The sequence below is a fragment of the Arvicanthis niloticus genome, chromosome 3 (assembly GCF_011762505.2).
Source record: "Arvicanthis niloticus isolate mArvNil1 chromosome 3, mArvNil1.pat.X, whole genome shotgun sequence".
NCBI classification, from domain to species: domain Eukaryota; kingdom Metazoa; phylum Chordata; class Mammalia; order Rodentia; family Muridae; genus Arvicanthis; species Arvicanthis niloticus.
The window spans coordinates 108,975,756-109,040,096 of record NC_047660.1 but is presented as its reverse complement, the minus strand read 5'-3'; the positions used below and the strand labels follow the sequence as shown (position 1 = coordinate 109,040,096).

Genomic DNA, 64,341 nt, shown 5'->3' with positions numbered 1-64,341 from the left:
CCTTGCATTCTAGCCAGAAGAAAGGAAAGGGAAAAAGGAAAGAATTCATGCATCTCCTAAGACCTGAAGTGGAAGCTGCTGCCTCACTTCCACTCATGTTGAATTGGTCAACTTTAGCTAGGAGGCTTCAAGGGGCAGGGAGTTGGGGATCTCAGTCGTTAACATGGAGGAACATGGAGGACGGAGCATTGAAGAGAAGTCAGAGGTGTGATTCGAGTTAAAAGTCACTTAATTCTACCACTAAAAGAAAAGAAAACTAGACAGTGGTCCCATTTGGCAGTCTCTATTACATAATGTTTTCATTCCATCACGCAGGCATGGAAACAAACTCAGAGAAAACGGGCAATGCTTTCCAAGGTCATTTGGCAAGCAAACAACCAGCATAGACTTTAATTGGATCTGGCTGGTCCCCAAAGAAACTTTTCGTCACATCCAGCCAACATAGTTTGGCCACCCAGGGGCCAGCAATCAAATGAGCTGAAAGATGCGTGCACAGGGAAGGGTAGCTCTGTACTGAGGTGAGTACAAAGGTCACACACTACAGTGCACGGTGCTCCAGTTCTGTGTGTTTGATGCAGTCAGGGAGGACTTTCCAGAGGAGGTGGAACATGGAGAATGGAGCATTGAAGGGAAGGCAGAGGTGTGAGATTCCAGCCTGCGCTGAATCTGTGCAGGGGACCAGAGGCATACTGGGCTGTGTGGCTTTTCCAGGTCTACTGTGTTATGTGCCTTTGGGAGTGGGCCACAGAGCTGGTAACTCATTTCAACCAGGGTAAACATTCAAGCTGTTGCTGTTATTATCAAAGTCCTACAAGAGAGATGCACTCGGCTAGCAGTGGGAGGAGGCTAGAAGTGGCAAGGGCGGTGCCTGGACTTTAGTCTTTGTCCAAATGTTTCCAAAAACAGTGGGGCTGTTCAGACGGCAGACATGAGATAAGGGTCTTCTGGGCTGGCAATGGAGATCAGTGATGGCATTTACCTTAAATGTATGGGACCCTGAATTCCACATCTCACAGCAGGAAAAGAAAGGGAAGGGAAAGGATATGGGAATGAAAAGATGACTGGGCTGAGGATGTACCTCATTGGAAGAGTGCCTGCCCAGCTTGCGTGAAGCCATGGCTTCATCCCCAGCCCCTCATACAATCAGCATGGTGTATATAGTAATCTCAGCACTCAGGAGTGGAGGCAGGCAGATCATAAGTTCAAGGTCATCCTCAGCTACTCAGGGAGTTCAAGAGAGTCTGGAATACATAAAACCCTGTCACACACACACACACACACACACACACACACACACACACACACACACACGACAAACAAGCCCCAAACCACAAACAAATGTGCAAAGGAAAAGAGAGTGGTTCTCAACTCTCCTAATGCTGTGACCCTTTAATACAATTCCTCACGCTGTGGTGACCCCAGTCACAAAATTATTTTCTATTTATTTATTTATTTGTAGCCCTGGCTGTCCTGGAACTCACTCTGTAGACCAGGCTGGCCTCAAACTCAGAAATGCAGCTGCCTCTGCCTCCCAAGTACTGGGATTAAAGGTGTGGGCCAGAGTCACACGGGGGACACGGGATTCAAACCGGGAGAGCAAGGGCACGGGTCGCCCTCTGGAGGCCGGCGCCAAAGCCGTGCGCCACCGCTCATTCGCTGCAAAATTATTTTCATTGATACTTCATAACTGTAATTTTGCTACTGTCATAAGTTGTAATGTAAATATGTGTTTTCTGATGGTTTTAGATGACCCCTGTGAAAAGGTTGTTGGAAACCCCTGGGGTCGGGACCCACAGGTTGAGAACAACTGCTTTAGAGCCAAGCACGGTTTCACATTGGTTTGAGAGAGAACAGGCAAGGACTCCAAGTGTAGAGAACTTTGGACATGTGAGTGATGCTTACGCAGTACCGCTGGCTGTGGTGGCTCAGATTTGGAGCCCATCAGCCTTCTAAGTTTTGAGGGTACTAGATTAACAAAGAATACATAAGCCTGACCAGGAAGGCCTCACTCCACCCTCCTCTCTGTATTTCATCCACCCTGCATGTCTCCAGCAGCTGGGAAAGCCATCTGGGAACCCTGGAATGTCTGTGAGAAAGGTGTACCACTCCCACACAGCTCAAGTCCCAGAGAACAGACCCAGCACTAGTCAGCTGTGCTGCCTGCACTTAGGGATTGTTAACACCCAGCGGCTTCTGCGTGTTGGTCATTGTTACCTATTTCAGGATTTAAAAAAAAGATTTATTTTATTTTATTTATATGAGTACACTGTAGCTGTCTTCAGACTCACCCAAAGAAGGCATTGGATCCCATTACAGATGGTTGTGAGCCACCATGTGGTTGCTGGGAATTGAACTCAGGACCTCTGGAAGAGCAGCCAGTGATCTTAACCGATGAGCCATCTCTTTAGCCCCCTTGGGATGTTTTCATTGCATTTATCCTGCTTCTGTCCCACTATCATTAATGGTTAGTATGAAGGAGAGATTCTCTGCTTGTTAGGGCATCAGAACAGACCACCTGGTAATAGGATGTCCATGCTTCAGAGAGCTAGTGCCCAGCTAGAACTGGCTTGGTGATCTTCAGAAGATATGAATGTTTTCTTCCTCTTGGGGGTAGGTAGACCCATGATTCTGTTCTCTCTTTCTTCTTCTATCAGTAAAACTCAACAGTTATATTTCCCAGCTTCCTTTGCAGATAGTGTGATCATGTGACTAAATCTGGCCAATGAGATTTCAGCAGCAACATCATGAGGGTGCCCTTGAATGGGGGAAACATCCCCTAGGCTCTTAATGGAGATTATGGTATGATAGCACTGGAGCAACCATCAGGTCACCATGGTGGAAGACGTAGGATGAAATGGAAGAACCTCCCCCACCCTCATCTAGACCTACCTGTCTTTATCTATTTGTGTTGCCCTAACAGGATATCCCAGACTGGGTAATTTACAGTGAAATTTCTTTCTCATGGGTCTAAAGACTGAAGAAATCCAAGATACAGAGCCTTCAGCCACCAGGGACTTCATGGCAGAATGCAGAAAGCAGAAGGCATGCTTGAGTGCAGGAGGACTCAAATCACTCAAATAGAACAGCCACTCTCGAGATAAGGAGCCTCCTGCCATTCCCAAGGGAAGACTCTGACCCCATCACCTCCAAAATTCCCTATCTTGGCATTGTTATATAGGGGAGAACTTTCCAACATATGAACTTTGGGGAACACTGGGGGTGGGCTGGGCTTAGCGGGTGCCATGTGCTGATGTAATGCTTCCACAGTGTTCGGTGTCTCCCAGACACTGCAGAGTGCACCACAGGCAACGGAGCACATGGCCCCTCTCAGCCCCGTGAGATGAAGATTTTTATTACTTCTGTTTTGCAGAGGAGGAGGAAACAGAGGCAAAAATAGATTAAGTAACTTGATAAGAATATCAAGTGATGGAGACAAGACTAACATTTGCCGTTTCTGGATTCCGTCAGCCACAACTGATACGTGAGACGACTTGTGAGAAGCTCAGGTCTGGCAGGTACTGGAGGCTCAGTAAATCCTTCCTATTGTCATTCGCCACCCCACCTGCGCCCCATGTCCTCAGACGTCCAGTTCCAAGACTCTGAAAGCCGACCTTGTCGGATAGCCCTGATTCTCACCTCACACAGACATCAAAATGGCTCCAGCAGGGGCAGAGCTAAGCAACACACAAACCATTGTGGCTTTCCGTTCAAAAGAGTGTGCTACTCTACCCTGCCCTGCCCTGCCCTGCCCTGGCCTGGCCTGCCCTATCCTGGCCCTGTCTCCACCCTGCTCTGTCCTGTGTTAGCCCTGGCCCCGTCCCTGCACCTGCTTCTGGACCACTGTTCCCACACCTGCCCACTCTTGCTGCCAGCCGCACCCCCACCCATCCCCCTGGGCAAAGCGAATCAGCAGAAGGCACTGGCCTCATCTGGGTAACGTAAACCTCTTTGGTGCTTGTTTTCATCTCTGGTCATGGAGTTATGTTTCTTGTAACCCTACTTCTTGGCTCTCTTGCACACTAGATTTATAATAAGGGCTGTGAACTTTGACCCTAGGGTGGATTTGGCCGCCATCCCTGCAGAGCAGATTTGTCTGGTTATGAAGCTGGAGATCCTGTTTAAGTGTTATATTTTTAAAATCAAAAGGATATAAACACATGGAAGAGGTTGAGGGGAGTGACCTGGTTGAAACCTACCTCTGATAAGTTGCACATGGGGCACCCTAGGTCCGAGTGGATCAGACACTGAAGAAGTTGCCTCTGTTGTTTCATCAGACACAGAGTTTGAAAGCTCTGTCTACTCTGTCTATGGCTGGACAACATCTGAGTGTTAGAGTCCCAAGGTCCTGGACAGAACCAGCACCGACCATGCTGATACAATCCAGGTGGCCTCACAGTCACCATCTGAACCATTTTCTGGAGGGATACTGGGAATGGTGCTGGGTAGGTGCTGTTGGTATCCAGAATCTCTGCATCTCTTTGGGAACTTCCGTGTCTGGGGATCTAGGAGGTTGCCCTGTAGAACTAAGCCAAATCAGCATCAAAGAGCCCTTCTGTCAGTCATTACACCCAGACCAAACCACCTGAGCTTGCTGCTCTCAATGAAGACCTGCGTTTGGTTTGCAGCATCACACAGAAGAAGAGAACAGCTGCTCTTAAATTGTTCTCTAATGTCAGCCTCTCTTTCTTCTGCCTCTCTCTCTCTCTCTCTCTCTCTCTCTCTCTCTCTCTCTCTCTCTCTCTCTGTGTGTGTGTGTGTTTCTTAAATAATGTAAAAAATAATTTAAAAAACAGAAAGCAGAAGAATATCTTCAATATTTAAAGTGCCAACTTGTAAATTTTTTTTGTGGGGGAGGGTGGTTCAAGACAGGGTTTCTCTGTGTATCCCTGGTTGTCCTGGAATTCACTCTGTAGACCAGGCTGGCCTCAAACTTACAGATCTGCCTGCCTCTGCCTCTGCCTCCCAAGGACTGGAATTAAAGGTGTGTGCCACCACACCCTGCTGCCAACTTGTAATTTTAGACAAAAAGAAAATTCATGAAACAGATAGAAGGAGGGCTGGGGAGATGGCTCAGCAGTTCAGAGCACTGATTGCTCTTCCAAGGAACCTGGGACCAATTCCCAACACCCACATGGCATCTCACAACTGCCTGTAACTCCAGTTCCGGGGAATCTAACACCCTCACAAACAGCACAGACTGACACGCAGGCAAAACATCAATGCACACAAAATAAAAGTAAACAAATTATTTTTTCAAAAGAAGGATGTATCTTAATACTGCGTTCTCCCACAGGCTCTTGTGTGGAATGCTTGGTTTCTTGCTGGTGAGTAGATTTTGGAAAGTTCTAGCAACTTTAAGAGAAGAGGCCTAGATGGAACAAACAGAACCCTTAAGAGTGTGGCTTTGAAAGGGTGTACATGGTCTCTAGTCTTTTCTTCACTCTCTGCTTCCTGTCTGTCATGAAGTGAACAGCCTCCTTCACCCTCTTGCTGCTGCTCTTCCTAGCAAGCATATGAAGCCACACAGCCATGGACAGATCCCACTGAGGCCACGAGCCAAGATACATCTTTACTAAGTTGTCCCTTCAGGTACTCTGGTTATAGCTCCTCAAGAGCAACTACCATAATACTTCTTACTAGGGGTAAGAGCAGGCAGTTCATCACTCTAGTCCAGGAAACTCTGGAGTATATGCCCCAGGAAGCAGTATCTTACATAGTAGATCATAACCCTACAAATTGTAAAACCGAGGATAATCAAAACGAGTAGATTAAAATGTTTACAAATAGAGGACCTAGGCCCAGTGACACAGACCTGTAATCCTTGGGAGGCTGAAGCAGGAGGATCATAAGTTCAAGATAAATTTGGGCGACTAGTGAGATGCTGTTTCAGAATAGGAAGTAAAAAGTAGTCTGCAGACATAGCTCAAGGGTAGAGCAGTTTCCTAGCATATATGAAGACATAACTTCAATCCCTAGTACCACGGATGAATAAATAAATAATAAATGGCTAAGGATTCGTGTCATTAGTAGTGTGTTTATCAACAAGGCCCTGGGTTCAATCACTATAAATAATAATGATATTAAATAGCTAGACATAAATCATAAAATGATAATGTGCTGAGGTTAAAGATTTAAGTATTTCCAGTAGCAACCAACACACGACTTAGGAGCAGGGGCAATGGAGTTAAAGTTACTTTAAAAATCTTAATGTTATCTGGGAAAACAAAGAGTTTAGATTAACTGCATTTTGACACACAGCCATACTGCTGTAATACCAGGAAAATCATCAAAAGAATAGAAATTGAGTTAACAAGTTAAAGAAGGCAAGAGTGCTCCGGGCTGGACCAGTTGTTAAAGTGTTTTCCACCAAGCATGAGGACCCGGATGTGGTTAGTGCTCTCGAGTAGTGCCAGGGAAGTGTTAGTGATTCCCCAAAAAACAGACAGGAGTCAGTCTGATGCAACTCACAGCAGGGTTTTTATTTTATTCAAGCTAACTCGGGTCCCCTCCCCCAACACACCACCGTCATACAGGATGGTTTTGGTGGTGGTGGGGCCCCTAGTATCTATTGGGGCAAGGCTTTACAGTAAGCAGCAAGTAAGTATGTGTGCAAGCATCTAATTGGAACGTTACTATGGCCTTTTAACATAATTGGCTGGTGCTGGGAGTCATACCAAAAACTTAATTTCTGTTCCCCTCTGCATCGAGGTTTTTAGGCGGGGGTGGGCTTGTAACCTGGGGGTGCAGGTTTGTTGGAGGAACAACCTGGAGATGCTGGTATTGTTTAGGGATTAACCTAGAGACTGGAGCTAGTCTTGGGTTTTGTTGGGGAGTAACTTGGAAATTAATACTAGGTGCCAGACTGATAGTTTACCTGAATTCAAACTTAGGTAAAGTTCTCTAAAATGGAGACTGAACTTAAAAGTCTTGGCCTCTCAGAGGCAGGAGGATCCTCTGGCTAGCTGGTCAGCCAGGCTAGCTGAGTCAGTGAGCCTCCAGTCAATGAGAGACCCTGCCTCAAAAATCAAGATGGATGAGTCTTGAGATACAACATCCAAGGTTGTTCTCTGGCCTCCACATGCACATGTGTACACACACACACACACACACACACACACACACACACACAGAGAGAGAGAGAGAAAGAGAGAGAGAGAGAGAGAGAGAGAGAGAGAGAGAGAGAGAGAGACTCGGACAAAGAAGGAGTCCCTGAAAGGAGAGCTCTCCAATGCTCTTTGTGGGATTTGAGAGCAAGAGGTGGTCTGTGCCTCATTTCCACGAAGTAACTGAATAGAAGGGGCTACATGATGATCTGGGGACATAGATCTTCAGGAGCTACCCAGAATGCCCCAGGCTCAACATGCTAGAGAAACAGCACAATGAATCCAGTACCAGCCAACTGCAGTGCAGAAAAGACACCACATCTTTGAAAATCTCCCCAAATTTCTTGTGATTTAGTATAGCAAAGAGGCAACATGAATGTCTACTGTGCTTAGGAGGTGGGCAGATGTGGAGAGAGAAAAGGGCTGACAGAAATGAGCATCAATCCTTAGACACAGAAATACATGACCTCATGTAGCTTACTAACTGAGGACCTATGGGCAATCATGCAGCTGTAGATGCTGGCACACTCAGATGATGACTGAGGACCAAACACCCATCTTTATCTCAGATCTCAGCCTTATGTCAGTACTTGAGGACTTAGACACAGTCTCAGTGAAGACGAGGTGACCCTGACTTAATTCTCAGAAGACAGGTTGCATTAGAATCTTTTCAGTCACATGCCATGGATAACTTCATTTCACTTGTTTTAACTGATTTGAAAATTGATTGGCTGCCCGGGGCACTGGGAGGAAGGAAGGCTTATATTTGATTTAAACTGGGAACTCTGGTATGTTTTCCTTTGATCTTAACCCTCGTTTTCTCAAATACGGAGGTGGCAATATCAGTTCTGGGGTCCATGTCCTCCAGAGAGGAAGAGAGCATCTCTGCCTGTTCTTTATCCCCCAAGGAAACATCCCACAGCCTAGCTGCTGGTACCTAGAAATATCTTTCTACCACAGTCCAAAGTCTCAGGGTGTGTGTCGTGGGCCCAGGGAGTACCTAGTTACAATAATGATCAAGTTCAGGCTGGAGAGATGGCTCAGCAGTTAAGAGCACTGACTGCTCTTCCAGAGGTCCTGAGTTTAGTTCCCAGCAACCACAGGGTGGCTCACAACCATCTGTAATGGGATCTGATGCCTTCTTTGGGTGAATCTGAAGAAAGCTAATATATCTCCACACTGCCCAGCTTGGGGTCACTGTGTCCCACTGCTGCTGCTCCGGTCCTCGGGCCAGGTTCTAGAAAGAGAGAGAGTGGGGATGAAGGAGAAGAGACTCGAAGAATGAAGATAAAACAGAGGTTCTGATCAAGTCTCAAGTCTCCTTTATTGAAGGGAAGTCTGGGGTACTTATATGTTTTGTCACGTGCCTTGTAGGCGTGGATACCGTGTGTGCCTTACAGGCATGTATAGCGTAGATAGCACAGGTACTGTGTGTCTTGTAGGCATGGATATCATGTGCGCCTTGCAGCTGTGAGCACTAAACAGCAAAACAAGATATATGGGATAAACAAGATATTTATCAGAGTGTGCTCAGCTGTTGTAGGCTGTTGAAAAACAAGTCTCTTGTCAGGGTATATGGCTCGAGATGGCTATAAAGAGGATAGCCGCTTTTTGTTACGAGTCAGCTCCCAACACACACACACACACACACACACACACACACACACACACACACACACATATATATATATATATATATATATATATATATATATATGTCAAGTTTAGTCTCACTGTCTAACGTGGATTCACAGCATCCTCCAATATCGCAGCTCAGCTCCACCATTCAGAACAGCCTCTCCCCTGCCTACCATGTTGCGTTTATGTGCAGGGGCTTTGCCTAAGGGCTTATCATTCTGGCTATCATTTGTTCTCTGCCTTTCTCTTCTTTCTCTCTCCGACCTTCTTTAGGAATCCCCTACTAGCTACACAGTGTTAGGTGTCAACCTTAGGCTCAGGATGGAAACTTAGGGGGACAATGCTTACCTAACATGTGAGGCCTGAAGCTCAACCCTAGGTTCTACAAAAGAGAAATAAAATAAAGCTATAAAAATATCGCCTCTACGTCAGGTGCAGGTTCCCACTCACAGAGCTGCTGCTCGGCTGTCCTAAGCGGTTCTAGTTCACCTAGAACCAATAGCCAGCTCTAAGGTAAGGTTGGAGTTAGAGCCCGGTGGTTTGTCTATTGTGTACCAGGCTCTAGGTACCAAAAACAAAGGACAGCAACTTTGGTTAGAGCCCAGCCTCATTGTTTTAGGGTCTCAACAGAGTCCGTGCTCAGCCTGGCCTCAAACATGCCTACACTAGCCATGTGACGCTCAATAGATCACAGCAGACATTAACTGAGCCTTGATCCTCACATTCCTAAAATGGGAATTAGTAATATCTCTCTTGCAGAGTTGATGTTTCAAAAGTAACACATGTATATCACTAGAAAATTACAAAGAGTGTAGACAGGCATAAAATGGAAAAGCATCTGTGAACGTACAATGTTTACCTAACATGCAGAAAGGCCTGGATTTGATGTTCAGCACTGCATTAAACCATGCATGGTGGCAAAGGCCTGTTATGTCAGCCCTTGGAAGATGGAGGCAGGAGGATCAGAAGTTCAAAGTCATCCTTAGCTATGTAATGAGTAGGGGGTGGCCTTTCTTCAATCAATCAAGCAAACAAATGCTTTTCAAAAGAGAATTCAATCTGGGCATGGTGGCACACACCTTTAATCTCAACACTTGGGAGGCATAGGTGGATCTCTGAGTTTGAGGCCAGTCTGGTCTGAAGGGGAAAAAAGAAAAGAAAAGAAGAAGAGGAGGAGGAGGAAGAAGAAGAAGGGAGGAAGAGGAGGGGGAGGAAACTGGGAGGAAGAGGAGGGGGAGGAAAGTGGGAGGAAGAGGAGGGGAGGAGGAAGAGAAGGGGAGGAGGAAGGGGAGGAAGAGGAGGAGGAGGAGGGGAGGAGGGGGAAGAAGAGGAGGGAGGAGAAAGAGGAGGGGGAGGATTTTCTTGTTCTCAAGGCATTGCTTTCAGAAATGCATCAATTTTGAGGGCTGATTGTGGATGCGCTCCTGTTTATCTCACACAGACTGTTTCGGCTTTGTTCGTTCATGTAGTGCCCACGTTTCATAACTAATGCTGCAACAGGAGCAATAATCTTCCTACTTATAAGCACTTTGCATTTTTTCTTTAAAAAAATAACCATTAACTAATTTTGTTAGAACATCTTGAAATCACAAACTCACTTCATACTTGGAGGCAAAGGCGATGCCGTTGAGTCTTCAGTGGAACTCAGCAGGTTCTAATGATGCTCTGTGTCTTTTTCCTAAAGAACATTTTGAAAAATGCTATGTAAGAGAAAAAGAAGCGCAGTCTTATCTCCAGTGTGGCGTCCCCACGGAAAGGTGGCACTAGAACGGAATGCTACTCTTCACGGCTGAGGATAGACTTCAATTATTAATCTAGAGAGAGAAAAACAGCTTTTCCCGGAATAGCCCCGGACCGCACTGGTTGACGCTGTCCCTTCTCAGGACTTTGACCAGAGCAGCTGTGGTCTAGCCCCTCTGAGATCTCACTGAACCCAAGCAGCTTTCCCGACTCTGTGGCTCTGAAGGGATCTCCGGCGGGTGCAATCTGTTCTTTGGGATATGATGCCCTCTGCTGGCTTCTAGGATTCACCACACAAGGATTGTGGGATCTAGACCGAGTTAGGGCTCAGACACATTCATTGTCGTATGTGGAAAGGGTCAGATAAAAATAGCAATCGGCCTTCCTGGAGCACTCCATTGTTGGAAAAAATGACAAAGACCCACAAGTTGCCAAATGGGTCCTCCAGCCTCTCAGGAGCGCCAGTCACACAGGAGACTTGTCATACAGTGAGAGCCCAGACGTCCTTTGAGCTCAAGAACACTAGAGCCAGTTGATCTCCCTCAGTGTCTTCCTTTTTCATGCATGAGCTTAACATCTGGGCATAGGTCATGCTCCCCCAGATGCCAAACACGCTTGACTCGTCCTATATTTTGCTTTATCTGTGTTCTATGTAAACTACTATGACTTAGCATTTATTCCTTAAATTGTCTCATTTTAACTTAAAGTTCTAAGGTAATAGACACCTTTGGTTCTTTAGGAATTATCCTCATCTAGTGCAGAAATATTTGATTCTCATCCTAAATTCTTCACTTAAAAAAAATGGGTCTAGAGAGATGTCTCAGCAGTTAGGAGTGCTTGCTACTCTTCCAGGGGACCCAGGTTTGGTTCCTAGCAAACTGTAATTCTGGCACTTGGGAGACAGAAGAAGAAGGGTCGAAAGTTTAAGGCTAGCCTCAGCTACATGGCAACTTTGAGGCCAGCCTGGGTTATATGAGACCATGTTTGAAAAAATAAAATACAAATGATTTTGGGGAAGATACCTAGAATTTTGTTGTTGTTGTTGTTGTTGTTGTTGAGACAGGGTTTCTCTAGATAGCTCTAGCTGTCCTGGAACTCACTATGTAGACCAGGTTGGCCTCAAACACACAAAGACGATCTGTGTCTGGCTCCCAAATGCTGGGATTAAAGGCATGCGTCACCATAAGTGGCCCTGGTATCGTTTGATACTGGTTTTCTTCTGTGTATCCAGGATGCTATCGAACCCTTACATAGCTCTGGAGAGTTGGCCCTGAACATTAAAATCCTTACAGAAGGCACAGACTAGCTAGCTCTCTGCCTAAATTTTCATAGCTGATAAACCATTTTTCTGAATTTGATCATACCCTGGCTATCTGAAAATTCAACTAATAGGGTTTTGCTTGCCTTCTGAAATTTCAAGTAAAATGACCTAAAGAGGTAGGTGAGCTGTAATTGTGGGGGCAGGGTCTGAGCGATAGAGATATCTGATGTGCCAGGGAAGCAGGCAGTGGCCATGTGAGTGTAGCAACTAAGCCTTGTGACAAAAACAGGGTTGAATGTGGGATGTGGCATATAGGGAGCTCTGGGAGGGAGAACCAGAAATCCTAGAGATAAACAATCAAGAGGGGGCTGGAGAAATGGCTCAGAGGTTAAGAACATTGACTCGTCCTCCTGAGGTCCTGAGTTCAATTCCCAGCAACCACATGGTGGCTCACAACCATCTGTAATGGGATCCGATGCCCTCTTCTGGTGTGTCTGAAGACAGCTACAGTGTACTCAGATACATAAAATAAATAAAATCTTAAAAAAAAAAAAAAAAACCAATCAAGAGGAAGAACATTCTGCATCCTGTAGCCTGCTGAGTATCTTGTAGGTTTACTTTGGTCATGGGTAATAATGTCTCCATGGGACATCTCACTCCTGATGATGACTGTGGCTCTAATTTCCTCTTCTGCCAAACACATGATCCATGTAAACACAAAGCCAAGTAAAACCAGCCTCTTCTTCAAGGACTGGCTACCAGGACTGCAGTCAGCAGATACAGGTCTCCAGTCATCAGCTCTCCTGCAGGCAACACCTCAGTGGCAGAAAACATCTCTGGCTGGGGCCATTCATATAGCCAATGACAAAGACAGCAAAGGCATGACATGACCATTTCAACTTGGCAAGGGTCACCTTCAGTACAAGCTCCCTCAGGGCTCCTGGGTTGGGGACTGGCTGAAGCTTTGTGTGCCCAAACCCTATTTAACAGATGTTGCTTTAAGCAAACCTCTCATACCACAAAGTTACCTCAGCATTTATATCTAGAGAACCCATCCTGTTACTGCCTAAGACGCAAGAGCCATGGGATCATTTTCTGTCCACTCAGTGATTCTGATACACATCCGAAAGGTGAGCCTTACCTAGCTCAGTGGCAACCTCCCTCTGGCCATTTGAGGTTCATTTGAAATGGAGGCACTGAGAGAGGGAAGCAGAAGTTTGGTCCAGGGGGGTCAGTGACAACCTTCCCACAGGGCTAGGCCTTGTACAGTCAGAATGAATAACTGGAGGCCTCAGGCTGAAGGGCAGGGTAGCATGGCACGGAGGAAGGTGGCAGGTATGTCAGGCCCTATGTCACGTTCACCTTGAGGCTCTAGGCCAGGCCTGTGCTAAGGGAGAGAGACACTTGGAGAAACTCTGCAAGTCTCTGACCATAACTGTACCTGAAGGAAGCTTAGCCTTCTGAGCTTGCAATATGTTCCTAATCAACTCCCCGCTTATTTTTTTTTCATTAAGTAGCTGATGTCTTGATAACAAAAATGATCAAGGTTGGGGATATGGCTCGGTTGGTAGAGTCCTTGCCTAGCATGTAGAAGACCCTCAGTTCAATCCCAGCATTGCTTAAGCCCATAGTGTGATGCACAGCTATAATCCCAGCACTGGGGGTGGGGGGGTGGGGGTGGGGTAAAGGCCGGGTGACTAGAAGGCTCAAGACCATCCTTGGATACTTACTCAGGTTGAGATTCATGAGACGTTGAAAAAATTACATTTGGAGATCATTTTATCACTTGACATTTTATAGTGAATATTCCTGGTTCTGATACAACAAGTGTACTCCACATTAACACCTGTGTAATATTCTCCCTCCCTCCCTACACACACACACACACACACACACACACACAGAGAGAGAGAGAGAGAGAGAGAGAGAGAGAGAGAGACATACACACACACATACAAACACATACTGATTTTCTGATACAGAATTTTTCTGCAAAGCCCCCTGGAACTTGCTCTACAGACCTTACTGATGCCCGTGTAATATTCTACCAGGTGATCAAGCCATGATTGTGTATAAACATGGCTACTTCCAGCTCTTCAGACAGCCAAAATGTACTCATAGTTACAGTTTCACCTATATACAGTTTTCCCCCTTTGAATGACTTCTTTCTAGTCCTTTGAAAGTCCTTTGGAAGTCCTATGAGGTGTCTGGTTCCTGTCAGTGGCTCAATTTCCAGAAATCACAGATTTACAGCTTCACCCCCAATACACAAGGGGTGAAGCTCCAGCCCTTTCTCACATCTTTTCCAGGCTTTGTTTTGCAGTCCCTAAGCCGTATTGCTACTCTTACAAATTGGAGTTCATTCTAGGTTCACATTTTTTCGGTCCTGTAGACAAGCTTTCAGTCTTTAAGGAACAGTGTGCCACTTGCCAGGAGATGGCGCTGTGGCGCTGTTCTAGGACTTTGTGAGCAGACTTTTGACATTAACCGAGGTGTCTATGTGCCCAGAAAGGGTCCTGCTTAGAAATCTGTTGGGCTCTCCAGTTTCTTATCTAAGCTCAGAAGACCTGGTTGGGTGAGGATATACCACTCTCTACCTAATTGCCTTGGGTTACCTTTCCCTGAAGAGTAGTGTCCCCTCTCTGGCAATTCAACATCAGTCAAGTTATAAAGTGTCATCCTCAGGCTAGAGACTCAGCTCATATCTTTTAACACATTCAGGAGTGAGGGAGAAACATATAGAAAGAACCCAGTCTGAATACTGTATTTTCTACAAAGCAGAACTAAAGTCCTGTGAGTTCCTGGGGACTGAAGGAGTTGTTACAAGCATCTAAGATCTTGATGGAAGTTGGGGTTCAACAGGGCTGACTGAAAAGTGAGGTACAGAATATAAAAGGGGAGTGGGTAGGCCACGGCTTAAGATCTGACCAAGAGCTACTGCAGGCCAAGGACACAAAATGCAAGAGAACTCTGGAAGACAAGCCAGAGCAAACTGGAATGGGGTGAGGGGTGCCAAGTTAGATGGCAAGCCAACCAGTGCCAACGAATGTTTCATGGCAAGAAAATTGTAGGATGGTGTTTGGGCATCAGCACAGATGGCCTGGGGTTTAGCTCACTCGGTGTTTTCCTTCCTGCTTTCTAATGTAACACATTCCTCTTACTGACCCCTCCTCTTACTGACCCCTCGAGGTCTGTCTGTCTGTTTTCTACCTCCTGAGGCAGAACCTTATCTTGGCTTCTGTGAAACTGTCATCTCTTTGTCTCCTGTCTGCAGCTCCTCCTCTGTCTCCTCTGCATCCTGGTTCCTCATTCAGCCGTTACTGGATCGTCCTTCCTCAAGGCTACTCTCAGCTCTGTACTGTCCTCTGAGAAATCCAGGGTAATTGTACCCTACACCGGGATGACTCAGCCCATATATCTAACTAATTGTACCCTACACACCTGTGCTCCAGGCCTGCATCTCTAACTGCTTGCCTGACAAATTCTCATGAACGTTTTTCTGAAGCGTCTTGAATACACAGCCCAAACTCCCCCAAACAACCTTGCCCATCGTTGAGCACCCTTGAGTGTTCCTTTCAGGATGAATGACACCAATGCCATGCCATTCTGTTAGTCATTAAAACCCCGAGGCATCCTTGAGGCCCCCTCCTGCTCTCTCACTGGGTGTCCTGTCACTCCTAGTCACTCTAGGTCCTTGACACTGGTCACTGGTCCTTTTCTCCTTTCCCCTCTACCCCACACCTAGGTAAAAGCCACATTCTTCGGTCAGCCAGCTACAGAGCCTTGTAACCCACCTTCTTGATCCCCGCTTGGGCTCTTCTCTTATTCTGTCTCCACAGCAAGTGTCATAACACATCTTTTCAAAGCCTGGGGCTGACCGTGCCCTCTTGCCGGAGTGAAATCTCCATGGTGGTTTCCTATGTTGGTCCCCTTGTTTTACTACTGTCACATCTTGTCACCCCACCGCTGGGAACATTGTTTTGTGTGACCAACCAGTGCAGAATAGATGTTGGAAGAGAGGGAGGTCACCTCTGGGCTTCTGGGAAAATGAGAAGGCACATATGACCCTTAACCTTAACTTTATTAGCTGCTTCTCCATAGCAACCTCTGCCTGTGGGTTGAGACCCTTTGGGGAGTCGAATGGCCCTTTCACAGGGATTACCTAAGACCACCAGAAAATTCAGATATTTAGGTTCTAATTCATGACAGCAGCAAAGTTAGCTCTGAAGCAGCAACAAAGAAATAATTTTGTGGTTGGGGGTCACCATAACATGAAGAACTGGACTGTATTAAAGGGTCACAGCATTAGGGAAGTTGAGAACCACAGCTCTACAGGATATAGACAGATCTCCTTAAAGGAAAGTTCTGTTTCCTGCTGAGCCAGTCCCATGAGGCGTTTATGTACTTGGTCCAAGGACCTTATAGAACTTAAAAGACTGGACATACTGAGGACCGAGAGATATTTCTAAGCCAGGGATGTGGTGTAGCCCAAGGCCCTGAGTTCAAACCTCAGCACTGCAAGCAAAGTAAGAGAATGCATTTCTACCTTTGTGGCTTTCCTATCTTATAGAAACAAATCTGACTGTGTGTCTGTTAACACACACTCAAGTGTAGCCATGTGCTCACTCACGCGCATGTGCGTGCGCATACACACCTTTTTTCCCAGTGAAAATGATGAATACAGAGAAGAGGATGAAATAAATGTACCATTACTTGCACACCAATGAAATGAACTTCCATGAAAAGACAGTCTTTTGCTAGCCACAGGCTCCTAGAGACCCAACTGCCTCCTTCTCCCAACCCCAGAGCAACCACCCCATACTTTTATGGTGGCGAGTAGTTACTTACGAACTGCTCTTGGCTCTCCCAGCTTACAACATTTGTCTTCATGAAAGCATGAAAGTTCTCTGCATGCACTAAACTCTACCCTTTGGATCTCATATCGTGGGCTAGTCCTATGCAGTAGGATAGGATGCTCTCTTGAGCTCCTGGACAGCCCCACCAGGGGGTGACATGAGATGATCCCTCCTGCGCACTGTGATGCCTGTATGTTTTGCATGTTGTGTTTTGCAGGTGTTTGTTTAACTCTTCATGTCTATAAAATACCCACCTGTGTGTGCTGTGCCCACTCTTCATTTCAGTACAGTATATATAATGTCAAATAGTCAGTGATTTATTACAAAAATGTGGATAATATAAGGGTTGTGAGCATATTCATGGGGAGAGGGCAGGTAAAGCTACTGTTCCCAGTGGGTTAGATATATTGAATACATTTTCCAAGCAGAATATATTCAATAATATATATATGTATATGTATATGTTGATGGAGAGTTTATCTGTAGCTTATTTGTAATTTGCCTGTCATCTAAACACACTCCTAAACACTGTAGCACAACTTTGCATCTTGTGTTTTTTGGTGTTAGGTCCCTTGTACCATGGATCCTCCTCCATCTCCTTTTTTTTTCCTTTGGCAATAGATGTGACCTGTAGCACTTCGGTACTTTTTTTTTTTTTTTAATTATTTTTATTTCATGTGCATTGGTGTTTTGCCTGCATGTGTTTGTGTAAACGTGTCAGATCTTGGAGTTACAGACAGTTGCGAGCTGCCATGCGAGTGCTGGAGATTGAATCCATGTCCTCTGGAAGAGCAGTAAGTGCTCTTAACCTCCGAGTTACCTCTCCAGCTTCTACTTTGTTTGGTTGGTTGGCTTTGGGTTTTTCAAGACAATGTTTCTCTTTATAACCACCGCCCTGGCTGTGCTGGAACTCGATTTTTAGACCAGGCTGGCCTCAAACTCAGAGATCTGCCTGCCTCAGCCTCCTGAGTGCTGGGATTAAAGCCATGCACCACCATGCCCCAAGCCCTTCACTACTTTTAAAACAATAATTTAAAAAAAAAAAAATCACTTCCATAACTAGAAAGCTTTTCTTGATCTGATCACCCAATCCCTGAGCCTAACTGCCTCCCAACTTTGCTTTGCCACATGTTCAGTGACTCCTTCCGCCCATCCCTCCCCCTCCCCCTCCCCCTTCCCCTCCCCATTCCATGCTTCTAACAGTCTTTTTACAATGGCTGCTCTCTGCTTAAAATGCCCTTCCTGCCTTGTGCCTCCTGGTTACCCTCTTAGATGTCAGTTGGAGCATTCCTCTTTAGAGAGACTTCCCCATTCTCTGAGTCACTTACCTCTAGAACCTTCCTAGGTCCCCAGGTGCTGTCAAGGCTGTAATTCCTTTTAAAAGACGTTGTAATTAGCCAGATCCAAGAGAACAGGTGACACCTTTTTCTCCCCATTATCTATGTGTTGGATGCCCAGCACATAGCAGGTGCTGCCTGCTGCCAGGGTGAGAGAGCCAGCACAGCCCAGTCCCAGTGATACAGCCAGGACAGAGGCTGACAGATTCTGGACGCTGGAGCTCTGACTAGGCTGCCTCCCACCCACCCACGCCCAAGTCAAAAACCCAGGAGTTGGACTGTGGGAAGATGCTCAGAGATAGTGTTCTTTCCTGGAACAGTTGAGGCCCTCAGTTCAAGCATCAAATCTACTATCATAAAAACAAGGACAAAACAACAAGAAACAAAACAAAATAAAACAAAAGGACAAAACCATGCAGGAGACAGCCTGGATCAAGATAACTGCAGAGGTTCATGGGGCTAGCCCTCCCTGTTGGTCCATTGAAGTTGAACTAAGAGGAAGCCTATGTTCCCTGGCATCCTCCCAGTTCAGCCTTGGTGGGAAGCAGCCCCTGGGTCAGTCGTCAGCCTCAGCTCCTTATTTCAAAATTCTTCCAGGCAGGTTATTTCTCTCCTTGGTGCCATTCTCTCCTTGGAGGCTTGAGAGGACAGAGATGAGCAGAGATGAGGCCGGTGAGCTCTGAGGTGAGGTGGCTCAGAGGGAATCTCCATGGAGCTGGGACTATGAGGCAGGCGTGACAAGATGACAGGTGGGTACACTCTTGGGATATTAGGCAGGCTGTGGAAGCTGAATAAAGCTGTCTGGGACACCTAGAGGGAAAGGAAATGAGTGTTTCCCTTTTCTTTCTTTTTTCCTTCCCTCCATCTCTCTGGAGGGATGGGCTTTCCTCCCTCTGTTCTCCTAGGTCCCGGAGACCCAAGGCTTGTAGGAATTTTCAAGGTCTATCATCTTCCTGAAAAGGAGAGTTACCTCCCATTGCTAGAGATGCAGAGAAGGAGGGAGGGGAAGAGGAGAGGACGGAGGTTATTGGGAGGGGAAGGTTCACCGGCCTGAATTCCTGGGCTCCTGCAGCTTCAGTCATCCTGAGGAAAGAAGTGGGGGGGGGGGGGACACACACACACAACAGAATGATTTAGAGACCAAGCTCTGTACATGGGGGAGTGGGGGAGACATGAAGACACAAGAAGGCAGAGAGAGAGAGAGAGAGAGAGAGAGAGAGAGAGAGAGAGAGAGAGAGAGACCAGTGGAGACAGAGCACTCTGTTTTTGCCTGCAGCGGTTCTGATGTTATCTGTCTCCAGCTGCCTCTTCCCCCCACCCTCCACAGTCCCCACCTCTGCCCCTCCTTCCTCTTCAACCCCATAGCCAGACACCCAAGTCTCCCCTGCAGGGTCTTTGTACCAGAACCTAGCAGTGGAATTTACAGGTTCACAGGGGTGGGGTGATGGAGGAAGGGCTGGAGGCTTCCAGTGCCCATTGCTGTCTCAGCTCACACTGCTCATCTCTACAGCACTACCATTTCTGTTTCTCTATATGGACATATATGCAGAGGCCGTGTGTGTGTGTGTGTGTGTGTGTACATGGGTGTGGTCATCATGGTGGTTGGCAAGAATTTCCAGCAAGGCCACCATCTCTCCCTATCTGTACCTGCTCATGAAAATTAACTAGCATTGTGGGAGGTGGGGAGGAGGCAAGGGTGTGATTTCTGTGGGGTTGTCCATCTGTCCGTCTGATGGTATGTCTGAGTGTGCATGTGTGCATACGTATCTGTAGCTGTTTGTGTGGCTCAGTCCTTCAGCTCTGCTCTCTGGGGGGAAAAATCTACTAAGGTAACAGTAGTGACTTGAAACTTCCAAAACCTCCAAACTTGGGTCTCTGAAGGGTTGAGGGGGCAAAAAGACAAAAGTCTTCAATCTGTCTCTGTTCAGATAACAGCCAATGGGCAACGACAATGGGAAATGTCTTCAGGGAGCACCTATGGGGAGCATCTATAGGCAGAGACAAGGCAGGGTAATCCCAGAGCCCTGGTCCCATCCACCCCCCACCCCCCCATGACAAAGGCAAAAACCTTGGAACCAAAGGTTCTTGCTTAGGGGCTCCAGAAGTGCTGCCCTGGCCTTCTCTGCTCTGATGCTTCTGCAAGCGGTGTTTGTCAAGTGATTCTGGAGTGGGACTCCTTGGCAGAAGGATGGATGAAGGTTGGGAGAGTCCAGGGATGGCTAAAGATTCTGCAAGATCTGGCTGGAGCACATTGCAGGAGGGGTGGGATCAACTCTGTGTGTGTGTGTGTGTGTGTGTGTGTGTGTGTGTGTGTGTGTGTGTGTGTGTTTAGAGGAAAGGTGGGGGGTGGGGGCAGAAAGGCTGCCTGCGGGGGAGCAGGCTTCTTGGCAAACGCCCCAGTTTCCTGAGCTGATCCCTGCTCCCTGCCACTGCTCCCAATTCTGTTGTTTCAATAACATCATTTTTATCCACCCCACAGAGAGACAGTGTTTGGGGGGAGAGCGAGGGGCAGGGATAGGACACGGGGGGGGGGGGTTGTGCGCAAGGGGAAGGCGGGAGAACCAAGAAAGCCTGGGGTCTGGAATGAGCAAAGAGTAGATGTTTGGGGCGCTCCCTTCTCAGGGCTATCCTAGAGCTCAGGTCCCCTGATGACAAAGACAAATACATTAAAATTCTTGCCTCAGAGAAGAATGCAGGACAGAAGAACATTTCATAATCTGCAATAACAGTAGCAGGCTGGGTAAGGGGCTTGGAACGGGGCACTGGATCCCAGGGAGCTGGTCATCAGCCCACCTGCAGCCTCCGGGGATGCGAGGATGCCGAAAACCTTGTCGCTGCCAGGTTGGCACCAACCCTAGCCTCAGTATTCACTCGGCCTGGTATATCTTTGAATGAGCTATGTCCACGGGTGTGGTGGTGTCCACGGTGCTTGGCACTAATACAAACGGCTGTGTACAAACTTGCTATGTGCTGGAGCAGCACAGTGCACTCGAATGGGAGAACTAGGTTGGTCCAGCATCTGGCTGAACGTTGTCTCCTCTCTCTGCTCCTTTCCCTCCCCAGAGTGCCTCACACGCTGCAAATCTCCTTATCCAGGACAAGGACTACACTGGTACACCTTTGACACCCAGAACCCACGTTAGGACTCCTAGAAAATCCAAGGCCTTACTTTTTGTGTCTAGGCTACGGTGTCTCCATCTCTCCTCTCAGCCATTCATCTTCTTTCCCTAGACCTGCTCCCCTTCCTGATGTAGGCATCTGTGGTCTTCTCATGCTTTCTTTCTGGTCCCCAGTCTCATCTTTACCCATTTGCCCCACTCTCTGGACAACTCAGGACTGCTCCTCCTCTTTGCTCACCAGCGGTGTTTGTCTATCTTGGCAATGTTCTCCGTTTCCACTTCTAAATTCCTCCCCACCCCAAACGACAAGGAACTTTCCCCTCTGGTGTGAAATTTCTGCCACGTGGGCTTAAGGTCCCTGTTTAAGGTTGATGGGCCCTTTAGAAAGCGGTGGCGGGGAAATTGGCTCCTGCTTCGGAATGTCCGCACCACCTGTCCCTCTGCACTCCTGGGGCACGTCGGGGGGCCTCTGCCCCAGGCCAGAGCAGCAGAGGCTGCCGCCCGCTGCCAGCCGCTTGGCTTGATGAATGGAGCTGTCCCTCCTCCCCACGAGGCCTTTGATCTCCCCCCCGTGGGGAGGGGGTCAGGGGCATCAAAGACATTTTTGTGGCATTAGAGAATCAGATAAACGCCATCTCACCTGCAGCTGGCTCTCCCACCCTTTCTGCCCTGGCCAAGTTGGGGGAGGAACTTGAGGCTCCAGGGACCCGCGGACAAGTGAGACCTGGCCACAGCCAGCGCTGACCCCTCTTCTCTTGGAAATCAGCAACCTCGGCCCTCCGCCACGTTTATGAGTAGCGAATGATGGAGCGCAGGTCCTGGAGAGGTTCCACTTGCTGTCTTATCTCCCCCACACTGTCCGCCCCCAACACCGGCTGGCCGAGGCCGCAAGACTAGGGAGCGAGAACCCAGGCCTCGTGCTCACTCCCTTGCTGGGACAGAGGCTGAAGAAGGGGCAAAAGACGCGGGAGTTGGCTATCCGCAAGAAAGTAACGCCTCCAAAGTTCGTTGGGCCGGCGGTCGAGTGGGACAGCCTTCTGCCGAGCATCCAGCGCCCCCGACCGACTTCCTCCCTGGCCCCCATCTGTATATCCCTGCGTACTGTTCCCTCCCCCCAAACTCCCTCATTCCTGGGAAGTTTTCTCTCTTTACAGTCAACAAACCTGTCAAACGTCTCCCAGCTAGTAGTCCCCCTTCCCCAGTTCCTTTTCCTCCCCCCCCCCCCCCCCCCCCCCCCCCGCTTACCCTTCTCTTCTAGTCATCCCTCCTCTCCATGCCCCAGGTCCCGGGATGGCAAGGGACAACCCCGCAGAGGCTAGGAGAGGGGCAGGCGGGCGGGACCCGCACCCAGGAGAGCGCGCGGGCCCCGCCCCAGCACCCGGCTCCCGCCCTCCGCTGCGCTCTGCGCCCGCCGCCCCGGGGCGCACGGCTCCTTCCCAAGAGTCCCGCCGCCTGACTGTCGCAACTGCCACCCCCGTGGCCCCCCTGTCCCCCTCCCCCGCCCACGCTCCGGCCCCGCTCCCCTCCCACCCCCGCCCCCGGCTCTGATTTCTTCTCTCCAGCGAGCTCCGCAGGAGACACAGGCGCTGGCTGCTGGGTCCGCTCCCCGCCTCCGCCGCGCCCTCCTCGCCCGGGATGGGCCCCCCCGCCGCCACCGCCGCCGGAGCCCTAGTCTCCCGGCCGCCGCCTCGGTCGCCGCGTTTGCCCTGAAGCCCGGTGCCCGCGCGCCCCGGCTCACCCCGCAGCTTCACTCCCCACCCCACCCCGGCCCGCGACAGACTGCGGTAGAGCTCTCAGGATGCTGCCGCCGGTGCCCTCCCGCCTCGGACTGCTGCTGCTGCTGCTCTTGTGCCCCGCGCACGTCGGTGGACTGTGGTGGTGAGTGCTGAGTGGGACTGTCTCCCGCGCAGCTCCAAACACCAGAGGGTGGGGACCCAGAGCCAGTCTTAGGACACGGCACGGTGATCCCGATGCCTTCAGGCTCTACCCGCTCCAGGATCCCAGCCACCGGGCGGTTGCACCGGGACCCTCGCAGACAGTTTCTTTCGGGTCTCTGCTCGAGCACTTCCGAAGTGCCTCTCTGACATTCTGTACCCCTAGGTACTCTATTGTGTTTTCTTCCCGTGTAGTCTTCCTTCCCCCCAAAGAAAGGTGTCCAATTCGCATCACCAAGGAATTGGCAGATAGGCAGGGAAGAGCTGTTGGACACCATGAGATCCACAGTGAGAGATTGGGTGAGGACGGGAGAAAGAGCGAGAAGGGCCCTGAAGCTAGATTTGGGGAAGAGACAGGAACAAGGTGAAAAGCTGTAAGACGGAGAGTCAAACAGCTGCCTCCTGCCCTCCCCTCATTGCCTACCACCTCACCATCGCTGGCTCCTTCAGCATGGGCAGTAGTACAGGAAAGGGGATGTAAATGGGGAAACTGAGTCAGGACTCTGACTTCTTCACTGCTTTCCCCCCCTAGCGAGTAAGAAAGACAGGGAAGAGATCCCGGAGGCCCTCCCTTCCAGAAGTGGGAAGTAAGGATTTTTTAAAAAAATATGTAGTGGAGGAGGTGTAGGAATTGAGAGCGACCCGGTGAAGCCAGTAGGAGCCTGGCCAGCCGAGGGATGGGGTAAATTCTCAGATCCGAACTCTGGGATTGGATTCAGCCAGAGCTAGACTTCGAGGGTCTCCAAAGCTTTGAGCCTTGAGGGGTAACACAGGGGAGGGGAACGGTGGGGTGAGGGGACGCCGGGACAACTGAGATCCAAATCCTCAAGACTTTTTCCTCTTAGTTTTTAGAGCCACAAAAACACCCGCCCGGAATAGTTCAGTGTTCAGAGTGGAGGAGGGGTTTGGGCAAGAGTGCTGATAGATTAGCCAATCCTAAGAAAGCAAGGACGTTCACATTTGCATATCGCCCCGTCATTGGCTGGATTCCTACCGTCTCAGCCCTCTTACCCGCCTTCGCGGTTTTGGACTCAGGGGTGGGGCAGGCCCATCCCTCTCTTCAACAGAGATTGAGTAGTATGCCCACACAGGAAGCTGCTGGCCGCTATCCTCCCGCGACGCGGGAAAGACATCCTCGTGGGTGTCAGTGAGAGGGCTAATACAAGACGTAGGCTCGGGGTAGGAACCACGCGCCTTTAGTTCTTGGTTTAGTCGCAGCGCAGCACTTAGCAGTTTTGACAGAGAAATCTAATCCCAGCTTTAAATCTGTGGTCTTGGGTGAATCATTTTCCCACCTTGCCCTACAAACTCTCAGTTTTTAAAAAGCAATCTCCCTATCTGCCAGGCTTGCCGGGACGACTGTGTGGAGAGATCTAAAAAAATGACCTGACATTAGAAGCCTTCTTCCCAATCCAGCTTCTCATCCCCTAGGTCTCCTCGGGATGAAAAGTGGGGTTACTTTAAATTCAAAATAAAGAGTCAAAAAAAAAAAAAAAAAAAAAAAGAGTAATACTTGGCCAAGAGCGCTCGCTCTTCTGCCACTCACACACCTTTCCTAATTTTGCCCTTTTTTCAATATGTAGGACAATGCTGTCCTTTTCATCCCCTTCTTCCTTCCCCATTGGTCTAAATTGTTCTTTCTTACAATCAAAACACCACTTCCTCCACCACGCTGTCATTGTCACCTCCCATTCCTTGTGCTCCCATTCTGCTCTGAGCATTGGGCAACTATGCAGTTACTGCATTTTACTGACAGTTGTCTTCTCTGGAATGTTTTTGCCCTGTTCCTGGAAGGCAAAGCCTTTGTCTGGAGAGTTTTAGAAGCCCAAGATAGAATAGGTGCTGGACACAGGTTTATGGAGTGTTGCTTTCTGGGTTTGTATCTGTGAGGATCCCTTTGTTCAGGAAGGACTGCTGGGTGGGAGCCAAGCCAATGGGAGAGGGGCCTGGGCCCTCTGGAGACTGACCCTGAGGCTTCGAATCCAGGAGTGGGGGAGGAGGTGAGGAGGGCAGGTGTGGGAGAACACAGGGGCCTTCATGGCCACAGCTGCAGTGAAGAGTGAGAGGCCAGGGTGATAAGGTGGCCAGCGGATGCTTCTCTCAGATGTGTCTCGGAGAGAACCTGCTCCTCCCACCTGCCCCGGCCCCTCTCTTTCTATTTCTGACACTTAATTCCTTTGGTCTGAGCCCAGGCTGACTTTCACATGGTCTTTGCCCCTGCTTCTGCTTCTGCCCTAACACAACCCTCCCAGCCTGGGCTAGTGGGGAGATCTTGTTGGGTGGTTAGCTTGAGGGTCTTGACATTTTCTACCTGACCTCCCCATTAGAGCACGGTTCCCCAGGACTGGTGTCTAGGCCCTGCTTTGCCTTCCTTTCTCTTCCCCTTCCTTCTCAGAGGATGGTGGCCAGGCTAGAAACTCCATGGGTGGCCAGAAAAGCAGGGTGACCTACTGCAGCCATTTCTACAATCTAGTCATGCTCAGGTTAGGGGCTAAGAGGACTCCAGGGTCTCTGAGTGACTTGGGTGTCCAGGTCACTAAAAGAGGGTACTGGAGGAGAGTGACCCAGGCCTTGGATTCGCTCAGGGACCAGGTTGCTGGTTCCAAAGAAGTTTTTCTTTCACCTTTCTTTTCCGCTCCACCTCCTCCCAGTGCAATGCAAGGTTTCTATTTTTAATTTTTCTTGTTTAGTTTTGAGACAGGGTCTTGCTATGTAGCAAATGCATGCCTTCTAAACTCTGCCGCCAGCCTCTGTGTACTTCTCCAATGTAACCATATCTTTGTGAATCACAGAACCCCAGATTCCAGGACACTGGCCAGGCCCTCTTGAGGTCATCTTGTTCAGCCCCTGCCTCCAGGCTGTCCAACCTATGCAAGAACCCTGTCCAGAGAATGAAGGCAGGAGAGAGACTCTGGCTCCCAGGTCACCAGATTGCCCTCCTCCTCTGCTCCCCTCTCCACAACGTTTGATCTATCGTTATTTATACCTCCATCAGTGGATGTAGAAAATAGCACACTCTCCCAGAAAAGCCAAATGGATCATCTCCCTTCTTCTCTCTTCCTCTTTCCTCTCGATGTTTTATATTTTCTGTGAAAGAAGCTTATCTGCCCCTGCCCCTACCCCTTCCTCCGCCCCCCTTCCTGCATCCCTGTCCACTAGGAAGAAGCCGCCCAATCTGCCCCTAGCCATCCCACTTTGTTCCCTCCTTATGGAAAAAAAGCCAGGGCTAAAGGCTAAGGACAGACTCATTGCTGACCCCACAGGGAGACAGGGAAAGGACCAGCGGGTTCTCTAGTTACCCACTGCCATACCTTTGTGTGTCCATGCTGGTCCTGGTCATTAGGCCATCCTGTCTTGATCTGGAGCCACTGACCCTTCCTGGTCAATGCTGATGCTGGCTCTCATCAAGCTCCAGAGTAGGGATGGCTTGGGGGTGGGGTAGCTATCCAATCCCTTCCCAGGCCTCAGCCTTGGCAGCTTCCCCTTCAGAGACACAATGAGGCTGTGAGCAGAAAAGGGCAGGGGCAAAAGGAGGCCGGCTTGATCCCAGCCAGAGCATGCCCTGGGCCCACCAGAGTCCTGGCACTGTGACATTTCCTGGGGGGTGAGGCTCCCTCCTGCCCCATTCTCATCTGAAGCCAGGAGTTGGTGGCTGGAGGTCAGAGGGAGGCCCCATCACCAGGGCCCTGCAAGGGGGATTCCAGAATGTGTACTTTGATGGGGAAGTGCAGCTGAGGAGGGAATGGGGCAGGGCAGCAGCCAGCCCTGGCCAGCCAGCAGGAGACTGGGGGAACCAGATGCTCTCTGCAAACCAGTGAGAGCGCCCCCTAGCCCAGTATTTCTTTCCTGGTCAGCTGGGAGCTTGTGAAGAGAACTGTAGCCAGAGGGAGGCATCTTTGGCTGGTTCTACCAGCTCCAAGCCCTCTGTTTAATCTGGAATTTGATCTAGAAAGGACTGAGACATAACCTTGTCTGTTATGGTCACTGCTGAGTGTAGAAGGTCCAGGGACAGGAGGGGACTTGTCCAGTGCGAAGTCTGCATGTTGAGAGACAGTGGGGCTGTGAGTCCTGCTTCCTTCAGTGTGCAGTGAGGGTGGGAATCCAGATGAGGGCCAGGGCCTACACAGGTCCTATTGTTCTCCATCCACCCTCAGACAGGTGCTCTCCACTCTACATGCAAGAGCAGAAGGTACAATGACTGTCCACCAGGCGACCAGTGGACAGCATTGCCCCCAGAGCTTTGGCCAGTGGGAAGAAGCCCTTTTGCCTAGTGAAGTCTGGGAGGAGAAAGCCCTGCCTCTTGAAAAAAAAAAAGTGATGGAGACAGAAGTGAGAGAGAAGACATGGGGAACCAAATTTCTTCTGTGTGAGGAAGGGGAATGGGGGCCACAGGTGGGCAGTGGTGAGGCAGGGGTTAATGGAGCTGGGGCATCACTGGCTTTGATGTGGTGGTTTGGGATGGGGGTAGGGGCTGGGGGAGGGGAGCAGTAATTACCGAGTTAGGAGTTAGACAGAGCAGGACAGGACAGGCGGGCGGGCACAGGCCCGGCAGCCTCAGCAGCCGTCAGGCAACATTTTTCTGCCCCCTTTCCACCATCCACCTCCCCCACCCCCACACCCCCACCCACAGCCCCAGGGCTCAGAGCTCCCTCTGCTGGTTCCTAGGAGGTGGGGTCAATTGAAGTATCTTGGGGGTTAAGGAGTTGGGGCAGGGATAGAGGCAGGCACACTTGCTGTGAGACTTTCCAAGGAGGTGAAAAAGCACTCACTCACATGGTGTGTGATCCCTTTGGCCTCAGTGAGCCAGCTGGACAAGGTGAGGGTCCTAGAGGGTGCTCTGGTCCCTCGGTGGGCTGAATTGAGAAGGAGACCTAGATCCAGACTGGAGAGGAACAACAGTGTTGGAGAAAGGACATTCTTGGGGCTCCACACATACCACCTACACCCTTGCTATTTGCCCTGCATGAGCAGGCCTGAGAACACAAGCTCTTGCTAGAATCCAGTTTCTGCACAGGCCAGACAGAGGACACTACGATTTCCATCTTCCTGTTGAGAACACTGGAGTTTAATGTTTATCATCCGTCCAACAAATATTAAGTATGTTTCATGTGCCAGGGGCTCATTCCATATCACACAAGCAAATGACAGACCCCCAGATCCATCCCAAGCCTGTACCCCTAAAGCCCTGAGTATGCTCCACTTATGACCTAATGCGTATTTGTGAGATTCCTGTCTTTAATGAGACTTCTACTAAATTGAGGGGACAAGACAATCATGATGGCAGGACACACTCAAATGGGTGACAGCTAAACGATGCTGCTGGGGCCAGGGCTGGTGCTCCTGAGGACAAGTGAGGTCAAGTGGAGAGATGCTGGCTAAGAATGTCTTGATGGCTTACAGTTGCAGAGGACATGGCCTGGAGTCTAGAAATGTGCAGGTGTGGCCTGGGATGGAGTCAAAGTCCTGATAGCAGGGATGCACTGTGTGAAACACACTGTGAGAGGACACTTGGGGTCTTCTCGTGACTCAGGCAGCCATTTCCTTCCAGTCTTGTCTTGGGCATTATCATTTGACTTTAACAGTACTGGAGATTGAGCCCATAGCCTCAAACATGCCAGGCAAGGATTCTATGACTGAACTTTTTATTTTGAGATAGGTTCTTATTAAGTTTCCCAGACAGTCTTTGAGCTTACAATCTTCTACTTCAGCTTCTTGAGTAGCTGCAATTACAGATGTGTGGCACCAACCTCAGTTCCTGTTGGTGGATGTTTGTTGTTGAGACATAGTCTTATTTTATGGACCTGGTTGGCCTAAAACTTGCTATATAGACCCTGACCTGCTTCTGTCATCCAAGTGTTAGGATTAAAGGTGTGTGCAACTACACTCGGCTCTATTTAGATTTTTAACATTACCTAACTTGCTTTGCAATGGGGAATCTCTCCAGCAAGTGGCCGTCAGCTTCATGTGCGTTGCTCATCTGTGTGACCGTGAGGTAGCTCTGGTAAGTTAGCTAGTCTCTGACATTTTCTTCTACTCAAGAATCCAAAGGTAGAAGAATAACCTGAGCCAGAATCTTGGAGTCTCTGGAGCTCAGGTCTATACATATTGCCAGTAGAAACTATCTGGTCTCTGATGCCATCTTAATGGGCTATTGACCCATCAACCATGAGAGAAAATTCTCAGTGCAAGCCAGGACAGTTAGAATAGCCTGGTAGGCTTGTTCCTTCCTGTCTGTATATTGAGTTCTCTTGGGGGCTAGCCATGTTTCCTGTGCCCAGAAGTACAATATGATTATATCCCAGAGCCTACATAGTATATGTTCCCTACCACCATATATTCCAGGCTTTAACAAATACAAATTATACAAATTGCCTTAAAAGTGTACATCTTCTCTGGACTGACCCCAGGTCAATACTGATCTAGACTCCCCCGAAGCAGAGCTCATTATATACAGAAATTATATACAGAAAGGGCAGGAAGTAAAGTAAAAGAGAGGGCATGGGAGGAGGGGGAGTTGTTCTAGAAGTGAAGTCAGATCTTACCACTTGGAGGGAAGCACTTCTATCAACTCACCTCTTTTTTTCTGAAGCCCAGAGAGGAAACTGATGGCTTTGGAATGGCTCATCCTACCCAGAACTGACAAAAACCAGAGTCAGAGGTAGGGTTGGGTAGTCTGCTCAAAGCCTCTGTCCTGTCTTTTCTGGAGTTTTATTTTCTATGTATTTAGGATGAGAGTGAGGACAGGAGGGCAGGGAACAAGCTGGTCCCTTGGGATTCTAGTGTTATCACTGCCCATCCCTCCTCCTGACCAGCTGGTAAACAGGACTATTTCCCAGGAAGTCAGCCAGCCCCTTAACCCTGTGAAGGGCCAGCCCCACCTCCTGGGGGCCCTGCCCTGAATATCCCCATGATTCCTTTCCTATCTCTAACCCCTGGGAAGTAGACAAGGTCAAGAGGGTTTTGCAGTTCTCCCTTGCAAGCCCGAAACTCTTTCCTGCTTTGCTAGGGGAGGGGGTGGGGTGGGGCAGAGTGACCTTGGGAAGATAAGTCCAGTCAACCTTGGGAAAGTAGGGAATGTGCAGAGGGCAGGCATGGGACGGGGGTGGGGCTGAGGAATTTAGCAGTAGGAGATGGGGGAAGGCGGAATTTTCAGAACCCCTTACAATCAGGAGGAATTAAATCTTGTAGGTGGGAGAAGGGGAACTGAATGACTGTGGAGAGGCCTGCTTGGCCCCTCTCATCTCAGGGGGAGAAAAAAAGTTTGAGGAGTCAGGAAATGATACCAGGTCAATGAGACCTGGACTCAAGGGGAGGGCTTGTGACTCATTCATTCAGAGATGTATGTTAAATAATCATTGTTATTACATATCTGTATCTGTTCATCTATAATGTAGAATGCATGACATGCAAATTTTCAGAATAAAGATTGCATGGATATGAATTAGGTACCCAGAAAGTTTCCAGGGAAGATGAATAAGGAGGAGGAGGAGGAAGAGAATGATGATAAAGAGGAGGAAGAGGAGGAAGAAGAAGAGGAGGAGGAGGAAAGAAGAAGAGGAGGAGGAGGAGGAAGAAGAAGAGGAGGAGGTAGAGGAAGAAGAGCAGGAGGAAGAGGAGGAGGAGAAGGAGGAGGAAGAGACCTGCTCTCACAATGAGAGCTCCACACTATCTACCCACCTTGAACAACCATACTGGAAGCCACTCAAATCCAAGTCCTTTTTAAATGAGGTGGCTAAGTGGATTTATTAATTTATTAATTATTAATGAAGATGTGCATAGAAGAATAAGTCTAAATTCTTTCTGCAGTACAGTTTTCAGTCTAAGATCCTAGTAAAGTGGGGACACCATTTTCAGTCTAAGACCCTAGTAACGTGGGGACACCATGCAGCATGGAAAAGAACCAATGTCTCTCTTGGGAGTAGGATAGACAGGGAGGTGGAAGAACAGATAGAGACTGATCAGTTCCAAGGTCACTGGGCCATTGGAAGCCAGTTTGGGCTGTCTCAGCCTTGGGTCACTGCTTGTTACTCCATTGGTCCCTCCTCTGGGGCTGAGAGGGTTAGGGCTACTGTTGGGAGGGTCCCAAGCTCAATACAAGGAAACCTCTGCTGTACAGTTCTGCTGAGAAGGAATGCTTGAGCCCTGAACTATTTAAGTGGGGGTAACAGCAACTTAATCCCCCATCCCGTGTGTGTGTGTGTGTGTGTGTGTGTGTGTGTGTGTGTGTGTCTTCCATATCTTTCTGCAAACACCTTCCTGAACATGCCATCTTCAGTGTTGAGAGTTTTACCTTAAGACCTAAATTCCTCTCGCTGCTATTTAAGACCATTGCATCTCAGGACATGCCTGGGCAGCCTGTACTTGTAAATGGGGACAGTGGGGTGAATATGCGAGGAAGCATAACTGAAAAGTAGGCCACCCTGACCTTTCACACTCTTCTGCCAACATCTTCCTCTATGCCTTATACCCCACTGCCTCCCGGGTGCCTCCTGCCTCCCGGTGCCTCCCTGCGTCTGTCTGTCTGTCTCTGCTCTCTGCAGAAGGGGCTTGAATGATCTCAAATTAACCTCCCTACTCTGCCCACGTCTCTCTTCCAGCCTGAGCTCTCAGCAGCGTTCAGATAGAAGCCATCTGGTTCAGGTGCCTCCCCCAGGTGTGGATTCCTGGCTGACAACCTATGGAGACCAAGAGGCAGCTCTCTCCTCAGGTGGAATGAAAGTGGGCAGGGTAGAGAGGCCGCTGACAGTGTGCAGAACTTTCCCTCAGGTCTTCACTCACCAAACCAAACATCACCCCCCTTCCATCCCCAGCTGGTTATGTCACCCCAGCACACAGGGCTTGGCTTGGTGCCATCTCTCTCTGGGAAAGCCAGCTACTCTGGAGCAAGAGAAGGGTCAGCAACCACCTATTTGCCAACAAGGCTGAGGAGCAGAGTTCCCAGCTCCTTCTTCCAGCGGGGGGGTGGTGGGAGGTGGGGGGGGGGTGGGGGGTGGGGGGGTGGCAGGAGAGAAGAGCCCACCTGAGCCTTCTAAGCTAAATGTCCTCAGTTTACAGAAATGGCTGAACTAAGAGGGGGCGTGGCTTCTTTGAGGGGCGGTGTTCCATAGACATTCTAACACCTCATGGCTGTTTTGTCCCTCAAATGGCCACTGCTTTGTACTGTGGCTGTCCAGGTTGCAGCCCACCAAGGCCGAATACTTCCTCAATCCTGTCTACGTTTCCCTTACAATCTTTTCTTTATGAAATGTGCTTTATTTATTTATTTTTTGACAGCTTTCTTGATCGTTCTTCTGCTAACTTCTTCCTTGTCTCCCTTTCTGGCTAGGCTTGTTGAATTTTAACCTTGGCTTCTCTCATGCTAGCTGCCTTCACCTTGAGTGACGTTCCTATGAGGGTTTATTAAGATGTTCACAGAAGGATAAGACTGGATTCTTGCCGTAATGCAATTTTCAGTCTAGACCTTAGGAAAGAGGGGACACAGACATGGAATGGAAAGAGAACCAGAGGAACGCTCTCAGTCTCAGTTGGGAGTAGGGAAAGACTCCTGCAGCAACCGGCTATGGGCTGAGTGGGGCTGGGCTACCTCTTCTTCACCCTACCCCCACCCTACGTCTTTTGTGTTTTGGGAGGTACACTTCTGACCTGAAGTTCTGCTTCCCAGGGCCGTGGGCAGCCCCCTGGTCATGGATCCTACCAGCATCTGCAGGAAGGCCAGGCGGCTGGCAGGAAGGCAGGCTGAGCTGTGCCAGGCGGAGCCGGAAGTAGTGGCAGAGCTTGCCCGGGGCGCAAGACTGGGGGTTCGAGAATGTCAGTTCCAGTTCCGTTTCCGACGCTGGAACTGCTCCAGTCACAGCAAGGCCTTTGGGCGAGTCCTGCAGCAGGGTTAGTGTGGGAGAGGCCCCAGAGGGAGGTGCTTTCTTCTTGCTAGGGGAGCAGTTTTGGGGAGGCTGTTTGAATTCCATCTCCTGATTTGCTCCTAGGCACCCTACCCACCTTGCTTCTCCACACCTGCCTGGAGTCTGACTCCCAGGTGGTCCAGGACAGGCCTGGGGAGGGAACGGGGGAGAGGGGAATGTGTCCCAGTTCCCACCTATGGTACTGGGCACTCACTGGCTTTTGCTCCTTCCTCCCTCCTCAGACATTCGAGAGACAGCTTTCGTGTTTGCAATTACCGCAGCCGGTGCCAGCCACGCGGTCACTCAGGCCTGTTCCATGGGAGAGCTCCTACAGTGCGGTTGTCAGGCACCCCGCGGGCGGGCACCGCCTAGGCCCTCCGGCCTTCTGGGCACTCCTGGACCTCCAGGGCCAACAGGCTCTCCAGATGCCAGCGCAGCCTGGGAGTGGGGAGGCTGCGGAGACGATGTGGACTTCGGGGATGAGAAGTCAAGACTCTTTATGGATGCGCAGCACAAGCGGGGACGTGGAGATATCCGTGCACTGGTGCAACTGCACAACAACGAGGCGGGCAGGCTGGTGCGTATGGGCAGAAGAAGTGGATGTCATGTACGCGTGTGGAAGTGTGGATGTGCAAGAGAGTGTGAGTGTGGGTGGCAGGGGCACAAGTAAAGGTGTGAATGTAGGAGTGAGCGGATGTGTGTGGGAGTGAGCAAGACAGGGGTAACTTGGGAAGATTGGGACGGGCACATGGGAAGATGCATGTGGCGTGTGAGCTGTCCAGTGGGGAGCTGGGGACTTGACCTGGAGCTGAGAGGAACAGAGAGCAGAGTGAATGGTACCCAGCGAGTGCCAATAGAGACCCAAGGTGGGGCGAGCATCCCTTTGATACACGACAAGTGAGGTAACCCTTGGGGCTGACAGAGAGGTGAATGTCAGGGTAGGGAGACAGGGGCTAGGGATAAAATTAACAATGGATGCTATGGAAAGCTCTGGTTAGAGCAGGCCGTAGGGGAACTGGCTTGGAAAGGACTAAAGGACCATGAGTCCAGTGGGAAGTCAGTAGTAGGGAGGACAGTCCAGAGCCAGCCTCAGTCCAGCAAGAAGACTATGAGATTCTGTTCTCCGTGGTGCAGTCAGGTGGACCCTGCTACATCCTATGCCTCAGTTCTAGAGTAGTTAAGGAACAACCCTCCACACATTCTGTGTCCTTTAGGGTTCAGCCTGAGGCATCAGGCAGACGGGGAGGAAGGGGCCCGGGAGAGGAATGTCCGGACAGGCCCACATACCTGTAGAGAGGTTTGGGGAGGGTTGACAGAGACAGACGCCCGAGCGGCTGGCTCTGTCTGCTCAGCTCTGCCTGGGGCCGCCAGGGGCAGGAATGAGGACGCCGGGTTGGCAGGAGGGTTAGGCCGCGACAGCTGCCACTTCACCGCACTCCAGGGAGAATGAAAAATCTCACCACTGCGTCCGTTCTATTCCCTCCCACTCCCTGGCTTCGGACCCTGGAATCTCTGCTCTATCTGCTCCCACTTCTCACTCTCTTACTCCTCCATCCTTGTCATTCTTTCTCCTTTCTGAGAGCGGTTCTTTTCTTGATTTCCTCTTTCTAAAATTGTGCTTGCCTGTCCACTCTCCCTCCCTCCCTCCCTCCCTCCCTCCCTCCCTCCCTTCCTTCCTTCCTTCCTTCCTTCCTTCCTTCCTTCCTTCCTTCCTTCCTTCCTTCCTTCTTTGCTTGCTTGCTCGCCCCACCTCCTGCTTCCTTTGCTCTCTGTCCGGTCCCCACCGCTCTCCGCCCCGCCCATCGCCCCGCCCTTCTGCTCCCGCAGGCGGTGCGGAGCCACACGCGCACCGAGTGTAAGTGCCACGGGCTTTCGGGATCCTGCGCTCTGCGCACCTGCTGGCAGAAGCTGCCTCCGTTCCGCGAGGTGGGCGCACGGCTGCTGGAGCGCTTCCACGGCGCCTCGCGCGTCATGGGCACCAACGACGGCAAAGCTCTGTTGCCTGCGGTCCGCACGCTCAAGCCTCCCGGCCGAGCCGATCTCCTCTACGCTGCGGATTCACCCGACTTCTGCGCCCCCAACCGGCGCACCGGTTCGCCCGGCACGCGTGGCCGCGCCTGCAATAGCAGTGCCCCGGACCTCAGCGGCTGCGACCTGTTGTGCTGCGGTCGCGGACACCGCCAGGAGAGCGTACAGCTCGAGGAGAACTGCCTGTGCCGCTTTCACTGGTGCTGCGTGGTGCAGTGCCACCGCTGCCGCGTGCGCAAGGAGCTCAGCCTGTGCCTTTGACCCACCACCGCCTGCCTCGGAACGGCTTGCAGCCGCCTCTAGACAATCTGCAGGACTACTAGATTCCAGCAGGGGGCGCTGTCTGAGCCCAGCTGTTCCCTAGGAAAAGTACCTATCTAGGCCTTGGGAAATTACAGGGGCCATCCAGGAACTTGGGCTTTACACCTGCCCACCGGGGGACCATACCCCTACAGCATTCCCCAGAAAGGCTCTCTGCTAGTTTCTGCAGGAGACTAAGCAGGCTCTCCCTCCCCTTGGCCTCCCAGATGGAAATAAAAAAGCCAGGCTCTGGCTTCTGGACTCCTCAGAATTACTGGGGTGGATGGGTGAGTTTAGTATCAATAAAGACATTTAGACCCACAGTTTGAGAGGAGGTGGTCCTAGAGGACCAGGATATGGAAGAAAGGTGGTCCTGATAGTTAGCATTTCATCCTGAATCTATCATTCCACCCATTACCAAGGCAGGATGGAGTGAGGGAGGGCTTATGGGAAGGCAGAGAAGGGGATGAGGGAAGGCTCCTGGAAGCCTCACGTCTCTCCTTTAGCACACCTTTTGTTCTTTCTTATCTCTTGAGAACTTGTGGTTCCGTTTTAAAGGGACACAAAGAGCCCAGAAGTTTCTAGTAGTGTGCCTAGTCGTTGTCAGGCCTTTGTGTAATTTTGGGGCATTATGCCTGTTTCTGTGACACCTGAGGAAATTAAGGGTCATGAGATTAAAAGCTCATCATAAACTGCAAAATCAACGGAACTACTTGTGAGGAACACCTGCTTTTGTTACCATCAAAACTAACCACCCATCAGTTCTGTTTCTGAAAGGGAGACTGGAAGATCACTGGGGCTAGCCAATTTGGTGATTTCCCAGGAGTGAAAGAAAGACTATCTCAAAACGGAGAGGGGGCTTCCAGATGACTCAATAGATAAAGGTGCTTACTGTCCCTAAGTCCCATAGTCTAAATTTGATCCCCCAAACCCAACACAATAGAGGGAAAAATCAGACTGTTGATATATATCTATATATCTATATCTATATTATATATCACATATATATGATACATAAACATTTATATGAATAAATAAGTAAGTAAATGTAATGTATAATAACTTCAAAAGACAACATCTAAGTTTATTTTCTGGCCCCACATGCACACACACACACACACACACACACACACACACACACACACACACCAAGTAGACTGCCCGACATAGGGTTTTTAATCACACTCAGAGAAAACAAGTTTGTCCCAGGGTCTTGTTTTTTGTGTCCACTGCTTTTTTTTTTTTTTAACCTGGTTCCCCTCAGGAACATGATTGTGAGAAGCTGAAGAACACATGCATGGTTCTGGGTTCTCTAGAGCTGAGTTTATGCCCACATGTCCAAACCAAGAGAATAGGGTGCACAGCCCACCTGTGGAATATTCCCAGTGCAAATGTTGAATTTGGGAGATGACTCTTCCCCTCCAGCTACGCAGGAAAAGATAGGAGCATTTGGTTCAGATGATTGGGTTTGAAGCTGGTGTAGTAGAGGCCAGTGTGGCCTGTTTCTCTACCTGTGGGGTTTCAATCTACTTCGACTGGCCGTTGCTCTTGTAGCTATAGCAACAACCTCAAAGTAACAACTCAGTGCTATCTTTTGGACAGATGAGTTCTGCACCAGAACACATCTCAGTGGTTCTGTCCCTAGGGAATAGTATGTGCAGAGTGGCTAAGGTCATTCTGCTGGAAGATGGGCTGGCCTAGGGAACTCTTAAAGTTACTATGCCTAAGGACTCTGCACATCTCCAAGATCTCTTCTCCCTGGGGCTCTCTTGGGCTTTCTCCTAGCATGGTAGCTGGAAGGCAGAAAGACTTCAAGAGAAGAGAGCATGTCAAGCCTCCAGGCAGGTTTTTGCCTTCTGAGAGTCCATCCAGGCTACACAGTATCACTGTCACTCTCTCTTGGCTGAAACAGATACCAGAGTCAGCCGAAATTTACAGAGGGGAAACAGACTGCCTAGCAGTGGGAGGAACAGCAAAAAATTTGCAGCCATCTTGACCCACTCCACACTTTTGGAGAAATGTTTGGAGGATTTCTTTTTCTTGAGATATGAAAACCACTCAGCATGACATTTGACACATAAATTATGCCAGTTTTAAAAAAAAAATATGCCAGTTTTATGTTTCATGAAGGGCAGTCACTTTGAGAGGGGACAGGGAGTTTTGATGCTTTACGGGTATTGGGTAGCTCGGACTGCAAATGAAGATATTGAACTTTCAGACTAGGCTAAAGGGAAGTGCAGAATTTAGTCTGAATTCAGCCACAGCTGAGTTGAATACACAGACTTAAGTGATATCATTACAGGTCTCTCTGTCTCTCCTCCGCCCCCTCTGTCCCTCTCCTCATTCCTTAGTCCCTATCCCCTACCTCTGTGACCTACATTTCAGGTCACCTGTCTACCGCCCTCTTCTCTCCCCTCCTACATTTCTCTATATCAGAGAATGGGGATACAGAGGGCCTATATGCTTAGGACTGAGAAGGAGGGGTGTTATGGGGGTGGAGAAATTTCTCAATGGTTAAGGGCACTGTTGCTCTTCCAGGGGATGCAGGTTCGATTCCCAGTATCCATATGGTGGCTCACAACCATCCTTAACTCCAGCTCCAGAGAACCAGGTGCCATCTTTTGGCTCTGCAGGCACCAGACCTACACACCATGCTCAAACATACAGCAAAACAAACATGCACATAAAAAAATAAGTGTACTTTTTAAAGCCTCCTCGATTGTAGTCCCAAGAAACATATTGACAATTCAGCCTGGTCATTTGTTCATCCCTGAACCAGTAATCCCACCCAGGAAGACATACTACTAAGACAGATTGGCCTAAGACCACAGAGAACGGGGATTCAGAGTTCATCAAATAGAATCGAGGAAGGGAAACCTCAGAACAGACTAGTGGTGGCTTCTAGTGTATTCATCTACTCTGATGGTGCCCCTTTAACCACTGGATTATCTATTTGGGTTGGGCACCCAAGCATCATGGTAGGCATGGGGTGTCAGGCTGGGAAGAAGGAAGGGGCTTTTTGTAGTTTCCTTCCTGACTCTCTCCCATCAAATTCCTGAGCTTCAGGGCACCTTCATGAAGAATTTGAACTCAGAACCTCCTGACTGAAGCAGACATTTCAAGAGAGATTAGAAATGGCATTAAGGGGTGCACAGAGGAGAGGAAAGCTTGGGAGTGGAGTTTATAGTCACAAGTATGTCTTCCCCAGAGCTTGGGGGTGCTGCTCTGCCTCCCCTCTCCTCCTTTCCTTCTCCTCCCTTCCATGTCCCCAGTGCAGACCCTAAGCTAAACCTAGTGCAGGCTGTGCAAGTCACCCAGGAGCTAACAATGCCTGACCAGCCCGGCGCTTTTTCAATCTCTTGTGCTTCTCAAATAGACCACCAGAGGGCGTTCAGGGTCCAACTTCTCTATTGATAGAGAGCTGCAGGGGGAACAGAATGTCTGGCGAATTCAAGAGCAGGAAGCCCCAATGCCCAGTGACCCACCGATAGTTGGGGTCAAGCCGCTAGGGTTCCAGGCTGTCAGGGACCTCTAGGCTGACCAGACATAGGGCTGGGGACTCCAGTCTATGTATGCGTCTTTACGACTGCCTGATCCTGGAAGGGTGTTCTGAGATGAGATGATGTTGAATCCTCTACAAGCCAGAAAAGCAAAGACCAAGGCAAATAAGAACCGACATCATTCCAGGCAGTTCGAAAGGAAGATAAAATGTAGGGTTTTTTTTCCAGTCAGCAAACCCGTTTGCCTCATTCGGTGAGAGTACACTGCTGACTACAGTCTTGAGGAGAGGGGTATTAGAGACAGGGTTTCTCTGTGTAGCCCTGACTGTCCTGGAACTAGTTCTATAGTCCAGGCTGGCCTCGAACTCAGCGATCCGCCTGCCTCTGCTTCCCTGGTGCAGTGATTAAAGGTATGCGCCATCGTGCCCTGCTCTCCAGCGGTCTTTAAATTGCTAGTCATATAGTAGAGGTCCACCTTCTACCAAGTCTGGGAAATCCCTAATTTGAGGGGTGATGATCCTGAACAGAAGGCAAGGTTGGAGGTCATGAGCCTATTTCTCTTTAAGCACAGAGATGGCTTTGTGCTCTTGCACTGCTGTCTGAGGATGGGGTGAGAGATGGTGCTCACAAGGGCCCACTGGCTTCTCCTCCTCTGGCTTACCCAGCTGCTCAGCCCCAGGCACAGGCAAGGTCCCCTGCTGGCTGAGGAGTGGAGGACATGTGGAACTTGGGCAAGGGGGAAGAGCACAGAGGCACCGCAGATGCCGTATGCGTGTGTGTGTGTGTGTGTGTGTGTGTGTGTGTCCACATCAGGAAAAGGCAGCACACAGGCAGATGGGTTAGGAGGCTGAGTGGAGAACCTAGAATGAATCTGAGGCCAGGTGCTCCCAACTTATCTCTCTTTACCTTTGATAGCCACACATTAGGAATTGGGGGGGACATGGGAGCAGTGAGCCATTTCTCCTTACCTTGCTGAGGCAGGGAAACCAGAGAGGAGGGTCCCTTATCCATCTAGAGCATCTCCCCACTTTTCTTCACCAAGACCAACGTCTCCAGCTGAGCATCAAGACAGAGCAGGACTGGACTGGGCTAGGCTGGAGCTGTGAGGGTCCCACCTGTTCTCATCCTGTGCCTCCCCCCAGCCCTCCCTCCAGGAGACCTCCCCCAGAGCTGCCACAGCTGGAACCATTCTCCAGCTGCCTTTCATCCTCCTAGATTCCCACCCCCACCCCCAGTGGCCCCTGTAATTGTGGTCTCTGGCAGGCTGCTGCGGGGGCTGGGGCTGGGCTGAGGGCCAGGGCCCAGGGCAGGTCTGAGGTAGAGACTGCAGGCTGCTGGTGCTGGTAGAGGCTTGGCCATGGTATGGTTCGTTCAGGTTAGGGCTCCAGATACACATTTACCTTTAGGCTTCATCTACATATAGACCAAAATCTGCCACTTACACATTTGGGCATTGCTAGGCCTCATGATCTTAGGCCAGACCCAGGATGGGTGCATAGGCTATAGGCATCAATATTTGCCTTTTGGAGTTTCCAAAGTGTGTGTGTGTGTGTGGGGGGGGGATCTTTCGTTATCCCCTGCACTTGTGTGTTTCATGAATAGTGTGGGTCCTATAGGGTCCTATAGCAGAGACCCTTCCTCTTCTTCCCCAGAAGGAGGCCAAAAGGAGAAACAAACAGATGCTCTGTCAGGTCATCAGCAACGGTAGTGTCCCCTAAACATTTGGGAGATGGATGGGAAGGCAGACCCCTGGTCTTCAGTGCCTTGGGGCCTAGAGTCAGTATCCCCACAAAAGCCTACTCCAGCAGTTACATAGGCTGCTTCAAGTGCAGACATTAAGGTGACCACTGGATGAGGTGAGCAGGGATGTCTGTACCTCAGATGGTTTCCTTGCCTTGGTTGGGGGGGGTGTCTATTTCTAATCTATTCTGGGCCTCAGTTTCCCAGAGAGCCAGTCAGAACTTGGTTCTCCAGCCTGCAGATGCACATCTTGGGCTTGTGCCTCCTTCCCATGTGACCCTACTGTAGTGTCAAGTGGTCCCTGTTCCCGTGACACCACCACAGTGGGGGAGAGTTAGGAAGACAGGGGGTGGCTAGGGTCAAATGAGGCTCTGATGACACAGGCTGCTTCCTGCCCCCGGCTGTTTTCCTGCTATCCAGCCAGAATGCTCCCTCATTGTCCCACCCCAACCCCTAGCAGCCCCAAGCTCTTAATTCCTGACAGCTGCCTTCTATGGCTGCCGGCAGAGACAAGGAAGGAGGGAGAGTGTGTCATCAGCTTGCAACCCTTCAGGCCACCCCCACCACCTGACAGTCTGGGGCCAAGAAAAGCACCTCCCCTCCAACTCTCCAAGGATGGTCAATTCCTGGAATGGGCCTCTTTGTCTCTGAGCCCATAGGCTATGACAGTTCTGTTCTTAAGCCAGAGGGGCTCGATTCAGTTGGAGGGGGCCATGGGACATGAAGTCTGTGGGTGTGTATAATAGGAGACCCGTGCTCATTTCACAGAGGATGGTGCTGAGGACACAGCGGGAGACAGACTCACTGTCAGGACCCAGATTAGAACCAGAACCAGAAGGCAGAGCCTTACTCTGGTCAGGGATACAAGCTCTACATTGAGGGGGGTGGTGGGAGGGGCTAGTGTTCAGCCAGGATCGTGAGAGAAGAAAGGAAGGAATCTTAATGGACCAATCAGACAGCCCATGTAAGACCAGTACCAGCATCAGGTCATGTCTCAAAGCATCCCTGGGCAATAGCAAGCTGCTTTCAGTGTAGGGACACAGCTGCTGTAGTGAGGGTCAGGACAACTGATCCAGTTTAGCTCTTTGGCTAATTTGCTGTTAGACCTTACATAAGTCATGACCCTCTCTGGACCTCTGTGTTTTTTCGTGAAGTAAAAGGGGGGACAGTGAATAAAATGTTCTGACTTCAAACTTTTGTACTAGGATGTTCTCTACTCCCTGCTCCCAGCTAGAGCCACCCCCCAAGGCACCTAGGTCACAAAGAGCATTTACTAGAGACCTGACCCTTTTGCCTTTGGTAGCCCACTGACTAGATGAGGTGGGCTCCGTTATTTATTTCATGAAGGGACAGAAGCTGAATCTCAGAGCACCTGTGGAAGGTCACCTTGCAAACAGGGGAGAAGCCGGAGGCTGCCAAACCCCCTTCTGGGACCTCCATGCACACCTGTCTCTCTAGGCAAGCTGGGGGAAGTCCCTCCAGAAGCAGAGAAGGCAAAACGGAGGGGCTGGCCTCTCCCCTCCAGCCCCGCAGGTGTGTGCTTGGGTGGGTTGGGACACTCCCCTGCAGCTGTGTCTCAACTTCACTGAGGCACACACAACTCGGGTTAACACACAGACCAATGCCCCGACATCTCCCAGTGAAAGGTGCCCATAGCCAAGACGCCAGTACCTCTCCTTCTTTCACCCTGCACGCGTACCCCCTCCCACCAACACACACCAGTCCTAAGTGGACTCAGTGGCCTCGGGGACGGGAGCATGCCACCCCTGTCGTGACGTCACTTGGGGTAGAACCCTTAGACACTACATGGAGAGGGGGTAGAGTTCCCGGAGCCAGGACAGTCACTCACTCTCCAGGCGGTGGGGCTGGGCCAGACAGTACCGCCCCCACCGCGCCCGCCTCGCACACCCTCGGAAGCGCAGGCTCGCAGCGCGGCGCTGGGGGGTGGGGGGGATTGCTCCCTAGAACCTCGGCCTTCAGTCCCCAGCCCGCTGCACCTCCTTACCCTCTAGAGGCCCCCCTTTACCCTCTAGAGGCACCAGGAGTTGTCGCAAGGGGCCCTTGGGAAATTCCCTGGACCCCTGTGCCAGGAGGTGCCCGGTTCGCCCGCTCCCCATCCACCCCCCCGAGGGCGGTGCCCGGGGGCGCTGCCCCATGGAGCGGGGAGGCGGGCGCCGTCTGCTGCGGGAGCTGTGACCTGAGTAGGAGCTGTGTGTCGCAGCCGCCCCACCCCTGCCGATCATGCGCCGGCGACCCTGGTTCGCCAGTCCCACTGGGCTGTGAGCCCCCCACTCCTGGCCTGTCACGGCCCGCGCGCCATGGGCAGCGCCCACCCTCGCCCCTGGCTGCGGCTCCCACCAGGGCCCCAGCCGCGGCCTGAGCTCTGGGCGCTCCTGTTCTTCCTACTGCTGCTGGCTGCCGCTGTGCCCAGGTGAGCCCTCACCTCGTGCTCCGCCCTCTTGGAGAGCTAGGACCCCCCAGGCCCGCTCCGGTGCTCTTGCTGGGGAAGGGACCCTGGAATAAGCGGGGAGAAACAGTCACAGAAAAGTGCCGGTGTCCAATCAAAGATAGTAAGCTACCTCCAAGGAAGAGGTCGGGCTGGTGACAGGATATAGGCAATCCAGGGAGATAGGGACGTGCCCAGGTGAGTGATTGCAGCTAGGTCGGGAGGTGGGTATTGGGGGAGTAAGTGAGGGTTAGGATTTCTTCCCCCTTAGGGCAATGCACCCCTTTTCTAAGAATAAGTTCAAACTGCCTCATTCCACCTTGCAGATCACCACGGATGGGAGCAAGAACAGAGGGGTTGGAGGGGGTTTCCACATCTCAGGTGGAGTCAAGTGAGAGACTGCACTAAAAGGTCCTTGTGTGTGTGTGTGTGTGTGTGTGTGTGTCTGTGTGTGTCTGTGTGTGTGAGAGCTAGGCTGGGCTAGGCTGGGTAACCAGCAGTTTGCATACATACATGTGTACCTATGAGAGCCTATGGGCCAATGTATGTTAGGGCAAGCATGTGTGTGAACATGCCTCTGTGTGTGTATTTATAACTGTCTAAGGAAATGTGTAAGTGGTAAGTGCTCTGGGTTTCTGCTCCCTCCATTATGTGTGCAGGAGTATGTCTGAAGAAATGCCAGTTGCTGAAACATAGCTTTGGAGTAGGCTCCTGGGGCTCCCTTTGAGGCATCTGTGCCTGGGAATGAACTTCTAAAGTACTGAGTACACACATACATATTTACCTCCGTGGGTGTGCAGCTGGGTGGGTTGTACTGGAATGGATGAGGAGAGGCATATATTCCTGGGCCCAATTGTAAGAACCAGGGGTTGGGGGGAGAGTGATTATGGCCTGTGGGATAGAATGTGTGTTATTAAACAGGCCCTCACAGTCTCCCACAAAATGCTTATCCACCCCACCCCATATGCCTGCAGGTCAGCACCCAACGACATCCTGGGCCTCCGCCTACCCCCAGAGCCTGTGCTCAACGCCAACACAGTGTGCCTGACATTGCCCGGCCTGAGCCGGCGGCAGATGGAGGTGTGTGTGCGTCACCCTGACGTGGCCGCCTCTGCTATCCAGGGCATCCAGATCGCCATCCATGAGTGCCAGCATCAGTTCCGGGACCAGCGCTGGAACTGTTCCAGCCTGGAGACTCGGAACAAAGTCCCCTACGAGAGCCCCATCTTCAGCAGAGGTAGCTGACCCCCTCTCATTCCAAACTCTTGTCCTTCCAGCACAGGATCTGCACCCTAGAACTTGCTAGCTTATCCCTTATGAACTCTCAGGATGGCATCTCTAAGACCCCTGTATCTGCCAGCCATGTTGCTTTCTGGTCTCAGAAAAGTATCCGGAGTGGGGCCAGAAACACGGGCCAGAAGCACCTCTAATTGAGGGTGGCAGGATCCAGGCCTGAGAACTTGACTGTTGGCTTATCCCCCTCTGTTAAGTACCTCGTGCTTCAGACCCGGAAAATATCCCTATCATCTTCCCCAGTTTATCTTTTACTTAGAAAGCGGACGAGGGGAGGAGTGTAGAGAAAGCGAGCGAGCGAGACCTTCCTGCCACGAGAGGCAAGTTGGAAAGCCTGGGCAGGTGAATGGCCTGGACTCCTGCAGAGGCGCTGCCTGCTGTGGCAGGGTCGTTCTTAGGTCTCCCCCAAATCCCTTCTGAATCAGAGTACGGAGTGTGTGCCCGCTTGTGAGCAGTGGCTCCTGCCCGGCAAGCCTAGCAGCCTCATCAAGCCCTGTTTCGCCCTAGTGCTCTGAGGATCCTTGTCCTCTCTCCCCAACCTGATGACCCAGGCCCTCATAGACAGTCCTTAGAATGGTCGCGCTGTGGGTGGCAGGTAGTTTTGTCGTTTGCTTCAACTCTCACTCACCTCCTCGCTGAGGCCTTGAATCAGGTCTCTGGGGGCAAGATGGGTATCAGCTTCTCCTCTCAGCTGCTTGTCAGGACAGCGTGGGGACCTGGTAGCCCTGGCTCTTTAGGGTCAGAGAGATTCTAGTTGGTAGTGGAGGAGAGGCTTCTCCCGACTTCTACGGGGAGCCAGGCTTTAATGTTCCCAAACTTCAGAAAGAACCTAATCAGGTTTTCTTCCCCTTTCAGTAAGACCCGTACTTGAACCTCTTGGGCCCCCAAGTCAGGGGCCACCTTAGCCTCCCCCTGCTCAACCCCAGGCCGCTGCCCCGCCCCTGCGCGCTCCCTCCTGCCTCCCCCGCGCGCCTCGGGCGCTGTTTCTACCCGGCCGAGCCCAGCCCGACGCGTGTGGCGGCATGCAGCCGCGAACTAATCCCCGCGGGCCGCGGCAGACTGCTCCGTGCCGCTCTCTGAGAGCAGCCCCCTCCCTTCTTGCCCCGCGCTAAGGTCCCTCCCGCCCCGCACAGTAATATCATCTCCTCTTGCCAGCTGGGGGATACAGCAAGCGATCCCCTGTCCGCAGGCCTGCTCCACTCCCTCTGCAGGACATCACCCACCCCACCACCCACCTCTTTACCACCCGCGCTGCTCGCTGACACCCAGTGGCAGACAGGCCTCAGCATCTTCCAGGCTCCGGCTGGGCCAGGCCGGTGCTCACCGCCTCCAAACCACCCTCTGCCACCCTCGGGTTGCTAGGTCACCTATACTCCCCACAACTGCATTTCTTCCTGTGCTTCTGCTTCAGCTTCTGCACACGAAGGGGCTCCGGCAGGCTTTGAGGGTCTTTCCCTTGCCACAGTCAGAGAGATGAGCCAGGGCTAACTCTTCAGTCCTCTTCTTGGCCTCAGTGTCCCCCACTAATCCTGCTGATCTCTCTAGCATGAATCCAGGCGTCCTGACGGGGTCCCCAATCAGGCCGCTGCTACCTGGTGAAGGATCTAGGGTCTTTGAAGGTTAGGGGCAAGTTTGGAGTGATGGAACCGCGCGGGTTTGGCGCAGGGCCAGGTGCTCTGGGTTCACCTGTAGTTTAATAAGCGGGAGGTGAGCTGGGGGGACAGTGGAGAGAGAGGTTAGGGGTGGAGGGGGAGACTTGCCAGGGCTAGCCAGGGCGGGGTGGCACCCAGTACTGAGAGGGGGGCGGGACTGAGGCTCCTGGACTCAGCCAGCCAGTGGGGCTGGGTTCCTTCCCTAGGCCTAGGAACCCCGCCCTACCTCAGTGGCTCTCCCCACTCCCCTCCCCTCCCCCGCCCCCAATCGTTGCAACACCTCATTTCTACCTCTCCTTCCTTAGTGGGGAATGCTCTGGGCTTTTGGGAAGACAATTGCCGTTTGCCTTACCTCTGCCACTGAACCTGCTTTCATCTCTAGTTAGGTCCATCCTCCTTCAGGCTCATTTCCTAGTTCATTTTGGTCCTCTTCTTCAGGACCAACTAAATTTGAATTCCAGCAGCCATCTCTTGGTGGAGGCCAGCCCCCTGGCTATCTGGTTCCTTCTTCTATCTCATCCAGATCATTATGGAGCCTATTGACCTGGCTGTATACGTGCGAGCTCGCGCATGCACACACACACACACACACACACACACACACACACACACACACACACCAATGTGCTACTATCAGGGGCTGACCCCTCTGATTCAGGCTGCTAAAAAAGTTCTTTTAAAATCCGTCCTGCCATTATTAATTTCAGGGACTGCTGAGGGTGAATGGGGTTCCGTAGGCTATTCTGTGACACAAATGTGACTGCCACACTATCCTCCCAGAAACTTCCCAAAGATAGGTTGAACTGGACAGATGGGTCTGAGGAAGAAAGGAGGGTAAAGGGGACAAACCGGGAAGTATAACCAGGTCAAAGAGAGGTGCTGTGGACCAGAGGGTACTGTGGAGGACAGGTACAGGCAGGAGTCTCCAAGAGGCTTGACAGAGTCAGGGGAAAAAAGTTGTGAGAGGGCCCTAAAACGATGCTAGCTTCTTTGCCCATCCCCAGAAGCCAACCATGACCTAGTGTCAAGGGCACTGATACCCTCAGCATCTTGTACTATGAACCCAGACCAGACAGGGGATGAACAGAGATCTCCCTCCCCTTGTCCCTCAGGAGGCTGGACAAGGAGATCTGAGGGAGGAGATTCAGGAGGGATGGGCTTAAGTTCTGGTGTGGCAGAAATGAAAGACCTGAGAGACAAGACAGGAAGGGGAAAGCTTGCCCAGGGTGCTGCCGCTGTTAGGTGCGCCTGGCCCTAAGGCCCAGCCACATTTGGAATGGATGGTAAGAAGGAGCCTGTGGTCCTGCAGCAAGCCAAGCTCCAGGAAAATACAGACGTTTAAGTAGCCACAGTCTACGGGTGTGTGTGTGTGGGGGGGGTAAGAATAGGCATCCAAGGTTTGGGGAATGTAGTGACATTCAGATTGGGACACTGAGGCACAGATAATCATATCTCAGGGTCATCTAAAGTCTTTGTATTCTGGTGATGTCTCAAATAATGAGCAAACTGTCTTAAGCACAAAGTTTGTGTTGGGAATTGTACTAAGACATGGTATCCATGTTTCGGGGTCCTCAAATGGTCCCCACTTTGTAGGTCCTATTACTATCTTTATAAATGAAACAAAGAGTGGGTGGGTAATTTGTCATTAGTCATACAGGTCATAAATGAGCAGGGGAGCCAGGACTCCATGCTCTCCTTTCACCTGCCTTTAAAGCTCCTGCCCAGTCCTCTCCTACACTGCCTTCCAAACTACAAGGCCAATATGAACGTCACCTGGAGCAATGCACGTGTGTTCCAAGTACTCCAAGAAGTGAAGCCCACATACTTATCTATGTGTGTGCGAACCAACTCTGTATCTTGCCTAAGTGTTCCCACATACACACACCCCCTTCCCCTGTCTCTTGCTCTCCCAGACTTAGGCTTAGGAGCGTGCACTGATTATTTGTAAGGAGTGAATGGTAACCAGCCCTCTGTTCTTCACCCCTCCTCCTTTGACTTGAATGGGCAGAGCTTAAGCTGCTCTGGCCAGTCCTTGTTCCCACCAGCCCCTAAACCATCTTCCCTTCATACTCCCCTGTCTCCAAGCTTACTCCCCCGCCCCCTTCCTGGCTGTTGGCTGGCTGTGGCCTATAGTAGCAGCTGACTCCACTTAGATGCTGGCAGTCTCTGTCCCAGATCAAAGGCAGGGCGGCTAATTGTGCATCTTAACAAGCCCCCCCTCCTGCTCTGGGCAGCCCAGCTGGCCATGGCCCCACCCTTTTCCCCCTCCAGCTGGCCAGATGGCACTGTGCCTGCATCTGCCCCAGACAGTTGGGGCCAAGACCGAAACTGGGGCCCTGAATGGGAGCTGGGGCAGACCCAATGGGCAGGACTTCTCTGAGCACGGATGCTTAGAGCAAAGAGTGACCAAGCATGCCTTGGTCATCTGCACACGTGGCTGTGACAGCTGTCAGAAACCTGGAGTGGGAGGGAAGGCATCTTGAGCTGCATGGGGTATAGAGTTCTCTAAGGTTGTGAGTTACAGTCTTCTAGATTCTTCTGCGTCTTCCTTAACCATGACAAAACCTTGAAGATGTAGTTGCCCTCAGTACTGTTCTAAACTTGATGCCAAGGATGTACAGAGTCATGGGAAGTAGAAATTGGGATATCTGGGTTTCTTTCTCAGCAGAGGATTCCGTTGGAGCCCATGTCCCTCAGTGGAAATTTGCTGGTCCAGGGAGCTGGAAGAACTAAGTGGGGTCTCAGTCTCATAACCCCTGTGACCTTGAGATTTTCCAGTTTGGGATGTGTGTGTGTGTGTGTGTGTGTGTGTGTGTGTGTGTGTGTGTATGCATGTGCACACTTGAGCTTGAGGTCTAGGCTGTCTCTGGAGGTCTGAGTATTGCCACGTGTCTTAAAGCAGACAGGCTGATGGCTGCCAGCAATAGGAGACATGCTTGGAGCTCTAAAGATGAAAGGCAGGGATAAAAGCAGGGTAGGTGTCCTGGAGTTTTGGGTCTACCCTTTAGCCTTAGGCTCCACCAGCTCACAGCAGTTTCTGCTTCCCTGAAGCCTGTGCCAAGTTCCAGCATCCTCTTTGAAGGCTGCAGATCAGTCTTTATCCCCTCCTGTCTGGTCCCAATGAGGCTCCTGTTACCAGGATGCCATGAGCTAGAAAAAGAAGATGAAGAAGGAGAATCTGCTTCATAGGTTTCCGCTAATCCAGATGATTTGTTTTAGACCTGGGTCATGAGCTGCTAGACTTTGTCTTTGATCGGGGTGAGATGAAAAAAACTGATGTAAAAAGAAACTGTGACAGAGTTGAGTGAGATCAGACATCAAGAACAACTTCTCAATAACAGCAGTGTTTGTATAGCGCTTATTATCAGTGAGACAGCCTTCCAAGTGCTTTGCATTTAATAACTCTTTCAATTCTTGAAACAACAATTGGCTAGAAAATGATAACACTTGTTTGCAGAGAAGGAAACTGAGGCACAAAGAGATTCATTCTCTTGGCCAAGGTCATATAGTTATTAACAGCTGGCCAATAGAAGAGTCAAGATCTGAAACCCTGGCAATGTGATTGCAGAAACCAGCTCTTACCTGCTAGAGACCCCATGGAATCATTATGATACTTTGGGCAAGAAGAGGAGATTTTGCTTTGTGGTGCAGCTGGGTGAAGCTTAGAGAAGGAAGGGATAGGGGGTTTGGTTCTATCCAGACCCAGATAGATAGATAGCTCTCTAGAGCCGGTAAGGCCTCTGAGAACATGTCCTCCTAGTTTTGGTGGGAGGATGGGGGTGGTGGTGGGGAATCCTGCCAATTCTTCTGAATCTCTGATATTCTCTAAGGACATCACCCTCCTGCCACAGGGGTCCATGGCACAAGTAGATTCTTCCCTTTGTGTGTGTGTGTGGTGGGGTGCAGGGGGCTCTTCTTCTAATTGCCTGTCCTCTCCAGAGTCTAGAGACTTATTCTAAAACCTGCTTCAAGCTAGTCCTTTCTCAGTGGAGAATTAGCAAGAGGTAGCCTGCAGGTCTCAGAGCTGGACTACCTCTTTGAGTAGGCCTATCCTGGTACAGGTCCAGGACCCTCTCAGGAGAAGGCTCAGGCTGGTGTACACAAAAGGAAAGCAGTATAAACAGGCACTGGGCCAGGCTAGCACATCCCAGGGCCTTTGAGTGTCTCAATCAGAGAGAGTTCTTTTGCCCTCTAAGCCTCTAATGAGAAGCAGACTCTTCCTTCCCACTCAGTTTGCAGCCCTGCTACATGCTAGATGCCACTTACGACACTGGGTTCACCTGCACCATCCTTCAGGTGCTTCCAGCAGACCAAGACAGGACATAGGCAGGAAGGCTGGGGTTGGAGAGGGTATTAGATCTGCTCTCAACCGTGTCCTGTTGACCAGGATAAAAACCATCAGGGAGGGAGGGTTCCAGGTTGCACTTTTATCCCCCTGCCCATTGGCATCTCCTGCGGTCTGGAATTCCATCACTTGTAATGTATTCTTTGGGTTAAACTTCACTGTCTCCAGGCTATTTTAAAATTGCAGATATCACCCTGGAAAGGTAATAGATTAAGTGCCTGATTTGAAAAAGAATGTGTTTGCCAGGCATTTTCTGCCCTGGAGGAGAGAGCTAGACATACAAATTCCAAACTTGCTAAGGAGGTGTTAATGAAAAAGGGAAGGGGGTGTAATTCCCCCCTCCTCTGTCCACCCCCTTCTCACCCCAGGGACTCAACCTAACAGCATGCTAGTAAGCCATCTGCTGGACAACTATATCCCCAGCCTACTTTTACGACTAAGTTTTTCTGGTGTCTTGCCACAACTTTTCTTTTTCCTTAATGATTTATTATTCTTTTTACTTTATGTGCGTTGGTATTTTGCTCGCACGTATGTCTGTGTGAGGGTGCCAGATCCCGGGGGAACTAGAGTTCCGATAGTTGCAAGCTGCACAGGTGTGAGCTTGCCACGTGGGTGTCAGGAATTGAACGCAGGACTTTAGAAGAGCAGCCAGTGCTCTTAGCTCTTAACCGCTAAGCCATCTCTCCAACCCCTTGCCACAGGTTTTCGAGAGAGTGCTTTCGCCTACGCCATAGCAGCTGCCGGGGTGGTGCACGCAGTGTCCAACGCGTGTGCCCTGGGTAAACTGAAGGCTTGCGGTTGCGACGCCTCCAGGCGTGGGGACGAAGAAGCCTTCCGTCGGAAGCTGCACCGCTTGCAGCTGGACGCGCTGCAGCGCGGAAAGGGCTTGAGCCACGGGGTCCCGGAACACCCTGCCATACCTCCTGCCAGCCCAGGCCTGCAGGACTCCTGGGAATGGGGTGGCTGCAGTCCGGATGTGGGCTTCGGAGAACGCTTCTCCAAGGACTTTCTGGACTCCCGAGAGCCTCACAGAGACATCCACGCACGCATGAGACTCCACAACAACCGTGTGGGCAGGCAGGTGAGAGTCACGGTCCTTCCCCCGCCCCCGCTGTGTTGCAAAGCAGGCTCAGCATCCCCCTACTAGGAATCCCCCCAGCCCAGTAACCTCACAGTCCTCTCCTAATTCAGCTTGCAAGAACGCCCCGTGGGGAGCAACCATTGTACGCTGAACACCGCAGTGGGCCTGGGAAACAGCCTTTGCCTTAGAGGGCATACACCACTCCGGAACAGCTTGCTTCTCTATTTTCTCTGATGACCAACAGAGAAAGGAGTATGCTGGCAGTCCGGACCAGGGCTGATACAATCTCCTTCCCTGTGGAGCCAGAACTTTGAACAAGACCATCCATCATGTACCCCGACTCATGGCTGTAGGAGCCTGAGATCACCATCTTAGGCTTTCTGTTCAGTCTCCCAGGAGGGGAGGACCGAGGACCAATACTATAGTTTCCTACCTTCTTTCTCCTTATTCTGGACCGCTCATACTACCTTAAAGTCCCTTTGTGTAAAAGAAACACCACTAATAATACATATATATGTAGACACAGAAACACAGAAGGAAGGAAAGGAGTAGCCGGTTGAATTTATCAAAGCTTACTGTTTAGGCATTTACTCTTGAGCTCTCAGCCTACTTATGCATAGCTATGATGTCAACACTCCTAATAAGCATGTGCTCAGATGTGGAAACCAAGGCACAGGAATGATTAAGAACCTTGCTTGAGGTGGGAAGGTGGCAGAGAGGCAGGCTCCATCCCTGTCAGTGGAGCTGTATCTCAGCACTTTCCTGGCAGGTCCTCCCCTGTCTGCTCAGCCCAGTTCCCGGCTTCCTCTCTCTTTTTCTTTTGGCCTCGTACCCCACTCCAGTTCATCTTTGTTCTCAGCAGCTGATTCAACAATTCCCATCTTGACTTGACTTTGAGGCACAGGCTTACCCTCCAGTCCTATCCAGCTCCCACCCAGTCATGCCCTGTGCATGGGGCTCCTTTCCCAAGCTCCTGATACCAACCCCAGCCCAGACCAAAAGTGCCTCCTCCTTGTTAAACTGCTTAATTAATGGCTGTAGTCTGTGGGAAGCAGATGTTCTGAGGCTGTTGGCCCAGGAAAGCTTTGGTGTGTGTGTGTGTGGAGGGGGGGAGTGAGTGTGTGTGTGGGTTCCCACGTGGTGCTGACACCACAGGCCACACATGCAGGCTGTGCAGCCCCCTAAGACCCAATATAGTGGGATCCCTCACTTATGACTTCTTAAGGCCCCAGAGCCTTGCTTTCCTTAAGGTTATTTGAAATGGGGGTGGTGGTTGGAGAACGTGGACAAATTCCAATGGGGGTGCCTGGTGAGGGTAACACTAAGGGGTTCTATGAGAAGAGATTATTATGGAACAAGCGGAGTACTGGGTGAGTGGCAAGCAGGCTTTCCTTAGAGACCTGGGAACTCGTCTGCTCCCATAAGGGTGGCAATTTGGCTGTGAGGGTTCTGGTCTGCATTCAGGGGATCCTTGACACCTGTTGTCACTCAGTATAAACAGAGTAAACTTGAGTTGCTATAATGGGGGGGGGGGTGTTTCCTTACTTCCTGTCCTTTCCCCTTCTCAACTCCCTGCAAAGACCCATAGGGCACAGCTGGGGATGGTGGTAATAGGTGGTAGGGGGGCCTTTCTCACTCACTGCTTGGAGCGAGGCCAAAGGCTTTGGGGTTAGGATGTAGGGGAGCAGGCATCTCTTTTCTCCGGGGAAAGGAGAGGGAATTTCCCTGAAGATTTGGGATCCTCAGGGCTCAGGAAGCAAAAGCCCCCAGGCCCGAGGGCCCCCATGTAGTTAGCTGCTAGAAAGGCTGGCAGGGGCGGAAGGAGCTCGAAGGAGGGAATTCCCCCGGGGCCTAGCCGGATTGGAAGTGGTGAATGGGGGAGGGCTGCAGAAGAGGGGGACGAAGTTCTGAGCCCCAGCTTCGGACCTCGGTGTTTGCTTCTGTACAATGGAAGCCAGTTTCCAGCTTCTGTGGCTGGAGGAGGGTTGGAACACTGTGTGTGCCTTCCTCATCCCTCTCGGTGCCTCCCTCTGCAGGCGGTGATGGAGAACATGCGGCGAAAATGCAAGTGCCATGGCACTTCAGGCAGCTGCCAGCTCAAGACCTGCTGGCAGGTGACGCCTGAGTTCCGCACAGTGGGGGCGCTGCTGCGCAGCCGCTTCCACCGCGCCACGCTCATCCGGCCGCACAACCGCAACGGTGGCCAGCTGGAGCCCGGCCCCGTGGGAGCACCCTCACCAGCACCGGGCACTCCAGGGCTGCGCCGCAGGGCCAGCCACTCCGACTTGGTCTACTTTGAGAAATCGCCCGACTTCTGTGAGCGGGAGCCGCGCCTGGACTCGGCGGGCACTGTGGGCCGCCTGTGCAATAAGAGCAGCACGGGGCCCGACGGCTGCGGCAGCATGTGCTGTGGCCGCGGCCACAACATTCTGCGCCAGACGCGCAGCGAGCGCTGCCACTGCCGGTTCCACTGGTGCTGCTTCGTGGTCTGCGAAGAATGCCGCATCACCGAGTGGGTCAGCGTCTGCAAGTGAGCGGGGGGGGGGGCCCAAGCTCCTCTGGGTCTCAAGAAAGGTTCTCCTTCTGGTGCCTGGTTTCCGTCGGTCGCTAGCGATCTGGGTCAGGTAGCAGCAGCCTTGACTCCTGAGAGAGGTGGTTGGCTCTTAAAGCCCCGAGGGTCTGCAATCACCAGACAGTCCAGATCTGACTGACATCCCTCTGCCCACTTTTGTAGGTTTCCCCTCTTTCTGCTCCTGGCTCAGACAGCTGGGGGGTGATAGTGGAGACTGCCCCACACCCTAGGACATGTTACCAAAGCAGCCCAGCCTCCTGTCATCTCTTCTCCCCTTCCCCAGGAAGGCAGTGCACTGAAGCTGAAGGGTACGGAGAAGAAAACTAAAACGCAGAAATGGGTGAAGTGATTCTCTGAGGGCTCCAGGCCTCCTCCACAGGCTTCTGCTCCTGTCTTTCACTTAACGGATATTTATTTTGCACTCTCTTTGTGACGCTCTCTGGGGAAAAAGAAGCCTCCGGAATTTACAAGCTGATTAAGAGACATGGACATGGACAATAAACTAGTAAATACACAGACAGGGTTATTCCAGGAAATGTTATGGGTTATGGGGAAATTAATCAGGGCCCGGGGTACACACTGATTTGTGGGGAATAGAGCCCTTTCCACTAACACTGCCTGCCAGGGAGACTTCTGAATTGTGATAGACAAGCTGTGACCTGCAAGGTGAGGGAGAGCCATGGGGGGGGATGGGGGGGGGGAAGGGGAGGTCTTTCCAAACAGGCTATAGGAACCCGAAGCTCTGAGGGGAGAGAGACCTCCACCTGTTGAAGGATCAACAGAGCAGCCTCTGTGTTTGGAGCATAAAAATTAAGGGCTGATAGGTGAGACCAGAGGATGGGGTAACCATAAGAACTGGGTTTTATTGACGAGGAATCTGCAGAGAATGTTAAGTTGTGCTCTGGTTCCCACATGTATGGGGGTCTGGCTGAAATGGAGAAAGAATGATAGCCAGAAGGGATGCTATAGGGTCCACGACTAATCCTAGCTGAGGCCCCCTGAGTTTGGATGACAGCAGTAGGGGTGTCTAGAAGGACCCAGGGATCCAGAGCCCGCAGTGCCAGGATTCTAACCGCCCACTTTGTACCTAAGCCCTTTGCCACAAGCCAGGACGAGTGGCTGTGCCCAGCAGCAACCGATGGCAGAGACAGGAGGCACTCAGAGAGAAGTAATCCTGGGCAAGACCTGGCTCAACCCAGCCAGCGCCCCAGGGAGCAGGTGGGGCCAGGAGGTGCGGCTGGGAATAGGGTGGTGGCAGACTCACCGTCTGGAGCTGGGCTCTGGAGTCTAGGCAGGAAAGCCAGGGGTGCATAGGAAGCCATTCTGAGCCCCTCATCTCCCCCCCACCACCCAGCCACCGCTGAAGATGTCGGTTACCAGGTGAAAACTCCCCCTGATCTTATGTTTCCCCCCAGGACGCTGCTGAGCTAGAAATCGGGATCATGCTTGTATCCACTGTGGCTCAAGCCTGATGACCTTCTAGAACAGATCCTCAAGATCTGGTTTACACAGGTTTATCTACCTCATGCAGGCCTATTGCTCAGTTACTGCCCTTGCCGGATGCCTCCTTTTATCGACTATTGTCATCCATCTTGATAAACCAAGCACAGTCAAAAGTCTTGTTCCAAAGGCCAGTTTGCACAGAGACCCCACCCCCACCCAACGTTTTCTTGCTCCTATCCCTTGAGAGGGTGACTCTGAAACATACACCTCTGTTGGCTCTCCAGATCAAAGACTGGACCCACTAACTTGCTCTCACCTCCCTGCCGTTTGATTGCTGCTTTTCAGAAGCCCTAAGGCATGCCTAAGGGTTCGGGCTCTCTCCCGTGTTCTGTTCTGTTGCCTCAGTAGAGACTTGGGTTTCTCTCCTCAGCCCCACCCCCCAAACAGTTCCATAGGCAGGTGGGTGAGAGTCTCTGAGGGAGGAGGGGTAGGCAGGAACAGACAGACACACCTGCCTCATTCCTTTCCTCTTGTTCATCCTGGAGAGAACTCTAGGGGTTGGGTTCCCCCCTTCTTCCCTCCCATCCTAGGGAGGAAGAGGGGTGTGCTGGGGGAACAGGAGGGTAAAGGGATAGTCCCACCCCAGCAGCATTCACTACAGCAGTAACTTTGACCTCGGCCTCTGCCTTTCAGAGCGTGAGGAAGTGAGTTAGAGGATGGAGTTTGGGAATAAGGGAGAAGAAATTGCATACTGCAGAACATGCTGCTTAGGACAGAGTGGGGGCATGGGACTGGACACTGAGCCTCAAGGGACTCCGGTGGTCAGAATCAGTGGTCTGACGTATGCTAGTGTGACCAGTAAAGTTGGGAAAGGGACAAGGTTATTATTCTCCTAAGCCACCACTACACAGCCTCACTGGTCTGGACCACAAGGCTGGGCCCCATAATAGCAGAGTGGCCCAGGGGATGCAAGGGGAAATGAGATTCTGAAATTAATGCAAGCTTTGGGCGAAGGTGGGCTGGAGAACTCGGGAATCACTCGCTGTGAAATTTGGAATGGGAACAGAAAGTGACCAGGGATCCTTCCCAGGAAGAAAAGACCTCCCTGGTTCCTGTGCACTTTCAACCCGAGGGACATTAGATTATTTTTTTCCGAAGGCAGAACTGAGGTCTAATGTCGGTAAAGGAGGGAGGTAGGGATCTAAACGAACAGCAAATGGGGCTGGAACACTGATGGACGCAGTGCTGGGGTCAGAGGTCAAGGAGAAACAGCCCTCTGGAGTGGGCCCAGGCATCTGGCTTTTCACTCGCCAGGGGTCCTAAAGGGGAAGGGGTTCAAAGATAGACTTGCCGGCTGTGGGGTACCTGGGCGAGAAGCAAGGTCAAGGCCATCGTTCCGGAGCTCCTTCAATCTTTCTCTGAATGAGTGCTCCCCCAGCTTGCCTCCGACAGGGGGCCTTCCACCCTGGAGAGTGGCCAGGCTCCAGTTGCAGCCCCCCTCCTCCCTTTCCACCCCCCCTCTCATGTGGTTGCCGGCAGCTGCCTGCGGTCGCCCCATCCCTTGTGCTCAAGGCACGGGGACTTTCCAACAGGGGAAAAAATGACTTAATGAGAGTGGGAGCCGGGGGCGGGAGGGACAGGTCCCTGTAATCACAGCTCCACTGTGGGGCCTGCGTACCTCCCGGTCCTTCCCAGCTTCCTGCTGCCAGCGCCCGCCTTGGGTTCTGCTGGGGGAGGGGGACAGGCTGGCGACAGGGAGATTCCTGTTCAGGTGCTAGGTTCTTTGGGGCCCTTGGGCTGCCTTTTCTTTCTGAAAAAGGCTTGAGTTGCTTGAGGACAGAACGTGGGACACCCCAGAATCCCTCTCTGGATCCTGGCCAGAGTGAATTAGAAGAGTAAGGGGTACCGAAGAGAACCCTTCGCTGTTTCGAGACTGCGCACTTCGCAGAGCCCCCGGTTGCTCTGGCAACCAGGGCAGCCGAGGTGTGTCCGCGGGCCTGGGAGATGTCTTCCCCCCCACTCCCCGCCGCCCCTTTACACGCCGCCCGCAGGGCCAGGCCCCGCTGCTGTGGTGCGCGGGGGTGGGGGTGTGCCGTTACCATGGCAAGGGTGAGCTAGAAGGGCACATTCTTCCCCAGGGTGGGAGCGCCCTGGGGACACGAGAAGGAGGGTGACGGGGGCGGCAGTAAGGGGAGCAGAGGATGGTCAGAACAAGGGAGGAGTCTCGGACAAGAAGAACCAGGGATTTTGAGATTGGGGTGGGGAGTTTGGAATCTGTCCTTTCCCCTGCTGCAGCTCTTCTGAGGTGTCCTCCTCCTGCTACTGAACCCTTCTTGGGGTTCAAAGCCCCGAGGCCTCTGTTTCCAAGGAAGGAGCTTCCAATAATCGACCAAACCCCATTTGACTGACTATTCCTTGTCGGGCCTGTGGAGCTAGGAGGCCTCACTCCACTCCCAGTAGCGCTGAAGCCCAGACTTCAAGCCATTGCCCTGCAATTAAGCCCCTTGCCCGCCTCTGTGCCACCCTCCCGGCCTCTGTCTGGCCCAGTCCGCTGCCAATTACAGCTTGGCACAGCAGGATTATCTTGGAGACCCCGGGAAGCTTGGGGTGGGGGGGGGTAGAGAGCAGGCACATCAAGAGGGTGAGATCCTGGGGGTGTCCTTGACCCCAGGGTCCTCATCTGGAACTTCAGGCTGCAGCTGTGGTGTGTGTGTGTGTGTGTGTGTGTGTGTGTGTGTGTGTGTGTTGCAACGTCTGGGATCCAAGGCTGTGTGTACTCAAAAAGTTCAAGGCCCCTGCGGCCTATTCTCTTTTCCACCGCAGGCTGCCGCGTGGGTCTCTCCTGGCCTCACGCCCTGACCGATGGACCCAGCTTGGTTTTGCTGAGCCAACCACAGGGCAGCCGCCAGCAAATAACTGATGTTTTGTGGAAGTCACAAAACGGCGGCGCCCTCTTTGGGCATAAGGGTTCCCTCTTTCTGTCCAGCAAAAGAAAAACAATCAGGGAGTCTGCATAGACTCCATTGGAGCGTTCTGCCACCACCCTGTCCCCTGCTGTTCTTTCTCTCTCTATCCTGCTGGCTAGTCTGCAGGGGCTCCAGTAAAGCTTCGCGCCTCCCGCAGTCCTGCTACTCACATCTGGTTGGCAGCTGGGAACCGCCCACCACAAACTACTGAGGACTTGGCGCCCTCTGTTGGTGCAGTCTGGAGAAGCGGCAGCTTTCAGGCCTGTGCTGTGCGTCTCTGCTGCAGAGGGCCCAGGGTTTCTGCTCCTGATGCATGGGTCTCGGGTTCCACTAATTTCTTTGCCTGCTGGAAACCCCACACACTCTGACTCGCGTCGCTCCAAAAATCCTACCATGCAGGCTCTTTGCTTTCTGCCCGACACGATCTTGCTGACCTTCTGTTCTGCATGCATGTGTGTCTAAAACCCAGCCTAGTGATCTAGCTTCTCCGAACTTCACAAGGTCTCAAGCTCCGACTTCAGGATGTGCGACCTGTCATTCCATGGCCCGCGATCACTCTCCATCTCCAGCCTTCCCGAGCTTAATGTAAAAGTCCTAAATTAGGAGTGAGGTTATATAAATAACGACATATTTGTTCGTTGGAATTTCTTGCTCTGACCTTTAAATGAAGTGGTTAAGGTATATTTAGAGGCTGGTTTAGTGATTTAGTATTTGTTCTACACTGGGGAAGGGTACATTAACAAAAAATAGCACGAAACAGGTTCTCTCTTTAACGTAAGAAAATCGAACAGGCATCCAAGAACTGAGTTATTTCCGTTGAGGGATTATAGGTGGTTTAAAATTTGTTCACTGTCTATCTGCGTTTTTCATTTTTTTAAAATGACCCTATTTGACTTGGTCATCGTAATGATTCCATTCACTCCACACATGAATAATTTGGTTCAAAAGTGAGCATCACATCACATTATATTTTTGAAAAGATTTTAAACACTCTCGAGGAGGAAGAGGCAGTTAGATATCTATGAGTTTGAGGCTAGCCTGGTCTAAATATCTAGTTCTAGGCTAGCCAAGGCTACATAGAGAACCTTGGTGGTTTTTTTTTTTTTTTTTTTTTAAGAGGTGTATAACAACAACAACAGCAACAACAACAGCAACAGTATGTGCAATGGCCCACGGCGGCCAGAAGAGGGCGTCAATTCCCTAAAACTGGAGTTAGAGGCAGTTGTGAACTGAAGCAACATGAGAGCTGGACCTAAATCCAGATCTTGGAAGAGTAGTTCTTGCTTCTTACCACTGAGCTGGCTCTCCAGCCCCACACTGTGTCCTTACTTCTAGTCAGCCCTAAAATAATACATACATACATGCAACAGTTAGTGGACTCAGTTATAGTTACACATTTATCCTCACCCTGTCTCTCTGTGTCTCTGTGTCTCTGTGTCTCTGTGTGTCTCTCTCTCTCTCTCTCTCTCCTTCCTATAGGTTCAGATATAGAACTCTCAGCTACCTCTCCAGCACCGTGTCTTCTTGCCTGCTGCCATGGACTAAACTGCTCAAGTGGAAGCCAGCCCCAGTTACACGAGTTACCTGGTTTCCTTTATAAAAGTTGCCGTAGTCATGGTTCCTCTCCACAGGAATAAAACCCTAAATAAGACAGTCCTTATGTCTGGATGTACCCAGTGTTGTCTGTGGGTGGAATGATAGGAAGTATTATTTTCCTGTAGGAAGATGCTGCCACAATGAGCAACACAGAAAATTGGTTAAAAGTCTCATGCTTTCTTCTTGTTCTTCAGTCTACTCCGTCTTTGCACCAATGTGTATCTGCTGCCCTCTCTCATGACCCTTTAGGTGTTTTTTGGACATCCTTCAGCCTGGGTTTCCTCTCCCTCTTCTCTGTCTTGGGATTGTTTACTCTTCTCTGCTTGCTTGCACTGCAGACACTAGGGACTGAATCCAGAACTTCACAAATACTAGGCGAGGATCTACCACTGAGCTATACTGCCAGCCCTACGTTTGCCTTTGGAAACCATTTGAAAGATACAGGAATGTTAGAATAGTTGTACAAAGAACACACGCCTTTGTCGAACTACACGAGTAAGTTGCCCAGATGTAGCCCTCTTATCCCTAGTGCTTTAGGATACCTGTTCTTCAAATAGACATTCTCCTTCTAGCCTGACATGATGCTCCCAATCAGGAAACCAGCCTTGCTGCACCAAATGCTGTCCGACTCCCAGCCCTTGTCAGACTTCTGTCATTTGGGCCAATGCTGTCCTTTGTAACAAAAGGCTCTAGCCCTGAATTATCCACCCCATTGAATTCTGTCTTTCTAGTGTCCTTCCATCTGACACAATTAGGATGCTTTACTTTCAAGACTGGGACAATTTAGAAGATTACAGACCCATTGCATTGTAGAACATTCCTCCGTGTGGATTTGTCTGTTGTTTCTTCATGGATTAGATGTGGGTTATGCGTCTTTGGCAACAATACTACAGATGTTAAATCTTTCCCTCATTGCCCTGTTACTTGTTCCGATGCTTTAAATTCCCTCGGTTTGCTCCAGCTGCCATGCTAGCTTCTGTCTCTGAATTTCTGGAGCACTTCCTTATTTTATGGCCTGGTATTTTCTCTGCCCCAGCCTCAACACCAGTCATTTTGACAAGCAACTTTTTTTTTTTGTCTTGATGGAAGATTAAATGTGGAAACTGATATTTGCATCCTAGATAAGCTCACTGTTCCTGGGATACCACTGCCTCCAGAACTCTCAGTGGACAGTGTGAGGAAATATGTTTTTTATCATATAAACAACTATCTTTGTATTGGTCAATCTATCATCTCTCCAGCCATACGATCTACTGGTTATCACTGACCCATGTAGAAAACAATGGCCTTCCTTTTAATTCTCCCACAAACCAGTTTTCATTTTCTCTTTTCCCTGTTGGTATTTATTTCTCTGTGCTTGCCACCGCCACTCCATCTGCTCCCCTTACGGGAGTCATCATCCTCCGTGCTGTGTGCTGGGCGTCCAGAACCTCTGCTCTTCCATAGTCCCCTTTGCCTACAGCAGGGATGCCACGCATCGTTTGGGTCTACCTACATCATGACTTTTGAACAAAATGATTCAAAAAAGAAATGAGGGCAAAGGCTGGAAATGATCCCACTCCTTTGTGGAGCTTTAGGGAGCTTTCTGGATCCTTTCCACTTGAGTAGTGTCATCTGCTCTTCCAGATCTTTGCATTGAGAACCCTGGAGTCACAGAGGCCCGAACTTCACATCAAATACACCACAGGTAACTGTCTAGTGTATGCCTCTTCTCTCTATGGAAAAAACTTCACAAAAGCTCAAACTCACTTTTGCTCATGTGTGTGTGTGTAATAAGTTCTGTGTTTCTTTTCTTTTTTAAAAAATAAAATAAAATAAGTTATCTTAGTTTAACTTTATGCGAGTACACTGTAGCTGTCTTCAGACACACCAGAAAAGGTCATCAGATCCCATTACAGATGGTTGTGAGCCACCATGTGTTTGCTGGGAATTGAACCCAGGACCTCTGGAAGAGCAGTCAGTACCCTTAACAACTGAGCCATCTCTCCAACCCCAGCTCTGTGTTTCTAATACGAGGAATGAAATTGAATACGTAGTAGATGCTCAATAAATATGGTAGAATGAATGAATACATGAACATCTATGGGAATGAGTGCTAACCTCTGTCTTTGGCCCAGCTGTCCTTAAAACCTTTTCTGAAAGCCTACCTGCCAGCTAGATGCGTTTTGGTAGGTGTATAGCACTCCAAAGTATGCTTTACTAATGTAGATTCATTATTTAGCTATGCATTTGTTCATCAAAGAACTGAGTCCTATTTCACAGCTATCTTCTTTTGGATGCCTCTTGGTTCCTGGTATACAACAGACACTTAATATTTGCTGAGACAACAAAGGCCTGTTCCCTTTAAGCCAGTTATCTGTAAATAACTTTTTTTTTTTCTCTTGTCACATTATCTTCCCGCCACCCAGCCTCACGGTTGCTGTCACCTTGGACTCGCCTGCCTGCTTTCTTTTCCATATTCACACCAACGGGCATCCTGCTCCGGAGTCTGTGCTCTCTGAACCCCTCAGACACTACAACGGCCTGGTTCTCTTCTCCCTCTTCAATGCATCGCCATCAGAGCCTTCCTGTTTCCTTTTCCATAACATGAATGCCATTTCCTCCCACTGAAGCTTTCAATGGATCTTTGTGCTAATTAAGGCTCTTAATTGCAGACAACAGAAATGGAGTCTGATTCACTTACAAGGAAGAAGAATTTCCTGAATGATATTGAGTAACTCCTAGAATTGACGGGAAGCCTCAAGAATCAGGTCTGTGGCCTAGAGTTGTAATTCAGTTGGTACAGTGCTGGTGCAGGAGACCTAAAGACCTGGGTTTGAGTCCTAGTACCACGTAAAACTATACTGTATAATGGTGCATGTCTGTAATCCTAGGACCAGGGAGGCTGACATAGGAGGATCTGAAGTTCAAGGTCATCCTGGGCCAGCCTGGGGTAGACTAGAATGTGTTTCTTATTAATTGGTTTATTTTTTATTTTTCCGTGCACTGATATTTTGCCTGTCTGTGTGAGGGTGTCAGATTCCCTAGAACTGGTGTTACAGACAGTTGTAAGGTACTATGTGAATGCTGAGGATTGAACCCAGGTCCTCTGGAAGAGCAGTCAGTGCTCTTGATCATTAACCCATCTCCCCAGTCCCAAGAATGTCTTTAAAACAAACAAAGAAACAAACAAACAAACATCAATCTTGAGAGTAGGAGCTGAAAAAAATCAGGCACTTGAAACTTCAACCAAGTCCAGTCTCAGGAGGAGACCAGGTAGTGGGCTGAAGTAGCTGAGTCCTCACGCAGCTACAGTTACAGTTACAGCTACAGTTACAGTTACAGCTATAGCTACTGATACACCTATACAGCTACTGTTACAACTACTGTTACAGCTACTGCTACAGCCACTGCTACAGTTAGTGCTACAGCTACAGCTACAGATACTGCTACTGCTACAGCCACTGCTACAGTTACTGCTATAGCTACAGTTACAGCTACAGCTACAGCTACTGCTACAACTACAGCTACTGCTACAGCCACTGTTACAGTTAGTGCTACAGATACTGCTACTGCTACTGCTACAGCTACAGTACAGCTACAGCTATTGTTACAGCAGCTGCAGCTGTTACAGTTACTGCTATAGCTACTGCTACAGTTAGAGCTACAACTACAGCTACAGCTACTGCTACAGCTACTGCTATAGCTACAATTACTGCTACTGCTACAGCTACAGCTACAGCTACAGCTACAGCTACAGCTACTGATACTGATACTGATACTGCTACAGTACAGCTACAGCTATTGTTACAGCAGCTACAGCTGTTACAGCTACTGCTATAGCTACTGCTACAGTTAGAGCTACAGCTACACCTACAGTACAGCTACAGCTACATCTATAGCTATAGTTACAGCTACAGCTACAGCTACTGCTACTCCTCCAACAGCTACCAGAGCCCTCACACAGCCTGTTGCTGCTTCTGTGGTGAATTATGAAGGCTGATGACTCTGTGAGTCACTTTGTAAAGATCCAGGGTCTTGAGTGGGAGCATTGGTTTAGACTGTGACCTTCCTGCCAAGGGCCAGGGGAATAACCTCCCCTAAGGAAATTTCCACTAACAGAATTCTCTAGCACAGAATGGGGGATCTGATGCTGAACATCTAAAGGCCCCCACCCTGTGCTCCCACACACAGGCTTTTGAGCACGCCATTGGGGTCCTCCACCATCTTTCACGATCACTTTAATTTTCTCCCTTGCACACATAGTTCCTCTGAGGCACAACTGCATGTCCTACCCTGCACCATCCCTTCCTGCCTCAGCTCCCTCAGCAGCTGGTCTCACATGAACTAAGCCTCACACCTATGTGTTGTCTCCTCCATTTGGATCCAGGCTGATCCTAGGCCTGGGCTCAGCCTTTGAGGTGGCTGGGTTGGACTCATTCTATTTCCCATTACCCTCATGCCCTGGGACAAAACAACTTTTCTGGCCTCCATATGTCCCTCTGCTATATGCAAA

General features: G+C 50.7%; 2 protein-coding genes and 1 long non-coding RNA gene across 6 annotated transcripts; 2 read left to right on the top strand and 1 right to left on the bottom strand.

Moving 5' to 3' along the window:
• Positions 1-17,793: 17,793 nt before the first annotated feature.
• Positions 17,794-32,769, bottom strand: LOC143441793 (uncharacterized). Of its 2 annotated transcripts, none has more exons than XR_013109479.1 (5): positions 32,631-32,769; positions 27,762-27,870; positions 26,956-27,158; positions 26,300-26,471; positions 17,794-18,745 (listed from the first exon to the last, which is right to left on the bottom strand). It is a non-coding gene; the product is annotated as an uncharacterized LOC143441793 (long non-coding RNA). The 2 variants fall into 2 exon arrangements; XR_013109480.1 differs by lacking the exon at positions 32,631-32,769 and adding an exon at positions 29,562-30,240.
• Wnt6 (Wnt family member 6) lies at positions 22,655-35,912 on the top strand. The gene is made up of 4 exons (XM_034498235.2): positions 22,655-22,932; positions 32,650-32,870; positions 33,127-33,461; positions 34,712-35,912. Exons 1-4 carry the CDS (start codon positions 22,853-22,855, stop codon positions 35,171-35,173), a joined length of 1,098 nt encoding a protein of 365 aa, XP_034354126.1. The 5' UTR covers positions 22,655-22,852; the 3' UTR covers positions 35,174-35,912.
• A 6,484-nt stretch (positions 35,913-42,396) lies between these two features.
• Wnt10a (Wnt family member 10A) lies at positions 42,397-54,455 on the top strand. Of its 3 annotated transcripts, none has more exons than XM_076931654.1 (5): positions 42,397-42,883; positions 43,873-44,135; positions 50,890-51,269; positions 53,306-53,785; positions 54,125-54,455. In XM_076931654.1, the coding sequence occupies exons 1-5, from the start codon at positions 42,771-42,773 to the stop codon at positions 54,188-54,190; spliced, it is 1,302 nt and encodes a 433-aa protein (XP_076787769.1). In that variant the 5' UTR covers positions 42,397-42,770; the 3' UTR covers positions 54,191-54,455. The 3 variants fall into 3 exon arrangements, with proteins under 3 accessions (XP_076787769.1, XP_034353937.1, XP_034353938.1); XM_034498046.2 differs by having other exon boundaries at positions 53,306-53,799; XM_034498047.2 differs by having other exon boundaries at positions 53,306-54,455.
• Positions 54,456-64,341: the final 9,886 nt, after the last annotated feature.

What these genes read in the sequence shown, in the direction of transcription:
- Wnt6 (XM_034498235.2), top strand. Translation starts at nt 22,853, where the DNA reads ATGCTGCCGCCGGTGCCCTCCCGCCTCGGACTGCTGCTGCTGCTGCTC. An exon ending in TGGGCGAGTCCTGCAGCAGG is followed by an intron (nt 32,871 to 33,126) that starts GTTAGTGTGGGA and finishes CTCCCTCCTCAG; the next exon opens with ACATTCGAGAGACAGCTTTC. An exon ending in ACAACGAGGCGGGCAGGCTG is followed by an intron (nt 33,462 to 34,711) that starts GTGCGTATGGGC and finishes CTGCTCCCGCAG; the next exon opens with GCGGTGCGGAGCCACACGCG.
- Wnt10a (XM_076931654.1), top strand. Translation starts at nt 42,771, where the DNA reads ATGGGCAGCGCCCACCCTCGCCCCTGGCTGCGGCTCCCACCAGGGCCC. An exon ending in CTGGCTGCCGCTGTGCCCAG is followed by an intron (nt 42,884 to 43,872) that starts GTGAGCCCTCAC and finishes ATATGCCTGCAG; the next exon opens with GTCAGCACCCAACGACATCC. An exon ending in GAGCCCCATCTTCAGCAGAG is followed by an intron (nt 44,136 to 50,889) that starts GTAGCTGACCCC and finishes CCCTTGCCACAG; the next exon opens with GTTTTCGAGAGAGTGCTTTC.